Raw genomic sequence first — 72,089 nt, forward strand, 5'->3', positions numbered from 1 at the left:
CACTCAAACAAACTACCTGAAGTCAAAGACGACACTGCTCCTTCCTATTCTGGAGATTTTGGGCGCCGTCGCATTGAGTCACTGAGTCACGTGATTTTTTTATTATTTTTTCCCTGCCCGCATTTTTTCCCCTCAATAACCAGCAGCGGGGGATAGCAGGCGGAGGGGAGCGCTTCTTAGGCTTGCCACCCCTCCCGCCTTACTTAGCCCGGTCACTGCCGGTCCTGTAGGCCCCCCTGGGTACCGCTGGGCCCTAGGCATTTGCCTAGGTTGCCTAGCGGGAAATCCGGCCCTGGTATAACCTTTATGTTGTCAAATACTTTGCTGTTCTAACAATAAAGCAAGAAATTGTGTGTGCTTCAACCGAAGTGTGCCCACTATATATATATATATATAGATATAGTTACATAGCCCCAGCAATTTAACACGGTTTCCTACATGATCAGGAATGAATAAATATATTGCTATTTATGCCTTCATCAATTTATTTATTTTTTAAACCAAGTGTTTATTGACGGTCATAAAGAATTCACAAAGCAAAACGAATACATGTAAATTCAAACAGAGTACAATCAGAGCTTAGAATAATAATACAAGCACTCCGTGTGACGAAGAGAAAATAGAATAGATTCTATGAAATAAAGACCGGTATATTTTTATATTTAGAAGAGAAGAAAAGAAGGAGAAAGAAGTAGAAGAGTGAGAAAAAGACAGATGAAGGAGGAGAGGGGGAGGTGTGGGAACGATCAAACTTGAATCAGCAGCAGTGAGTTAGGGGGGGGAGGGGTAGCAAATGGGTAGGGGGTATGATTAAGTAAAGGGGGAGCGGTATTGGAAGAAAGACATCCAGGGGTCCCAGACCTTATTAAAAGATTTGGCCGTATTTCGTATAATGCTAGTCATGTACTCCATTCTATATGTTTGCCAAATCCTATTAGTTACAGCTGAATATGAGGGGGGGGCAACCTGTTTCCAGTCCAGGGCAATTTGACAAGTGGCCGCTGATATAATGTGACGAGCAAGTTTATTTTGGTGCCTAGTGGCCATGAGGAACCCGAGGGGTAGAAGGAAAAATTTTGGCTCAAAGGGTATAGGAGTTTGTATCAACATTTCTATTAAAGCTTTAATTTCACGCCAGAAGGGAGTCAATTTCGGGCAATCCCACCATATATGTAAGAAAGAACCTGCGCCATGGCATAGACGCCAACATCTATCTGAGGAATCAGGCAGTATCTTTTGAAGACGTGTAGGTACATAGTACCACCGAAAGAGGAGTTTGTAAACATTTTCCGTTATTCGGACACATATTGAGCTGGAGGCAGCATTCTCCCGAATTTCCAACCACTCCTCAGTGTCAAGAGGAGAGCCCAGGTCATGTTCCCATGCCAACTCATGAGGGTCTCGAGGAGGAGTAGAGGGAGCGATTAATTCAGAGTAGATATTAGATATAAGACCTGACGTTGTTGCCTGGCGTAAGCACAATGTTTCGATTGTTGTGAGAGATCGAGAAATAAGGCGCAATTTGGTGGTGGAGTGAAAGTTGCGTAATTGCAGGAATTGATAAAATATCCGTGAGGGTAGGTCAATTGTAGTTTGAAGGTCCGCAAATTGGGGAAATGATATACTGCGGGTTATGTCGTTTAGGAAATGTATCCCTCGAGAGTGCCACAGAAGGAATGCGGAATGGCGTAGGCCTGGAGGGAAGTCAGGGTTATTAAAAAGGGGGATAATTGGTGAAGGATGCGGAGAGAGACCATAGCGCCTAATGGACTAGTCCCATATAGCTAGAGAGTGGGAGATTATGGGATGAGTGTGAGCTTTTTTGGGACGACGTGCCCTTGGAATCCACAGAAGGGAGGCAGGAGTAAGCATCCCCAGACTTCCAGCCTCCAGTGTGACCCAGACCCTAGCCGAGGTAGGACCGTTCCATAGGACACATTGAGCAAGTTGGGCCGATAGGTAATATTTTTTAAAATGAGGCATACCTAGGCCACCGCCCCGCGAGGACCTCTGCAGAACTCCGAGTCGTACTCGAGGACGTCTACCTGCCCAAATAAATTTAGATGACTCAAATTGAAGGAACTTAAATACATAGGGGGGAATTCGGATAGGGAGGGTTTGAAAGAGATATAATAGTCTAGGAAGGATATTCATTTTAACTGAGTTTATACGGCCTATCTAGGAGATAAATTGGTGGGACCAGGTGCTAAAATCTTTCTTAATTTGAGATAGGGTATGGGGAAAGTTAGCTTGGAATAAATGGGAGAGGTTTTTGGTCAGAAAGACGCCCAAGTATTTTTTTTATGGCGATGCCAAGTAAAGGGGAATGTTTGGTCTAGAATTATCTTGTCTCTTTTAGGGATATAAAAATCTTATGTTTCAGTTTTGGCAAGGTTAATTTTATAGCCTGAGAAATGCCCATAAGTATCTAATTCAGAAAGAAGGGGGAGAAGGGAAGTAACGGGGTTGGACATGCTAATGAGGACATCATCTGCATATAAAGCGATTTTGCTCTCTGTAGAACCGACCTTTATGGCGGAAATGGATTGGTTGCAGCGAATTCTGGCTGCTAGCGGCTCAATTATAAGGGCGAAGATCAATGGGGAGAGGGGGCATCCCTGATGAGTGCCAATAAAGATTGTAAAAGGCTTAGAGGTTAGGCCATTGACTGATACCGTAGCAGAAGGGTTTCGGTATAGGGCCAAAATACCAGTCAGAAACATACCAGAAAAGCCCATTGCTTCGAGAACCCCCCACATAAATGTCCAAGAGATGCGGTCAAATGCCTTCTCCGCATCCAAGGCCATCATGAGGGAGGGCAATTTTCCACTATGGATAGAATGGATCAAATCAATGGATCTTCTAGTGTTGTCGGGGGCCTGTCTCCCTGGAATGAAGCCCACTTGGTCCGGGTGGATCAGTTTTGGGAGCAGGGGATTAAGCCTGGTGGCCAAGATTTTAGCGTAAATTTTGAGATCTACGTTAAGGAGGGAAATGGGTCTATAGCCCTCACAGTGGAGAGGGTCCTTCCCTGGCTTAGGAATAACTGCAATATTGGCAAGAGTAGTGGCGGAGTCAAAGGATGCTCCCTCCAGGATTTGGTTATAAAAGGATGTTAAATGAGGAACAAGGTCCACAGCAAACTTTTTGTAATACTGTGCTGAAAAGCCATCCGGACCAGGAGCAGAGGCGGGTTTAGGGGATTTTATAGCTAATTTAACTTCATCTGCAGTGATGTCCTCATTTAAGCAAGTGAACTGGGAATGGGTGAGGTGTGAAAGAGGGGTATTAGCTAGGTATGACTCCAAAGTATCAGGTGAGAGGTCCCACTGGGGTGGGGGGTCAGGAAGGTTATAAAGAGATGCATAGAAGTCTCTAAATTCCTTAACAATTACAAGTGGATCATATGTTATTGAATTAGTGGATTTCCTATGGAGTTTGACAATAGCTCCTCGGGTACGCCTCTGTCGGAGTTTCTGAGCTAACAATGTATCGGCCTTGTCTGCCTTGTCATAGAAGCGTTGCTGAAGTTTCTGTAATATGGATGCCGCCTTTCGAGACAGAAGGGCATATAGCTGGCCCTTTAAAGAGTTAATTTGTGTTAATAGAGAGGGATCAGGGACCAGCTTATGTTGAGTCAAAAGAGTGGAGATACATTGCTCTAATGAAGAGACTTCTAGGGCAGCTTTGCGCTTTACCTGCGAAGCAACACTTATGAGACGTCCACGAATGGTGGCTTTGTGAGCTTCCCATATTATGCCAGGCACCAATTCCTGAGTGGCGTTCTCTTGAAAGTAATCAGATATAGCTGATTTAATGTCCATAAAAGAGGAAGTGTTTAAAAGCAGAGAATCGTCTAAACGCCATCTAAAGGGGCGTGGATAATGATGGAGGAGGTCAAGAAGAATGAACACTCCCGCATGGTCAGACCATGAGAACGGGACAATGCCCGCTTGAGTTGTTAAGGGTATCAAAGATTGGGAGACATGGATCAAGTCAATGCGGGAGTATAACTGATGGGGAGCAGAGTAATGCGTGTAATCTCTCGCAGTGGAATTTTTTAGACGCCAGGTGTCATGCAGAGAGTGTTGTAATAGCAAGGCAGACAAGGTGGAGGAGCCCTTGGAAGAGGGCGTGGGGAGTCCGCGAGGGGAGGTGGAGGACCTATCGAGGAGTGGGTCTAAAACAACATTAAAGTCACCCCCTAATACAATGTGACCTTGGGCCAATCGCTCAATGTGTCGAAATAATGTTGGGAAGAACTGAGCTTGACCTTGGTTTGGGGCATAGGTAACAGCTAGTGTGATTAGGTGAGAGCGAAGTGTACCCACAACTAATAGGAAACGACCCTCCGGGTCGGAATAAGTGGAAGAAAGCTGAAATGGAACCTTATTATGGATAAGAATCGCTACCCCCCGTTTTTACAGTTGGCTGAGGCAAAAAAAGTCTGGGAGAATTGCTTACCCTGTAGTTATGTGTGCGAACCTGTGAGGTGATTCTCCTGAAGGAAAACTATGTCTGCTTTTTCCCTTCTGCAGGCTCCAAGGACTATTGTACGTTTGCGAGGGGAGTTGAGTCCATTGACGTTAATGGAGAGGAGTTTCAAGGTCATGGAGGCGCCTTCATCAATATTTTTAATAAAATAAATAACTATATTATTCATAAAGTAACTAGGCAATCCCTGAAAAATTAATATTTTTTTAGGTCATTAAATGATCTTTACGGTTTCTAAAATAAATACATTTTTCTGCATGATGTCCCTTTATGTATTAGCTGTGTCCCTTAGTATAACTGAGCCTATAGATATAATGTGAGTGACAAGCTCAGCCTCGCCCTGTGTGGAGAATGTGAAAAACACCCACTGGTGTCTGAGTGTCAGATACTTTCACTTTCATTTCTCTCTTCTGCTGTCAGCGATGGCGTCTGCTTATCTGAGACAGGAGCTGGACTGTTCCATCTGCCTGAACATTTATACAGATCCTGTAACACTGAGATGTGGACATAACTTCTGCCGGGTCTGTATTGATCGTGTGCTGGATACACAGGAGGAGTCTGGAGTTTATACCTGTCCTGAATGCAGAGCAGAGTTTCATAGTCGTCCTGCCCCGGAGAAAAACAGGAAGCTGTGCAACATAGCAGAACATGTCCGTTCTATTCCAGAGGAGGAAGATGAGGTATTCTGCACTTATTGTGTCCAATCTCCAGCACCTGCTCTTAAAACCTGCCTCAAGTGTGAAGCTTCTCTCTGTGATCTTCATTGGACAACACACAACAAGTCAGCAGAACATGTCTTAATTGATCCCACCACTTCCTTGGAGAAGAGAAAATGCTCCATCCATAAAGAGATCTTCAAGTATTACTGCACTGAGGATGCTGCCTGTATCTGTGTGTCCTGTTGTCTGATCGGAGTACACAGAGGACATCAGATGGAGTCGTTGGATGAGGCCTCTGAGAGGAAAAAGAAGAAACTGAGAAAAGTTCTGCAAAAATTGACCACAAAGAGAGTGCAGACTGAGAAAAGAGTTCAGAGTTTGCAGGAGCGCAGGAGAGAAGATCAGGAAAAAGCAGCTGGTGTAACAAAGACAGTCACTGCCCTGTTTAGAGACATCAGGAGACAGCTGGAAGACCTAGAGAAGAGAGTCCTGAGTGAGATCTCCAGGCAGGAAGAGAGCGTTTCACTCTCAGTCTGTGATCTGATCCAGCAGATGGAAATAAAGAAGGACGAGCTGTCCAGGAAGATGCGTCACATTGAGGAGCTGTGTACCATGTCTGATCCAGTGACTGTCTTACAGGAACCAGACACAGGTGACTTGTGTGATACTGAGGACAGAGAGAGACATGATGACCAGGTCCATGGTGTAGGAGATCTGGATGTGGGTCTCATCTCAGGGAAATTACACACATTATCTGATATAATAACAGGTATAAATACAGGGATCTATGTGCAGGAAGCTACAGACATATTACTGGATGTAAACACAGCTGGTAATAATATACATATATCAGATGATAGGAAAACTGTATCCTTGTCACTAAACCAGATTCGTCCAGTAATACTAGAGAGATTTCGGGATTATCAGGTAATAAGCAGCAGGAGATTTTCCTCAGGGCGACATTACTGGGAAGTGGATGTCAGTAAATCAGTGAGCTGGATGGTAGGGATGTGTTATCCCAGTATAGACAGGAGAGGATGTCAGTCACACATTGGGTATAATAACAAGTCCTGGTGTTTGGATAGGACTAAACATCAGTATGTAGTGATAGATGAAAGTAACATTATCCAGTTACCTGACAATATTCCCTATGATAGAGTGAGGATATGTTTGGATTATGAGGCTGGACAGCTGTCCTTTTATTCTCTGTGTGACCGGATCAGACACTTACACACCGTCACTGCCACCTTCACTGAGCCCCTTCATGCTGCATTATGGGTAGAGGTTGGTTGTATAAAGATATCTGGTGGAGTCATGAAATGGGAAAAATGATCATTACAAATCTACCAAGAGACTGATGACATCACAGGGAGGGGAATCTGATTGGTGGAACACATCCAATAGAATGAAGCAGTGGGTGGAGCTACATTTCAGTCACTCCTGTGTAACTAGGTGACCAATGTGCCTGGGTTTGTTCACTTTTTGGTGTGTTAAAAACTTTAATTATAATTTAAACTGATAGCTGTGATTGGCTGCAGTAACTGTCAGCCAGTGTACACCCTATTACAGTAGTCAGTGCTACACTTGCCCCTATTGGCTGTCATGTATCCTAGTGATACTAACTGGCAGCAGTAACAGTAGTCTTACTGCCTCGCCATCCAGTCTTGGCTACATCTGTGCATTGGAAAATAACATTTGTTAAAAAATATTTTATATATATATGAACAAATAAATCATTTACCAGCATTCAGACTAGAAAAATGATTTATATAAATAAATAAAGCATGTTTTCCATGAATATCCTGAGGTATTACCATACAGAGATGGTGCTAGTGAAAGGAGGACTCCGGCGGTACATGTACCACCACAATCCTTGGTAATAGGCTTCACTATATCCAGCTACAATGTATGGGGGATGCTATCGCCAGAGAAACCCCACAAATCTCTTGGACAATGAGGCTACTGCTGGATAAACCACACCGGTATCCATTGATAGATGGGGATTTTCTCTACATAAGACTTTATTTTGTTAACATAGAATATTAGTGTAACCGGTGACACACTTAGTGGGGGGGGAGCACTAATACCCTGATTATCACATTGTTTGTAAACATCCTAAACTCCTTTTGAGTCTGATTCATTAAGAAAAGCAAAGCAAAAAAAGGAGTAACTATGCACCTTGGCCAAAATCACGTTGCATTGAAGGGAGGTAAATTTGAAATGTGAGGACAGATTTATAGTTGGGGTAGGACATGTCCTAGATCAATTTTATATTTCAGTGTAAAACTAAAGCTATCAAGTATTTGTGTGTTACATGAAGAAACAGACAGTATTTAACTTATGTGCAAAATAATAAAATAATTTCCACCCCTTGCATTGTAACATGGCTTGTCCAGGAGAAAACTAATTTTTTTGCCTTACTTTAGTGAATGAACCAGGCCACTTATCTGTGTCCTGCAGCTATATGGTATAAAGTATATTGTGTTACACAAAGTATATTGTGTAACACACGAGGGGAGCACATGTATGTGTGTGTGTAACGTTGTGCTATAAGACGGCTGTGACATGTTTCTTACAGGATTTCTGTGTTATAATATTCTGTCCTGTATATAAGCCTCACTTACATGACAACTTCATCTAAATGAATTATTTCTCCAATAGGCATCTTACTCAGAGTTGTATTGGAGTTGAGGTGCAGCACGGATCTATGGCACGTGGGGGCAAATTAAAATGTAAAAAAAACCAATAGTTGTTCACTGCCAAACATCAGTTGAAAACAAAGGACATTTTCATGTACATTAGGGGGGAGAGGAGAGAGCAGGGGAGAGAGAGAGAGAGAGGAGATTTTATTGATTAGGAAACAAGATTAGGAGGTCTAAAGGACGCAGGTGTTGGTGGACTGTTGTTGCCTACCTGTTATTGCAGCTTTCACATCCTGCTGCTGGGTTCCTGCCTGGACCCTGCTGAAACCTGTCTGAACAATGTATAGGTCCATGAAATAAGCCCAGCATTGAGTGACCCCCAGAGCCACATTAAGGCCCACATGGGCCTGGGGCTGAAAATTATTAAGGGTCTATTTATGAGAAGTGCAGTCTCACCAGAGGTGTGGCCAGTGATGTGTGGGCGTGGACAGTACCATGGCGGGCATAGCTTACACTTCCCTCCAACCATCTACACCTCCCTTCCATCCTCCCTTATATAAAGAGCGCACCACTATCTGGTTCACACTGCATGTATGTAACGTAAAGAGTGGAAATACGTCCCGGCTGTCCCTCATTCTGGGGACAAGCTACTGGCAGATCAGGATAGTCCCCTAAAATCAGGACTATCCTAAACTGATGGGACTATCCTGATGGATGGCAGAAACTCAATGCATAAAAGAATGCAGACATGATCAATAATTACAATTGTTGTTCAGACCAAACACCAGAATGGAGATTTTAAGGCTGGGTACACACTACAGGTTTTTCCAGCCTATTCAGTCACTAGGTACCAGTGACATCACTGAGAATGCATCCTATCCAGTCACTAGAATAGGCTGCATCACCAATATACCCGAGGCAGATTCCTAGTGAATTCATTGGCTGCAGTCTTATGAATAGTAATCAAGCACAGAAATGGTCTGCGTCCACTCTATGTAAGCCGCAGGGCCACTCTCATATTTGGACTTAATTCGAAACACCAGCTTATAGATTAACATAGGACATTCTCTAGCCCTTTATCTACAAGAATAGAGACAAGCACAACTTTAAATTGCTATTTTATTTAACAGAAAGTGAATAATACAGCGAGAAATGAGAATTAAACCCCAAAACCGCTACTCACCCCTGAATGTGCTTTGCTGCTGTTCACAGTAAACCATCTAAACAGTAAGAGTTATGATAATATTAACAAGGCCACTATTTACTAAAGATCAAAGCAGGGAGTGAAGAGATGACAGACTACCTTTAAAGAGGACGCATGGGGCGAGCAGAAGTCTGTTGGGTCTTCGCCCACATGAAGGCGGAGACAATAAAGTGACCAGTTAGCTCTGACTGGAAGATGTCTCAGAAATGTGGTGATCGAATCCATAACTGCAGCATTTACCTCTATCTGCCAGAGGGGGGCAGCGACACATCACTTTACAGGTCACAGCCTGATACTGGGATCAGTATGTCTGACAGAAAGGTAGCTGGTAATTCTACTAGAGACATCGTTTATACAGGTTACCATTAACATCTGTATAGGAGCCAAGTACTATTTGAAAACACAGATATTATAATTTGAAGAAACCATTTTCCCCCCGCCACCTTTGCGGGAAAACTCCCCCCTAACCCAGCCAGTAATATACTGCTGGCCCCGTCACAAAGGAGCAGTAAAGATTTAATAAGAGAACAAGTTATAAAAGGTAAATTTTTGCCTTTTCTGCTTTTTTTTACCACTTTTGTTCTTCAATTTGGCTTTCAAGTAAAATAAGCAGCAATAAACACAATGGATAAAAAACACTAAAGAGTAATGTGATTTTTGACAATTTTTTTTGAAGCACAGAAAAGTGGTTTCAATTTTAATTAAAAATAGAAATTGTGAGTTTAAATGGAAGACCCTGTTCTTTTAATCCTTCTCACCAGACATATAATGTAATGTGTCACCGTTGCTGAATCCCCCTCAGTCAGCATAAAGGAGCAGACCCCCCCCTCCAAATGATTACCACAAACCACTTTTTTTCCATGGGCTCATACAGAAAGATATGTCAGTAACGAGGGGGTCAGTATCGGACACATGCAGACGGCCGGCTTCTCCGTTCCTGCAAACCTCAATATACCCATCCAGATGTGCAGCTATGTCACCCACATGAGGAATAAACACACAGTAGGGTCTAAAATACACACTCACATCAATACCTAATGCTAGGCTGAGTAAGAAATTCTCTGAGATTACAATCTTGCTGTAAGGTTAAGACAGACACCCCTGGGGCGTTACAGGGCTACAGAAACATGGCGGCAGAGTAGCCCAAAGTGCTTAGTGCTGCCACAAGGGTTTTCTCCAGATAATGTGTTTACACCTCTTCCTGCTTTTTGTTGCACAATCGTCCACTTACCATGGGCATTTGGGGTCTATAAAGTGTAATTTTCCCCTTTGGATGACAAACAACTGGTGATCTCGCAGTGGAAACAGACCACGTCAGATTATTAAATATATAAACGGATCTCCCTCTATACTCTACCCTTCATCGAGTCTCTGTAGTGAATACCATTTACATAATACTCTATTAGAGAACTTAGAATACACAGTACTGCTGCTTATAGGCCTCAAACAAACTGCTGGTCAAAATGAGACATTTCAAATGGGGAGAAGCCCCGAATATTTCCTTCTATACAATGGACACTTTTCCCAGGGGAAACCATCAAGGACTGTGGAATGGACCCCTGCCTTCTCCACGCCTCCTACGTGTAAGACCTATTATAAAAAAAGTTTAGTGGACCCATCAACTACATGCGATGGAAGCAGCAACGTTGTGGGATGAACCAATATCTACCATCACCGGGGTGCATTCTCTTGAATATTTTAAGCAGTTGTGCACACGGGCCCTCGCTACTCTTTGTCTCACATCTGCATCTCCTTTTGTCAACCTCGTCTTGCTTTGTTTTAGGTGCGATTTATAATCTTATTGTACGGCGCTGGGGAATCGTGTGGCGCCTTACAAACAAATAGTAATGAGCAATATTGGTCCAGCCCACGCTGTGCGCAGGTAACAGGTCTGCATTAATTAGTTATATACTGTTTGTTGTCTTCTGTAAATACCCTGAGCATCCTGCAATGGTGAAGCCAGTTTCTGTGCAGGCGACCTAAACGTTTTGTTCTTATCACCCCAAATATCTATGACAAGAAAGCCACCCCTTAGATCTGCACACAGTGTGTGATCAATGCTTTCCACAGGCTGCACATCTTCTGCTGTTGCATTACACAAGTATGGTCAATGGGTGCAGTCAATCGATTCAGGGATTTTGATCCTTCCATTGTGGTCAGTCCATAAATGTGTGCCAAGTCTGCCACCACGTGTGTCCAGCTTTTGAAATCTTTAAATAGGTCATTTCGTTGTCGGAGGTTCGGATCTGGCTTGACATTCTATGCTCTCTTGAACCAAAGTGTGGGAGTGAAGAATTAGCCACAGGGTTCAAAAAGTCCTCGATTTACTGTACACCGCCCATGCACCCTGTTGACATCAGGCTGTGCTTTTATCCAACACAGCTCTGAATAAGGGTCACCCGGCATACACCATCAGTCTGTCAGCATTAAACCCTGCTCCACAGGTGTGCAAAACATGTCCATGAACAGTGAATGGTACAGATAATCTTCACATAGAATAGTATTTAGTTTTTTGTATATTTGTCGTATATTCACCCCCAACCCACTTTCAAAAAAATGTCTAGAAAGATTTTGCTTTAAACAGAAAATTAGAAAGTTTTTTATTTACATCATATTCACCGACCGTTCCTCACATGTCTTCCCAGAAATTAGAGAACAATGTATCCACCATGGAAACAAATCGTGAATCTTACCAGATGTTACAGGAAAAAAAAATAATAATAATAATTATCATTACAAGACCCTGCTCCAGAAGAATTATAAAAATAAATAGAGGTTTATCAGAAGAGACCTGCAGGGAATCTCTTCCTCCGTGGGAAGCTCAAGCAGCGAGTATAATTTAGACCATGTCAGTGCCGGAGAGACCATAAATCCCACCCCCCTCCAAATCTGAAAAGGGTAAAAGATATGCGACCCACTCCCCCGGAATAAATTAAACTTCATACACTTGGTATTGAATCTTTGAGGTAAGATTGTTAGGTTCCACAGTCTGCCTGGACTCTGTGCATCTGCTGCTGTCTCTCCTCACACGGTGGGTGAGGAAGGTCTTGTCCTCCCCGACCACCTTGTGCGGTAGTTGTTCGTAGTGCGCTCCCTCCCTGGCGGTGAGATTTCTACAACACCTCCTGGGCAGCGCAGCCGCCACCCACAGTGAAGCGAAACTCCTGGAGGTTGGAGACTCCGTGGAAGTGGACAAAGGCTCCGGCCACGACGAAGATGTGGAACAGCTGGTGAGAATGGAACTGCAGAGACAGAGGAGCAAGAGGTGAGAGAGCGCTACCAGTGGTATCTGTTATTATTTAAAGCTGTCTAACCATGTGGCAGGGAACCAGATGTGGCCATTTGTGTAAATGTAAGTTTATGCATATTCAGATTGTGGAACAGGAAACTTATAAACAGCTTTGTATACGACATCTAGTGTCAAACCTTAACATAGGACAGTGGTGGGCTAGTCTGTGACCCTTTATACTAGGAAGTCCCATATTATCTTTTCTTTTCTCATTCTGAGATCAGCTTTAGTATAACGCGCAGCTCTAACCGTAAATTAACCTACTACATAGATAACACTGTGACATCACCATCCAATCACACACTAACCCGCTACATAGACTGTGACTGCGCTGTGACATCACCATCCAATCACACACTAACCTGCTACATAGACTGTGACTGCGCTCACTGGGTGACATCACCATCCAATCACACACTAACCTGCTACATAGACTGTGTGACTGCTCTCACTGTGTGACATCACCATCCAATCACACACTAACCTGCTACATAGACTGTGTGACTGCGCTCACTGTGTGACATCACCATCCAATCACACACTAACCTGCTACATAGACTGTGTGACTGCGCTCACTGGGTGACATCACCATCCAATCACACACTAACCTGCTACATAGACTGTGTGACTGCGCTCACTGTGTGACATCACCATCCAATCACACACTAACCTGCTACATAGACTGTGTGACTGCGCTCACTGTGTGACATCACCATCCAATCACACACTAACCTGCTACATAGACTGTGTGACTGCGCTCACTGGGTGACATCACCATCCAATCACACACTAACCTGCTACATAGACTGTGTGACTGCGCTCACTGTGTGACATTTAGGAGAAGGACCACAGAGGGAAGATAACCCATTGTCAGGGGGCCACAGGTGACCTTTGAGGGCAACACATGGTCTTCTTGTTGCCCACCACCATAACATGGGGAGTAGACGAAGTAAAGGGACATTCAGCAAGCCATAACAGATCATATAAACAATTTATAAACCCAGGACTGATCTCAGAAGCTGGGACAGGGTGCAATTGTGTTGTGAATTTATCTTGCAGCCATTGTGTTTCATGCACGTTGTATGACTGAATGTCCCCTCAGGTTGGTATTTTAGCTTTAGACCTGCTCCCGTCATGCCTGGAATAAACATGTGGATGGATCCGATGTACGGTGACTGGGAGGCCAGGCCTATATTTAGCCTCTAGTAATAAATAACGCTCTGTGTAGGCACCACGAGGCTCAGACCCTGGAAAGACTGATCTGGGATCCATTGGCCGGGTCTTACAGTGATTTCACCTCTCACTAGTGACTAATGTGCTCCGACAAGACATCTAGTAGCATACGGTAAACAGAATGTCCCATATCCATCTGGTTGTCCATCTGGCGGCCCCTAAGGCTGTCACTGGCCACCCACCTCTATCACAGACATACATAACAGAGCACTGTAATCCTTTCAGCAGCTCAGTCACAAACAGGATTTAAAATATGGAGTAATGGACACAATCACGGCTGTACACAACTGATAACTTGTTTTGGTTTTTTTGTTAGCTAGATCCCTCCATTCTCTACTCCGCTGCCCTGAATGTTCAACTACAACTCCCAGGCAGTGCTGGCCCTCCTAGGTACCAGGTCCATTTAGAGCTACAAGAACTCCCACGCCACAGAGCACTGCCCAGTACTCACCCAGATGTCACATTTCCCAGGGAAGAATCGTTCGGGGATGCGGGCAGCGTAGAGGGCGGCTCCTGTGATGTAGAGGGTTGCCATGAGAATCAGCCAGCCGATCTGACCCATGGTTGCGGCTTTCAGGAACCCCTCGGCGATAACAAAGTGCAGGGTGGGGATAATCCCACTGAGACCCAGTCCCACAAATACACCTGTGGGGGGAGGAAGACACGAGACGTCAGCTGACTCCGACACACGGAACTGGGAGCAGTATCGCTGCACAGACCGTTCAACAGAAGGAAGTAATATCACTGGACTAAGCTGGATTTATTATTCAAACTCATTTCCCACCATGTAGTATGTGATGGAAATACAACGTATACAAATGCAGGAGACAACAGCTGCAGAATACGGCCTATGGAGGTTCGGCTGCAGGTAACAACCCAGTATCACTGGTTAGTAATCACATCTGCATTATCTCTCATTGAGGTTTACAAAGGTCCATCAGGAAAGTGGGTAACTAATGATCAAAATTTAAATGGTTATATGGTCCCAATGTATTAAATAGTACTTTATGTAAGCAAGGGAAACGTCTGCCCTCTGCAGTCTTATCCCAGGGCCGGTAATATTATAAACCTGCAGCTTTGTACACAGCCTGATGTTGGGTAACACGACCCACGGTTATCTTGGGGTGGGGAACATTGGGATGATTCAACAGTTATGTAAGCAGAAATCTGACTCCGCCCAATTATTAATACCTCCGCTAGGGATACTTAACAAGCCGGGCACCCAAACCAGAAGTTACTTGCAGGGCCGGACACTTACTAGAATCCAGTCATTATTATGCAGCTGGTCAGTGTAAGGGCAGATAATTTATTAGCTGGGTGACGTGCGTCAGGAGTGACAGATTTAAGCACCGGTATTAGAGGAGGACGGCTCTGAGATTACTGTCCGAGCCAAGATTACAAGGAAGCTGTAATTATACAGCAGAGTCACTCAGACAACATCTGACTGGACTTTAATTCAGTTTGACCTGATCGTGAGAAATCCGTAGATACAAAGTGTGTAACGTGGACCAAGGTCTGGGAGATCACTGCAAAGCTCATTAACTCTGCGGCTTCTGTGCGGTTCTGACCATAAAACACACAACACTTACCGGCTCTCACGCCGCGGTACTGGGGGGTTGCGAAGAGGTCCCACTGGGAGACGATGATGGCGGCTATGCCCAGGACACAGACGATGATTAAGTAGATGAAACATGGCTGCGGATTACAGTAGAAGGAGTAGTAGAGCCAGGGAACAAAGCTGCCCATGATGAGGAGTGCGATTCCAGAATAGTCCAACCTGTGAGAAGGAAACAAGAGGTGAGGGACAAGGAAGACAAAACTGCCGTCCTCTAGGGGGACGTTTCTATCTCGGCTAATACAGGGTCTTATGGTCACAGGGTAACATCATTCTTTACACAGCCAGGCCGCTCATGGTATCAGTACGGGAACCAGGATTACAACACTATATACGATTTCTAAAGATGAAGTTAAACAGAAAGCGGCAATAGAACAACCCTGACATTGTAGCGCTTTTTTACTCCTTAAGCGGCATTTCCGCCTTGTTTCCCCGTATACTCCTGACCTTGATGGCAGAGGTCCCCATGCCCAGGCGGTGACCACTCTCCAGATGCAGTCTCCACATTATGAAATATCTATATATTAATGATATGCGAGGTGCTCCTTCCAGAAGTTGGCGGTATGAATGAGGACGAGCCCCTGAACCCCACTGACTGTGGAACACTCAGACTGCAAGGTGTTTCTACCACGGGTGAAATCCTGGACAAGACACAGGGTACTTACTTGGAGAACACACGAGACACCCCCTCCGAATGGCAGTACACGGTGTGAAAGAGCCACGAGAAGGACAGGCAGAGAATGGCGCCCAGGAAGAACATCCCAAACACCACCTTTTCCTGCACGGGGGCAATAAAAGCCATGTTGGGCCGGAACATGTAGAAGATCCCCAGACACAGGAAGAACACGCAGCCTGAAACAAGAACACAGACATGTTAGAGCCACATGTATAATATAGAGCCACTCGCACAGTGTCTGCCCATCACTTCTGGCACATTCCCGGCCTCTACAAGCTCCGCTAATTTCCCTTTCACCAGTGAAAGTTAGGAACACAGTCCATAGGATGCAGCAGAGAGTGATAAAGGTAAATACACCCAACATCGAGAAGGGGCGATGCAGCTATATAGGGGCCGTACCTAGTAGATGGGTCCAGATGTTGCCCGTCTCTGTGTGTATTCTGAAGATGCTTTTGAAGCACGCCCTAAAGGAAGGCATAGGGGGGCGGTGCCCGTGCAGCAGGTAATCGTTGTCCTTCAGCCAATCAGGAAGTACGTCGTGTGGAATAACTCTCCACCGGCCCTCCCACACCTAAACTCAGGAGACACAAAGAAATAATTATATCCCATAGAAGTCATGGCCAGTGGGGCATCCATCTGCTACCCCCATCGTGAAAGCATCTGATCAGCTGCTTAGTCTGGTAAGCATGATCCTTATAATACATTTATATTCCTCTTGTTTGTACAAAGTTTTGTTCTTTATTTTTCTAAGAAACTATTATACTTATTTTACATGCATTTACAGTGAAAAACCCCAAAAGATTTTAAAAAAGAATGTTTAAAAGTTTTTCCAGCATTACAAGAGATTTTTTTTAGGAAGTGGTAAGATTATGTAATGTGGGTACAGCAGCTTATATTACATGTCATAGTGCAGGCCTAGACAACCTGTGGCTCTCCAGGTGTTGTAGAACTACAAGTCCCAGCATGCTCTGTCAGCCAATAGACCCGTCAGTCTACTCAAAGCTACAAAACCTTTAGAAGCCTCTAAAGTAGGGGCCAGTATGTACAGGGACGAGGCAGTTACTTAAACACTAGAAGCCACAAAGGTATTTGTTATTATGAATCAGTGTAAGGATTTCTATACCAATATCAGGCAAATTATAGTCTTACCAGATAAACCTACGTACATGCTTTATTTACCCTGTAAACAGACTAGAAGAGGAATCCAAGTGTGACCTCTGGATGTCTGACCCGGGGCCCTCCTGACATGAGCTCACCCCATTCCTCTGACTACATAAAACGATCACCCACATTACCGGAAAGGTCATCTATAAAGGACTGACAATCTTCTGCCTAAACAGCATCTGACATCATTCAGGACAAACCTCTCTGTGCCACTGAGCGCAATGTTTCCATGTTCCTCCCAGAGGACAGTGATGAATATCTACAGAGGCTGCCGACTGGCACAACAACAACAAGGCATCCGGATTACATGGGACCTATAAAGTCTAATTATTCCACTGAGCACAGCCTGAGAACCACATCTCGTAGGAGAGAAACTTCCTCTATGTCCCTCAATGTGCCGTGAGAGAGGGGCCGCACTGCAAATGTGTCTGAGGAACCATCACATACTACAAAGCTACAGATATCCCAGGTTCTCTCTCCTTGGAGGGAGATCTCGTTCTTACTGCTGTAATCTGTTGTATGAGGATAACAGTAACTGCTGCATACGGAGCCCCAATAAATAAGACCATTTACCTTGCAGACAAACTCTTCCACCCTCTCCATGGCATGGTGGGCCTGCAGGAGAGGAGCCATCCCCATAAATCCTTCATCTTCCTGGACCGGCTCTTCTACACTGTTACACTTCTCCGAGTTCTGCAAATGGGAGAAAAGACAGAAGTCACAAGTAATTCAGGAGTTGTCTCATTCATCCCCCCCAGAGCCCCCTCCCTTCTGAGGACCAGTAACAGGACAGTTATAAAGGTTACAGTGCGATACATTTATAACTTAATCATCTATTGTATAATATTAGTCACAAAAACAGCAAAGTGTAATGTAACAGCCATTTCTCTACGGCTATCATCTTGTGAAACGTGGGCTACAGGGGTTAACGCGTACTGGTCTTGCTGAGAATATAGTAGAAATAAAGATGTGGGTCTATGAGAAAGTTATTTCAGACATCAATACAGAACAGATTAACTCCTTTAGTCTGGGGATGAACAAATCTCACATAGCAAATGGGGAATAAATAAAAAAAACACACTGTTGGCACCTAGTGTTTGGGAGTCATTGAGGTAAATGAAAGCCCATTCTCCTCGGCTCCTGAAATCTACATTATTTTGTAAACCCCCCCTGTCAGGGCCGGATTAACCATAGGGCTAACTGGGCTACAGCCCAGGGGCCTCGGGCATCCAGGGGGCCCTTGAAAGTGCTCAGCAGCAGTATTGATCGGTCGGGGGCGCCCCCGGCACGATCAGTGCTGCTGAGCTCTGTCACTGCAGTCCTTCAACGGCGCGCTGTAGTCTCCTTACTGAGGAGATCTTGTGAGTCACGAAATCTCCTCAGTAAAGAGCGTACAGCGTGCCGGGAAAGGAGGTAAGTGCCGGGGGGCGGGCAGCTCGGGTCACGGAGGGGGGCCCTCACGGGGGAGGAAGGGGGCCCTCACGGGGGAATGGAGGCCCTCTTAGCCCAGGGGCCTCCATTCCCTTAATCCGGCACTGCCCCCCGTATAAAGTGACGCTATACCCAATCAGCAGTCCAGCTTGTGTTCCCACAGTACCAGAGCTTTAGATTATGTATGGTCTTCAAGCATTTAAGAGACAAAGTTCCCACCAGCTTCACTTAGGGCGACATGCTCATCAGTTCAGGCTTTTAACTACTGATTGACATCCAAGGACGCTGCGCTGTGTCTTCCATTAACTCCCACAATAGTGCCCACACTTCCAGGAATTGCATTAGGACCAGGAGACATACACAGAGTGTGCTGACCTCTGCACAGACAGACGTAGATGTCAAGATAAACTCTTCAGTCAACAACTTCAGACAAGAAAAAGGATTCATCGTCTAAACCAGCCACAAGGAAGACAATGGTTGGGAGACAGTATTTATTCATGCACATAAACCACAGCGCACAATATTGATCTCTCTCCAGGAATAAAGTGCGTGCAGTCAATCCCTGGAAGTGAAGCTTAATGCAGGCAGAGGCTGTGTCCGCCCTCCCCCCGTATATCTACACATCACAGATATAAAACACAACAAGCAGGGGCTGAACGGAAACTTGGCCATTATTGGGGCATGCTGCAAAATATCAGTGCTTTATAGCAGGATAATCGCACGTGCCACGTGCTCATACAGACACAAACTAGAGAGGTTCGTTTCGGACAAGCAGTGATGAAATTTCCCAGGAGTGTGATGAATTCAGCCTTGTTCTCTTCCCAGATGGAAACGTGTTAGACAAGGGGGATCTAGGAGACGTCGCCCACGCAGTCTCATGAAAAAGCCCTGTGTTTGTGGCCGCCACTCCCAGCTCTGGACAGTGTGGATTGGCCCAAACCTCAGAGGCCAGACCCGATTTAATAACATGATAGATGTAAATAAAAGCAGCTTTTTAGGAAATAGACATAATATACTTATCTCTCCCCTCCCCCAAACACCTCAGCTAGCAAACCGAAATTTAAAGAACATCAAAAGTTTTAGCTGGTAGAACGGCAGGGGTCAGAAGTGGGTCCTGCAGTGACTGTACCCTGTGAGGTCTGGTAATTGTACCCCCTCCCGACATTAAGGCCTGGGGAGATTTGAAAGCGCAGTCTTGATTGACTAGTTATCAATTTGACAGTCAGAATAAACCGCCCAGTCATCTAATCAGGTGTGCGGACATTGCTTTTATTACATGTAAAACGTCCTTGCCCCATCCTACTCCTCCTATTGGCCAGAGCCGACTTTTCTTCCTCTGCCGACCAATGCACGTTGGTGCTGTATGAAAGGGGGCTCAGAGTATTCCAGGAGATGAATGTGCTGATTGTGTGGGAGGCAGTGACCTGTCCTATCAGATTGTTTTAGTGAGACTGCAGATAACTGAGCCAGTATCACGATGTGAGGGGGGGTGGGGGGGTGGAAGCAGCAGGAAGACACAGACTGAGAGTTATATAGTGGAAGGAACAGGGTCCCCAGCAGCACAGAGTATATCAGGAGATGAGTGATGTGTTAGTGAGGACAGGGCTGCATGTGACAGGGGCAGTGACATGATGTGAGGAGGGGAATGGAGGCAGCAGGAAGCCACAGACTGAGAGTTATATAGTGGAAGGAACAGGGTCCTCCAGCAGCACAGAGTATATCAGGAGATGAGTGATGTGTTAGTGAGGAGAGGGCTGCATGTGACCAGGGCAGTGACATGATGTGAGGAGGGGAATGGAGGCAGCAGGAAGCCACAGACTGACAGTTATATAGTGGAAGGAACAGGGTCCTCCAGCAGCACAGGGTATATCAGGAGATGAGTGATGTGTTAGTGAGGAGAGGGCTGCATGTGACCAGGGCAGTGACATGATGTGAGGAGGGGAATGGAGGCAGCAGGAAGCCACAGACTGACAGTTATATAGTGGAAGGAGCAGGGTCCTCCCGCAGCACACCATAGCGATAGGATTCTCCAGTGAAACTAATCTGGGAAGACTGTGGTGGTAAATGCTTCTCTATATGGAAAAAAGTTTAATACCACATGTTTCATACTGTTAAAATGTTGCACAATAAATATTTAAGCTTCAGAGTATGTGAAGGGCATCAGGAACAAGGAACGACTGAACCTGCTTGGCTGTGTGACAGATACGTAGACATCCGATACCAGCGAGGAGATCGGGTGTCCTGCACATAATCCCAGCTCTCGGCTGTAGAGAGACAGGTGACGGGCGCGGCGACTGCCACACTCAGCAAAGTGCTAAATGTTTCAGGTTGGTGTCAGGTACGAGATCCCTTCTATAGGAAACCCGAAGTAGAAAACAGTACCCAGCCCTGCACACACCTTGTGTGACATGTCCATCCCGGCCTGTACATTACAGCTTCACTTTACTGATTACACAAAAGTAATGTTACTTAGATGACACAGGAGACAGAGACATCCATAGATCAAGGCATATTGCTGCCTATATAAAAGAAAACACACCTGGCTCTCGTCCTCCTCTATCGACTTTGCAATTTAATATCCTTGTTATACATAGATTTATTTTCAAATTGCATAGCAGCAGAAGTGTACACGGTCCAACAAGACAGTTAGAGGGAAAATTCTCACAGTAATTAAAAATAAAACAAAAACTTGACGTATAGAAAGGACATGTGAGGACAACCCCAATGTCCCCTCACTCATGAGTAAGTGATAAACAAAGGGTAAATACTATTTCATGGAATTTGGTGCTGATCATAGTGCTCCTCATACATGTGGCCCAGACTGAATTTCAGCCTTTTTTTTTTTTATTAAAATGTTGTATTGTTCAAAGAAAAACTTCATTTCACTGCTCCCAGCTGGTCCACATGTCAGAATCTCACCGGGGTTCAGGACTTCTAAAGCTTTGGGCTAGAGCTAGGGAGGAAAGTCCAGAAGAGAGGATGTATGGGAGGTATTTCCAGCATATATGAGCCATGGAGAGGGCTTTACACCATCTGATCTGGTCCAATTGTAACCCCCAACCACCCCTCTCTTTGGTGTTAGTAATTCATGTTTACACCCAGGTCTCTGGCCCCCACAGACAAAGTCACATACTAATTTGTGGATCTCAGAAGAACCTCACAGCACCGTTAATAGGACTGCCTGGAGAATACACAGGTTTGTTAGGAGAATTCATTTTTATTATGTTGAGTCTCCCAAGAGAATTACTGGGTTACGCAGCCTTTGAGGTCTCTTTGTAAAATTGGCAAGATTAATAGTTCAGCAAATGTAATACCTAAATAACGAATCTGACTAAATTAGACACTAGCCTTTTATTAAAAATCAAGATTGGAGATACTGCCGTGTGTGTCTACAGCAGCCCCTGAACCTACTACCTCGAAGTTTTATAAGATGCTCTTGGACAACAGGTTCCGCTTCACACCCCGATTGGTGGAACAGGGACCAACCTGGGGCCAATAAGGATGACGATTGACCTAGAATATTTCAGATAGCGCCTTCTCGCTCTCTGAAAAAATCATTTTATCACTTACCAATAAAACATTGTCCAATGCAATTGTTGTGGTTCCAAAGTTCAAAGATATTCAATTGCAAAATATAGCAGGCTTTACAGCAAGCTCTTATTATGCATTAAAGATGTTACAGCTCTCCCCTAATGTAGCTGCAGCATGCTGGAGATGTAATACAGCAATGGCTTCCCTTATACATATATGGGGGGAATGCAACAAGCTCTCTAAAGAATAACTGGAGGAGAGGAGCTGGCTGACCCTGGTCTGTGGCTTCCAGTATCCTCCAATGTACCTACCTCCAAATACAGAGTAATCTCTCTTGAAACATTAAAATAATGCAGCAAACACTAAGGTTCCCCCTCCCCATTAATGAATGCGGGGGGGTGCGTAGAATTTTATAGGCAAATTATTAAATAATCCTGGCAGCAACAGATACCCCGAGTTTCACTACTTGGATTTGCGGGTTGGTGTTGAAGGATTCGCTCACATTGAGGAGCTCATTGTCTCAGATTATCATCATCATCCTTCTATCTGGATGTACTCATTTAATCTCCCTGGGTGAGGCTGCTGATCCTGTGGATCTCCCTTTACCTGCGCCCCCCTCCCCTCTGCTCTACCTTCTCGTTTCCCTACACAATACCTTTTTATATTACACTGTTGCCTTACAATTCTGTTACGTAGGCAGAAGGGGGATATATAGATCAACGTTCTCTCTCTGCCTTAGTTTTAATAACTAAAGAATATATAAATATATGGTGCTAAAGAACACCCTCCACATCATAAGGATAGTTCTGTGACCGGTATAGAAACACTGCCTTCAGCTTCACATGCTCTCCACACTCCTCTGATTTGTACTATCTTGTATGTCACAGTAGGTGACCCCATATAAAGTCATTTCACCATCTTACAGCGCCGTACTATACAACAAGAGGACGACACATAACTAACAGAGCAGTGTTGCAGATCAGGGGTGTCAGCCCTTCATTCCCTGAAAAGAGGCGAGAGACGAGGGAGTACTTACTGCCAGATTCCACCTGAGAAATGGGAAACGCCAGCAGCTCTTCCCCAACTGCGCTGTTATAGTGCGGACGCGGCGTTTAGGGCGGTCTGCGCAATTGTTCAGATAGGAAGAGGCCTATAACTTCCTACATGAAGATTTTTTAGAGCTCATGGATAGGAATGGCTCCAGAGACTCTTATTTTGTTCTATTTTTAATAGTATTATTTCAAAATATAAAAAAAAACCCTGAAAGATGTGAACTAGAAAAAAGAGAATTTTTTTTTTTTTTTTTTTTTTTTCAAAAAAAATCGAGCTGAGAGTTTCCGGCGGGTTTGAAAAGTGGAGACATTGCCTATAGCAACCAATCACATTCTAGTTATCAATGGGATAACTAGAATCTGATTGGTTGCTATAGGCAACGTCTCCTCTTTTCAAACCCGCCGGAAACTCTCGGCTTGATACATTTACCCCTTGCTCTCTAGACGCCCTGTCCTATGGGTCTTACAGCTCCCGCTCATCTTATTAATAACAAATAGCTTATTCTGCATTAATAAATCTGGTGTCTGTTTGTTAAATAAACGTCCATTATAAGAAGAAAGGGGGGGTGGGGGGGGGGAGCTTAAGTGGAGTCTACATGACCAAAACAGTTCATCTTATGTGTTCCAAGTATTGGTTAAACCTCTGACAATCCCCCCTGGTGACCGGTTCACTTTAGTTACAAAACTTGTTTTGTTTTTTAGGATAATGCCACATCTACTTTATTTGCAGCGATGCAGAAGTTTCTTTGTTAAAGTGCTTTCTGGTTTTAAAATTTGCATTACAGCCAGATAAGCTGAATCTAGCCAAGAGGCAGAGAACAGGACTAAAATATCCCCTCTGGGCCCACAGACACAAACACAGGAACATGCTATGGTTCAGGCTTCCTGGCTCCATATAAGGCAGAGATGTATCATCACACCATGTACACAAGGGTCAGTGTGTACAAAGGTCACAGATCAGTTGCCAGCTACACACTGGTGACTGGGGGAAAGGTCCATTGTGATGTAGAAATGTCTAACACGAGGCAGCTTTATGAGGGGAAATTCCAGGAAAATGTAAAACTAATCATGTACAGATATTGGCCTATAATGCACTGTACTCCGGCTGACTGCAAATACCCATATAATCTACAGCGTCGAGCGTGCTGTTTCGAACAGCGAATGATGACTTCACCAAGTAGCGAATGCAATCTATTTATATAGTTATAAGTCAATGATACTTTACAGGTCATAATGAGATTATAGTAGACTTGATACTACCAATGCATGAGATCACCAACCAACCCCATCATTCTGCCGAAAGAGAAAACTGATTTACTCACCATCAGTTTTTGATCAGAGAGAATGATCTCGGGGCACATAATACAATGTAAGGAAACATTAAGCAAACAAGATAGATCTCACCAAATATTAGCAGCTTTAGGTAAAATGGTTTAAGAACAGGAGCTAATGGGCTGCACAAGTAACTCACTCTACTGTACAAATAGGCTGATAAAATGTAAGTATTCGCAGGTCTGACTCAGCAAAAATAAGGTTACAACACTTCCCAGGTGCCCAATTAGCCAGGAGCAATATTGCACGTTCCTGGTTAACTAATCCCATAGTGAACAATCGTCTTTGCACGGAACAGAACCCAAGAGCCCGTCACTAAGATCTATTTAAATAACTGTGAGAAGGAGGCACCTCGACTATGCCTCAAGCTAAAACTGTCCTTGGAATTGAAGGCAGTCTAGTTATCATTAATTCCTGCCCTTCATATAGTCCTTGTGCAGGTGAGTATACAAAGGTCATGTATGGGGCCATATAAAGTGCCGAGCACTGAGCTCTGTTGTTGGATGAACGCCTATCGCTGAGAGTGAAACATGTTTCTGTAGAGATCAATTGCTTTGGTGCGTGTGACCTCCAGGGTCCCCAATAACAGGACATATCTGAACTGTAGTACTAAAGAGCTTCTGGCTGTATTATAAAGATCAATGATAGCCTAGCTGCATACACTGCACTTAAATGTCTCACTGTTCTTGGGAGACACACACACACACACACAAAGTGTTTACAAACATATGGCGTTACCACTGCACCTTAAGCTCTATATATTGCAATGTAGCAGATCGTTACTGTCTATTAAAGAGGTGCAATTGGCAATTGCTTTGATACTTCATTAAATAGATTTGATTTCCTGGAAACTTCAATAATACAAGGATAAACTGATCTGAATGGCAGTCGGGGTGTGTAGATGCAGTCGGGTTAATGGATAGAATTCTGCTATACATCTGAACCGATAGACACGTGTGTGTGTCTCTATAGGCATTGTTATTAGGTCACTGTTAATTTACACTATGGTCAGCCCCAGAATCTTTGCATCTTTTTACATAAAGAAACAGAATCCTCCCCAGTAAACACCAGATACTGGTTTCCCGAAAGATCTTACAGTAATTTTATACCTAGCAACCAAAGCCTGGATCGCGGTATCACATGCACAATTGGAGCCTGAGGAGTCTTTCAATAATGTAGAAACCACGTGAGATTCAGAAGGAAGGTTTTTTTTAATTGTCAGCAATATTGGGCAACATTAACGTTTATAATAACATCCTTTCTGGGCCTATTAACACAAACACAAAGCCTCACGAGATGGAAAGTTAATGAGAGTTTAGGTTGGATGTTGATGAGGATGTTGCACAAAAGGGGCACAAAGCAGATTTCAAAACCCACAGCAAGAGATACTGGATTATTACAGGAGCCCGTGTGTACCCCTGAGATGGTGTATAATGTTCTGCAGCGAGCAGTGTAATCCTACGATACATGAGTGCAGAGGATACAGCGTTTAAGCAAACACGCTTTATTTGTTCTTTTTAAAGACACACAAATAAAGGGTTCCATGTCCGGAAAAAAATGGATATTGGTATGATCTACATACACAGCGATAGCAACAGTGACCAAACCTAGAGCCTGTCACTGAACCGAATTTGATGGGAGTCTAGAAGTTCCCAGGATACACTGCCAGCAAAGCTTCTGGCTGAATGCACATACTGAGACTTGTAGTTCAACCACAACTACCGCTCCAGAGACTGACCAACCCTAAAGTAAATGCATTTACTAGAACAGTGCTTTGATATTGGGGCATCATAGATAAAAAGAAAGAGACTCATTTATTCCAGGTATATCTAAAAACAACTTCCAGAACCAATCGCCAAGAGTGTAAAACCGCAAAGCAAACGCTCTTTTGCGAGGTCACGTGCTCACATTTGCCGGCCAAGATGGACACAATGTGATATTATGTTGAGATTTACTTTAGAACTCTTATCATAGTCTTGCACGTCAGGCCGTTCCAGTCATCAAGACGTATCCATAAAATGATTCAGATTTAATAAAGACATAAAATGTAATACTCTGTGGAGTTTAGCAGTCAGGAGATACAGATTATGTCCTTCCCACGCCCTGTGTCATGTGAATTTGGGAGGACAAGGAATTAGCAATCACTGGCCAGGATTAATGTCAACCCAGTTCAGAGCTGGATACACAATAATGCAATTATTGTGCACATCACGCGATAAACGACCATTTGTTCAGATATTGCAAGAGTTTGCACACTCCCGCGATTATGTTTTATCATAACAAAGCACATCACAGTTTGATTTGGTTTTATAAACTTTCTAAAAATCATAATCATCGATGTCAGGCAAATGTGGAAGCGTGTACGCGCTCACAGCCATCTGTCCAACACTCCTCTGTATATCTGTAGAGTCTACAGAGTCATGATCTTTTCATCAGATTGTTATAAGAGATGAAAATCACAGATCAGACGGTAAATTGTATAGGTGTGGACATGAATCTGCATGATCACTTCACTCGCTGGAAAAAAAGTTACAGAAATCAGAGATAGAAGTGTGTACCCAGCTTTAAATCACGTCTCCCAGCTCAAATTACAACAAAGCGTTCAGCGAGGGGCAGCGCAAAGTCCTCTTTGCTCCCCGATTGGTCTGGATGGGCGTACGCACGCAAAGTGGTGGCATTTGTGGGGCAGTAGAACATTGCGTCTGCTGATGGCGGAATGAGGGCGCTCCTTGTACAATAGGGAGTTTTTGATGCGACTATTGTACGTTTGCTCGGCGTGCTACATAATTTACCTCTACCGCGTACATTCAGACCTACAGCTCTTTATCACAGGAGACCGAGGCAGCCAGTATTCATAAACACATAACTGCTGCTTCCAGTGCTGACTCAAGCTCAGAGAACTCAAGTAGAAATAACTGTATTAACCAAGTTCACTGCATCCCCTTCGTATCGAGCTGGGTCCTTCCAGGACAAGTTTAATGCATTCACCATGTGCAGGGGAAGGTCACCTTGAACCATCATTAAGAGCACTGGAGTATTATGTGGGAGGGGGGGGTTCGTGCACACAGAGCAACATTCCCAAGGACAGACCTCTCCTAATGGTACAGGGAACCCCCAGAGAACTGCCGGGATGATGATACATGCTCCTGTAATACCACAATACAATCCTGATTTTCCTCAGTCATAATATATTACACATCCTTACAATACACAACGCACCCGCAGGAGTAAAAACAGTACCCATGGGCTGTGTTAGTAACAGGACTTGTGAATCGCCAAGTACGAGCTATTGTTAGAATACTCTGTACATCAGATATATTTTAATTGGACTTTTTCTCTAGAATACTTGATGCCGTGCAAACAGTGATATCCCGGCTTTATCCCCTAATCTTTCGTTCCCACAAATTCCTTATCAGAGACATATTTGGGAGATTAAAAAGTAGATGTTGCACATATTATTTTAGTATAGGTGAAGTCAAGAGCTCCTTTGAGTGTTATTTTCCTGCCTAAAACGACACTGTCAAACAATCTATTTTAGGTCCAATCTAGAAATGAATTGAGAAATAAAAAGAGTGATCCTTGGTGTTACAGATCGCTGGCTTGTTCCTGCCCGTATCCCCGGGGCTACGTTTACTGAGCTCACCATATGGCTTCCATTGTAAGTTCTCAGATTTACACACGTGTCCATAATACAACATGATGGGAGGGTGGGGCGCTAGCCCAGGGATAGAGAAGCCGGTATCAGACAATGCAGGAAATCAGATGCCAAGCAATTAAGATTCCCAGCCTGCGGGGAACACAGGATTGCTATTATTTTGGAGACAGCAATAGGACATGGTAATGGTACACTACTAGCACACGGCAGGGTTACTATAAACACAAGCTCCAACTAACAGCAGGTAAATGCCTAGAGGCCAAAATGTATTAAATAGGAAACGCTTGGTGGATTTTAATCTATGCAAAAAAGGAAGGAAGTGAAGTGATCCTACACCTGGTGCAGCTCAGGACATCGCAGCTTCAACTTTACACAACATCCGTCCACAAAACTGAGGAGTGACAAAATTCCTGGACTCCATTGGCTCATTGGACAGGTTCTATTATATAAAGAAGTACATTTTCACAAGTACATGTACCCATAACTAACCCAAACCAGCCTTCACCCTCCAGCAGGTGAATGGATCAATTACGTTGGATGAACTCTGCTTTATATACAGGCGAGTGTGACACATCACTACTCTGCTGCTGGGGACCCTGCTCCTTCCACTATATAACTCTCACGTCTGTGACTTCCTGCTGCCTCCATTCCCTCCTCACATCATGTCACTGCCCCTGTCACATGCAGCCCTGTCCTCACTAATACATCACTCATCTCCTGATATACTCTGTGCTGCTGAGAGTAATCCGACAGGCGACATGATATTTTATCCCCGCTTTAAAGCTGGGGACATATATAGGTGCAAAATGTGAATACTGATAAAGAAAATATAAAAAGAAAAATGAAGATGCTCAGACTAGTTAAACAAATTGTTAAAAACAAAAGGAAGAGGAGATCATATTTCTTGTATTCATCCAAGAGGTGCTCAGCAGTTATTAGTGTGTATACGCTCCCACGTCAGACCACATGGCACGCAGCAGGGTGAATGTTATCCTTGGCTCACATACATCCAGAAGTGGAAGATGAAATTAGAATGGATATTTAAAGAAAAGCAAAAACAAACAAAACAAGCTGCAGAGTTTCTCACCAGTCACCAATCTATAGGATTAGAACCACGAGCACACCTTGAATGTTAAGTGCGGGAGACATAAAGCTTCCAAGCCCCCTTTAAATTAAACCCTGTTAAAGGCTGACAAAGTCTTCAGGAAAGACAACTATTCAAACAAAAAATACATAACAATGAAAAACAAACAACCCCACAGACAGGCTGCTTGTCTCTCTTTTTGGCCGATTGCTTTGTTTTTGTATTAACTGAAGAAATGTTTAAAATAAGTGAACAATAAACATTTTCCAACATCAAACAAGTTCATTTCCACTTTGTTTTTCTAAAGAACACTATAAAAATAAAGATAATTCGAACAGAAGTAAAATCCAACAGTGACTGATATAATGGAGGTAGGTGACCAATACGGACGGCTCATATACTGATCAACCCCGTAGGGGGACCCAGAGGCGTTAACAAGTATATTCTGTATTTGGGCCTTTAAGGAAAAGCCTACAACACACAAGATACCGTCAATGTTTCCTTCATACTGATCTCATGATTAATGAGTTTTTATGGAGTTATAATTTAAGCATGAGCTACAGCCATGTACCCCCACCCCCCCATGGTTGTATTGTCATCAGAGGGACACCTACATACTTTGACAAATTGCACATTAATCCAGACATCTGCAAGGAGACAGATTTAGCCCACGTGTGACCATTGTATGACACCGACAATAACCAGCCACATTCTGGTACCATCGGGGCTGGTACAACGCTCAGAAGGTGACCACACAGCTCACACACTGCGGCCAATACTAGATTTCATAACCACATTTCTGTGCGTGTCCAAAGTTATTTTATTCATTTCGATACGATCCATAATGGCCGTTTTATCAAATGTAAGATCACGACATATAACGTCAGTATTAACTCAAATATAAATGGTGTTCTCAGGAGATGTTCTCTGTATACGGAGCTGCTTATGTGCAAACCTGTGCTTTATAATGTTTGTATGTAAACAGAAAACAAAAGACTTTCACACTTCTTCATGCTCAGCTGATCCATCACAGAACCAGCTCATGTGAACTCTGTCTGTATAACCAGTGTTTGTACAAAGGAGCTTCTACCAAGTAACAATGGGAAGTACAGTGTGTCCGGCACGCAGAGAACATGTGATAGATAAGAGGCAGCCAAAGGAACAAAACAGATGAAATTGGCCGGTACAGACCAGACGTTCTCTCCTACACTGCGGGGACACAGGACGGACAACACCAGCAAATGTGCGAATGGTCCTCTCTCAGATACATTCTGGTTCTGACCCTCGCTGTGTCAGGACTGGGATAGTTCTGTGCCACAGGGGACTAGAACTCACCAGGATCCTGCACTACAACTACAGTTCACTTGTAAGGGGTAAATGTATCAAGCTGAAAGTTTTCCGGTGGGTTTGAAATAGTGGAGATGTTGCCTATAGCAACCAATCAGATTCTAGCTGTCATTTTGTAGAATGTACTAAATAAATGATAGCTAGAATCCGATTGGTTTTTCAAACCCGCCGGAAAACTCTCAGCTTGATACATTTACCCCCAAGTCTTAGTTCTTATGCAAACGACCATATACACACCACAAATCCAGCAACGTACCCACATTTACTGCACCTTATTCATAAGTGGTATCTAGGAATTCCCTAGGAGCCACGTCATGTCAAACCTACGGCTTATCATTTCACATGGGGCGGACATGTTAAAAAATAAAAATAAATAAAAGTCAGATCAAAACACTAACTACTTCCAACCTCGTTACATTTCCTCAACCCCACAGCCCAGGTTTCTTTCAATAAACTGCTCATTTCACTTCCAGCCAATGGGAAAGCTGTGGTCGCTGATATTTTAAAAAGGAACCTACGTAACAGTCTTCTGTTTTAAAGTCACCTCTTTACTTGGCTGAAACGGTGAGCCGGAGACAGACAGACATATACAGCATCTACAGAGAGCAGTGCTAAGAGACAAACGACTTACATTATCCTGGGCAGGTGCCAGGAGGGCACACATATCTTGGTACTGGTCATTCTGGGAGTCTGTACCCTCTGAGGCGACTGGCATGTGTCCCCTGCGCAGCCTCAGGACAGACTCCTCACTGACGCTGCTCCCCTCCTGCTCAGGTTCTTGTGTGTTCATGGGATGTGGGGGTCCCTCGGTATTAGCCCTCGTGCTGCGCAGCCAGCCAGGGTCACAGCGATGATCTGCAACTAAGAAACACTGAATGTCACACACGGATATAAATCTCACACTACAACCATTTAAAAAGAGAGTAAACAAAAGCCATGCAACACAAACAGACAAAAGCAGAACTCACTACCATTGTGTCCGGGAGAGAGGAACATTCTTTGGGGCAGGCACACGGCTTCTGAACAGAAAAGAGCTTCGATAATGCTCCAAACAGCTAATAACTGTCTGTGTGTGTCGTAAAAGTTATTCATTTAGTAAATGCTAGAAAGATCTGATAAGATCCAGTTTATCAGCACCTGTTCATAGAAGGCAGGTCTCTCGCTCTCCATAAATGCATTAACAAAAACAACATTACAAGATAACACTGGTGGGTAAACAGACCATTCGGTTAATTGTTTTAAAATATTAATGTCATACTATGTTTCCATCTCATATGCATACAATCAATAGTGTCACAGGGTAGCGTACATACTGTTGTAAATGAAGGTAATTTAAAAGTCCATATAGATCACAGCGCAGATATCCAATACAATCCAAGAAAATAAAAAGTTTGTTTTAAGACTTTTTACATAGTGAACTTAAATCAGCTGACTGGAAAACCATAAATCTATCTGGGGGCCTAATAACTGAGCAGTGCACAGCTGTTTCTGGGGAACACACACATTTAGTCGGGCACGTTGTGTCTCCGAGATAATGTACTGATCTCCATCTGTGTCCTGCTGCTTCTTTACTGGAAGTCCTGACCCCGGGAAGATTCTGCAGAGCTGGCAGGAAAGGACACATCTAAACACGCAGCCGGAGGGACCTGATCACATGCTTTCATAATTAGGAGCTTAATATGCAAAACAGTGCTCAGCATTAACGAAGAAAAGGCGCTCAAGGCTGATTAACCAACTGGCTGAGCAGGGTAGGGCTTACAGAACAACTGGGCAGACAGCCACTTATAAACTTAAATTAACCGTTTCCCAATAATTCAGATAGAACCAGAGCTTGTCTGAAAACATACACTGCACCCCCCCCCCCCCCAAATACATGAAGTTCTCACAAATGACAGAACATTAGAAATAGAGTAGAGATTACAGTAATACCCCTCCCCCATTATCAGTGGACCAGGACAAAATTGCTGAAAAATCTAGGAAAGGTCCGAACAACAAACCAAACTAAGTAAAATCAGGGAAAAATGGTTTGTTCCAGAGTAGATGTCTAGGCAGTGTAAAGGGATAAGATATTATTAATAAATAACAATGCTTAGGGAAAGTAAAACAATGGAAGCCTGTGTTTGACAACCACAAAGCAACAAATATATTATACAGAAATCACATCATCACTGTATAATATCTAGTAACAGAACAGCAGATTAGCACAATAACCAACTCTCCCAGATTCACTTACTGTGAATACATTTCCTACCACTGTCCAGACTTGCGTCATTGACCAGACAGGCTTTGGAAAGAGAGCAATTAGGATTTGCAAACTGAATGAGCCCATTTTCTAGGTGTTCAGCCATCAAACTGTATTTATACTCCACTACATGGAGTTAACCATGGGTCAAGGGTTAAAGTTCAAAGTCAGCTCGGGTCACAGTGAGCCAGGATAAAGTACCCCATACTGAAGATATCTATTTAGATAACCAATATTTAATAAATAAAAATAAGGAACAACCAGATAATGGATACTTTTGAGGGTTATTCATTAAAACAAATAAACACTATATACATACATCAAATGGCACATTGGTGACAGACAACATTTCATCTTATTAACATCAGAAGAACACAAGTCACACATCAGCCCCTATTACTGATCCGGGCTGGTCGTGCTACAGGCGTGGTAGCTACATGATGAATCAGTAATAGGATTACAACCCTAAAAGCAAAACAGTCACAGAGACAATGACATGGGAGTATCCACGCTTCACCCACCCACACAGTGCATGCACCCTTCTCCCAGTCATGGCTCTAATTTACTAGTAAAAGGGGAAATCACAAACCTTCTAAACAAACCTAAGTCTCCCTTACTCACCAAGCGGAGGAGTAATATAGTAAGATACAACACAAAGGTGACACAAGAAGAAGTTTGTTGGTCACTGACCAAAGCTAATGCAAAAATAAACGGACAGTCACAGAACCGCAGGACACAGCCCTTGCGATGATGTCTTCAGTCTTAAGTCCAACACACGGACCTGCCCAAAGTTACTGCGAATAGCTCTAGAGATGAGGCTTATTAAGTACTAAATGCCACCAGCACTCTGCAATTATCTGTATAGAACCTGGCTTCAGATCTGGAACTGCTCAGCTGCTTGTTCAGAGGACTTAGATGAACATCCCACAAAAGGTCCAAATGGACCATCACTGGCCTAACAGACGTCCGTACCAGGATATTTTCTTGACCCCTGTGCAGCAGCACAATCCGGAAACACATTGGTTCTACATATAGGGAAGATGTCTACAGAGGCTCAAAGTGTGTTCTAACCCCAATAACCAAATGTTCCCATGCACCTCAGTCTCTCCCATTCTTCACTCAGACGGTGACAGCCTCTTCTTCAAAATTATACAACAAATCTCAATGTTCTCCCAAGTTTCAATATAACAGAAGAGATCTCAGATTTCTATATTGCTACCCGCAAAGCGAGAACATACTGGGTTACCATCCTTTCTGTTAAGGTGTCTGTCACCTATGCTGTGAATGAAGACTGAGGGCAGAACCAATATTCATCAGGAACTAGGCAGACTAGTTAGGTCACTGCTACCTAGTGAATTCATAGACTACATTCTCATATATTTTATGTCAGCTGCACTGTAAGTGAAGGACAGATGCACATTAAAGGAACACTAAAATACAGGTGGCTGAACACAACAATGTAATAACATTCAGTGTAAGTTTTGCAGCAGGAAGTCCGAATCAAAGTCTATTAAATAACCTAACAATTAACAACTCCGCTAATGAACAAGCACATACATGTCAGATACCGTCATGGTACAGGAATACATACATATACATCTGTGGGATGTCTTACCTATGGGATCAGCTTACATTAATGGCAACAAATACTCCACAAGTACATGCTACTTCTGGGTGATGCAAATCACTCACTAATAATTACACAGCACTTTGCTGTAGATACTGAACAGGTTGGACCATTTCTCTGTATTTTTATGTGCGATATATAAATAAATGCTCCTTACACCATCAAATCCAACCCGGTTTTCCAATTACCTCCTATACCCTGTTCATGCCATCCATAAACACTGCCCCTGTCACATACAGCCCTGTCCTCACTAACACAACACTAATCTCCTGATATACTCTGTGCTGCTGAGGACCCTGCTCTTTCCACTATATAACTGTCAGTCTGTGGCTTCCTGCTGCCTCCATTCCCCTCCTCACTTCATGTCACTGCCCCTGTCACATACAGCCCTGTCCTCAGTAACACATTGATACAGGTTACTGCATCCAAAACACTCGCCTCCTGCAACACAATCAGTTGGCTACAGGTTGTCCTGTCCCCCGTCTATTCATACCTGGGAGGGGGGGTTGGCACACAGACAAGCAGGAAAAGAATAAGAAAAAGGTGCTCTGATCCCAAGTAAAAAATCCTCATGGATAATATCAACATCATCCATGGTGGAATTTAAAAAAGGTAAATGATAATACAGGGTGATGTAGTGAGAGCAGCGAGAGGGCTGTTTGAAGGTAAAACACCCCTTGTTCACGCTGCTTCTACTCCTAAGAAAACTACAGTTAATTTGCCCAAGTTTTCACTGTAATTCTGGTTCATGATCACCAGTGGCATATCACCATCATCAACACCATCAATTATTTATATAATGCCACTAATTCTGCAGCGCTGTACAGAGAACTCACTCACATCAGTCCCTGCCCCATTGGAGCTTACAATCTAAATTCACACACACACACACACACACACACACACGGGTCAATTTAGATAGCAGCCCATAAACCTATTAGTATGTTTTTTGGAGTGTGGGAGGAAACCGGAGCACCCGGAGGAAACCCACGCAAACACGGGGAGAACATACAGATTCCACACAGATTAGTCCATGGTCGGGAATCAAACTCAGAACCCCAGTGCTGTGAGGCAGAGGTGCTAACCACTGAGCCACCCTGTATATATGATGTCAAGAGCCTACTAGGAAACAAGTGCCCTCATTTTGAAATGATTACTTAACCCAATTACCAGATGATTGAATCTATACAATTTTGCTGTGTACGCACGTTGCTAAAAACTGGGCAGATTGAACAGATGTAAGATGTAAATTGTACAAACCACATAAGAGCATTTACCACATTCTGACACAACGAATACAGACTACAGCAATTTACTCCATTTCAAATTAAAGCCGTCATTCACATATGTACACAAGATCTGCCAAGCCCTGTCATTTCATAATTCCTCTATTAAAAAGAAAGCCCCAGGGTGAGTGTAGACACCGAGCAGGTGCATGGAAGATTTAATACTGCACGCAGGTGTTTGTACTCATGCGGGAAAATGCTGCTCTACTGCGAGACCCCAATACACAACGTCACCACAACATACATGTTTACAGAGAAAGGCAACATGTCCCTGCCAGCCTACGTAACAGGTGATCTCCATTCTCAGACTCCAAATAGTGTTTAACACAACAGACAAAAACCAGCTAACCCTACAGCTGTTTGATTTGCATAAATTGAGTAACTGCAGTTTTTTTCTATGGTACAAAGGCCGACAACCGAAAGTAAACAGAAAGGTGTAGGTACAGGAACAGCGGACATGTACATACCCCACATTGGAATCTAAGTCACGTTCTGATGTAAACAGGGAAACGTAGCGACCCGATGCTTTAACCATCCCTAGGTCACCAAGTTTTACATGTGGTAAACATGTGGCTAGGATCCCTAAATGTCACCTATTGTATGGTCATGCAGGACAAGCTTTTGTCTTCTGTTATCAGCCATTACACAAACCAACAGACTGTGGTGACCTTCAATAGACTTAAAGACAGGAATGCTAGTATGCATAGGCAAACATGCCTGCCCCATAATCACTCAATTTCTGATAATATTACTAGTAATTCTCTTACACAAGGGAACTTGCAACATAAGCAACAATGTTTATCACTTCTGAGAAAAACACAGACTCCAGTGGAGCAAAACAGTAGTTACAGCTCATACAACTCAAAAACATGAACTATTTACCCAATAATAATGCAGATCAGAAGGTACAAGATCAGCTCCAGTTCTTGGTTTGGCAGAGCTCAGTAGTTATCCCTAAATCTTATATGGGTTTAGGAGCATTACTGTAAGGCAGTATGTGGCAAGGATGTGTCTGATGTAACTTCTCTGGAATGTAACAGACAAGCAATGCCGTACGTCTGTAGTACGTCTGACCGTAGGAAACTTCTGCTCATTTAACAGCAAAAAACACACTTTTATACATTTGACATATGAGTAAGTAAATACTAAGAAAAGTGAATCTTTTTCCAGTATTGCAAACCAGAAGTTCACAGCAAAATCTGAACCATTTATGGCTCATCATCATTTATTTATATAGCGCCAGCAAATTCCGTAGCGCTTTACAACTGGCTGATATTCTAACCAACAAAACTGTGGGGTTCAGTGGTCCTTTAAATACTTGGAACACAAGCGCTTCTGGCGAGACCAAAGCAGCACAACTCAGACAAGCAGGGATTGTTAAATAGTAAACAGAAATAAAGATGTTCATAATTCTCTATATTGTGCCAGACAATGCCTTTATAATCAAACTGGGTACACACTACACTGTTTTCATCCAATAATCGGCTCAAAACAGCCGACATACGACCGCTCGTTTAAAAGTCGGGTCAGTGTGTGCAGTGACACAATGGTCGAAAGTCTGCCCAAATGGACGATTGTCGCCTCATTTGGTTGGTCGTACCGTTTAATATTTTCGTTCCAACCTCGTTTCCGTTGTGTAGTGTGTATAAACTTCCGACCGATCCATAACAGTGAGTATGAAATTACAGTCATTGCTCTCAACAACATGGCTGTAAAGAGTCGCTAAAGGGACGTCCGCTCTTCCCTTTATCGTCCTAAACAAGACTAGTGTGTATGCAGTCCATGGACCGAGCGATCAGACCATCGATCGCATGTAAAATTGCTCTGCATAAAAAGTTGGTCGAAATTTCTGTAGTGTGTACCCAGCTTTAGCAAGGAACTAGAGCAATAGGTGAGATGGCTCTGTCCAGAAGAGATTAATTGGATAGTGGGGATACACACAGATAAGACAGTGATTGGCTGACCGAGGGATGGCGTTCTAGAGGAAAGAAAACTGCGATAAAGGAAGGTTTAGGGCGGTGGTTGTGGATGGCACAAGCTGGTGGCAGTACTGATATGGGGGGCTGACACCTCGGTGTATAAATGTACAGATTGGGCAGTCATAACTCCGAGGTCACCTGTTCACAGAAACGAAAAACAAAAGACCATTCCCACCCGACCTAAATGATAGGTGACGTGTAAAGTGACAATATGCCTCTTATTACAAGTCCCTGGAAAACGCAATCTTGTAAAACCTTAGAACTGCAAAACAAGAATCCACTATTCAGTATCAGCTGCCAGCTCTGCACTTCCCATCTCATTTTCTGGTTCACCGCCTGAGATAATAAGTATATTACCTTCAGGAGGGAACGACAAGTCAGAATATCATCAGCGTCTCAGTGCCCGTCACTCAATCAGGCCCATGCTGTGCCAACAATATATTTACTCCGGAGCACTTGGTGTCACAAGCACCCTCCGAGCAAACAACACTCATACGGTCACTCGTGTGTGGCCTGCGCTCTACAACACGTGGTCAGCAAACACACAGATTAGTACCTAAATATCACATAGTCAGAAACACAGCAGCATAATACAGATATGGGGTTTACATGACGTTCCCTTCCTTATACAGCAGTGCTCCTCATAGTGACTGAAAGTCTGCGTGAACAGGTCTGTGCAAGCGACATTCTGGAAAAGAAGCAATTATTTTGTTTTTGTTCTGTCTTTCAGGTTACCCAATAACAACCCCTATACCTGTAGGTAAGAAGTCTCCTTATCTGATACACAAACCACATTCCTCACACCCATTGTTCTCAAACCTCTGCTCCCACTCCCAAGTAGGAACAAACCTGTTCGTTCTTCAGGAGGATGAGAAAGGATAATTTCACAGAACAGGAATATCTGCCTGTGCGGCTTTTTTGTTGTTGTGAGTAAATCCTTGCCTATTAAATAAGGTCTGCTTCAGCAGAACACCCAAAGTGCTCAGACAGATGTATACGAAATGATCCCCCCCTCTCCTAGATGTCCTTTGCAATATTGGCAATGTATTGTAACATCATATTTAGCAGATACAAATGTCTGTGTCCTTAAACCGCAGCAGCCAAAGACACCAGTTCTGTTGAGCCAATGGGAATTAGAATTGAGGTCACAAGCCTACCGGTTGGCCAATGCTCACAAGTACACAGACGCTGCAAAAAAGGATATTTGCATACACAGTCCATTAGAACTTGCTGCTTCCATATATTAATGTTACTGGTGTAATATGTATACATTACACTGTATAATTGTGCCAGCTTCCTTCATTTATAACCAAAACCAGAAGGAACACATGTAGTGGCCCAATCACACTGGTCTTATGCCACACGAACACTTATCTCACTCAGTTCCACTTCCTCTAAAAACTGACATAGCAACTCCCCCCCCCCCCCCTGTGCATCACCCCTGTAAAAAGTCCAACTTTGGGCTTGGGAACAGCGTAGATAACAGATTTATTCAAGTAGGAGTTTAATCATTACAAAAATGATTTAGCCACTTTACAGGATTTGCCATATTTGGGTGCAGATTACAAGGACGGGAACTAGTCCTGGATTACAATCTCATTCCTAATACAGGAAGTAAATCATAAGCAGACAAATTAAAACCAGACTGTTATTTATACTGTTATTTATCCCCCTCTAAAACACCATATCCAGGTTCTGGCTTATTTATCTGAAAAAAAGAACACAATATAACCAGTCACACACAGCAAAACCATCCAGATGACCAAGAAATGAGATGCAGGAATGTGGAGCAGTACAGATATCTAGTTACCTGGAATAGACCCATTCCTCCTGACCAACTTGCATGAATCACTTTAGGGTTTTGACAATATAAAATGGTTTGTGGTATTTAGGATGTATTAGAGAGCTTAAAAGTATACAATGAAGTAATAGATGATTAGAACGTTACTTTATAAAACTCGACCACAGCTTTAAATAAGCTTATACATTCTAAAGTGACTGAACTGCAAATAAGACAGGTTACAGCTGCACTACCACATAGTAAGATAAATTACAAGGTGCCCCGAAGCCGTAGGGCTGTTTCTACTGTTCTGTAATACACAGCCGGCAAATCAATATAGTTCTCTAACTTAGAATGGTGGGGAATGAGGCGTGTGTGAGCGAACGGACCAATCACAAGCCGTAATCTCTCAATGGTGGCTTGTAATTGGGCACACAATACAGGGTTTTCTGCCGATTATCGGGCCAATCACATGATAAACGACCGTTCGGCCCGGTATCTCACGAGTGTGTACACTACAAGGATTATCGTTCCAAAGCCCATCGTATCGCTTAATTTCATTTTTAAACCGGACGAAAAATCCCGTTAAATGATTGAACAATGTCGTCCAATCCTGCAGCGTGTACACTCAGGACCAGCAGTGTCCATAGATCTCTATGGAGTGTGCAGAGTCAGGATCTTTTCAAACGATGGTTATGACAGATGAAGAGCACAGATCTGAAAGTAAATAGTGTAAAACGTGTATAGTGTGTACACATGAAGTCGGCTGCTGATCGTGACTTTTGTTTTCCTTTTTTCAGTGGCTGGTAAAATTGTTAAAGTCTAAGTTTAGCGATGCCTTCAAGCCCAATTTGAACAGTATCTGATAACCCAAATCCCAAAACAAAAGCACAGACTGGACATTGTGCCAGAAAAGGCTGCGTCAGTGATGGTCCCAAGAGGGGCTTCTCTGAATGAACGTAACCCCCAGAGAAGGCAGATTTTCATCCAGTGATCTCTAATTTAACGTCAATGTTAATTCCAGTTTAAGGAGCCCATGGGTAGAACATAATGATAGCCTAGTCATGATGGGTTGGGTAATTATATTCTTCTTTGTACACTCATTCCTCCATGGAGAAATTCAGACATTTCCAAGTAAGAATTTCATTTGATTGTATTGTGGTGCTGCCAATATAACACTTGGAGGGTCCCTTTCTCAACATGCAACAAGACCTAGAACCGCAATGTGCTCACTATGCATCGTAGGATAATTAACAGTAAAACAGCCTCTGAATAAACCTACTGAAAGACGTACTGCAGTATGGGACATGGGGGCAACGATCTGTAACATGTCCTGTGATTCCCGATATTCGCAGATGCGTCTCAAGCAAACGCTGCATGCAATGTTTAATTGGCTTGAACTTGTTTTAAGTCTTTAAATCCTTAGAGATATTAATGTCAAGGTCTCACTGTGTCAAGGAGTGGCAGCTATGGGATAGAGGCTGGGCATGTGAGCGGTCAGTAGATTACATTTATTTCATTTCAAAAGCTGTATGTTTGAAAAGGACGAACCACCCAACAGAGGGAGCGATTCGAGAGGGTGTCAAATGCTTATTTCTTAGAAAACACCCAGTAATAGAGGACACATCTACTGCACAGTAACGTTTAAGGACCAACCATATTTAAATATATGATGAAAGGGGTTGCAAGGAGCCATCGAATACATAAAATATCCAATTTCTGCCCAGATCTGGAAGCTGCAGAGTAAAAATAGGCAAGCTTCTATCTAGGCACAAGCCATGAATAGACTGTACGGTGTAAGATATGTAGGACAGCAGGCGATTTGGAGTTTACAACAGGTGTAAAGCAACCACTACAACTTTGATTATTCCCCAGACGTTCAGCAAGAGAAATTTACTTAAACGTCTTTCTTATGTGCAGTTCAACATAGGAAGCACCTGTGACAGCCACAGACATAGAACATTAGCTGACTAAAGCACTTTAGATCTATTCAATATGTGGTTCATGTCTGATAATAGGACCACACATCAGAATCTATTTGTGTTCTGTATCGGTCACATTATAAAACTTTTCGGCGCATTTGTCAGAGCTCAGTCAATTGACCGTTCTGAAGTTTCTCGTCCAGAGGGGTAAAGCAGAGGTCAGTGTTACCCGATCCGCGCTCCTAGATCAGGATTCTAATTTAGAACAGGATGTAAATATCGACAAACATTTTATAGAAGAGATTCATCACCAGTGTTAAATGATAGACAGCATTCCTGCACACTGGCACAACTGGAGTTGACAGCAAACCCATTATAGTGTATGATGACCATAGCTACTGAAGAGCTAAGAAAAAAATAAACATCTATGTCACAGAGGGTCTGTAGACAAGTGCAGCGTGGGAGGAAAGGGTCGGTGTCCTAGGGGCAAGGACCATGGGGATCATCAGATACAATCCGTAAGAACAGCCATGGCCAAAATAATATGAGCAGAGACCACCAGGAAACAAATGGATACAAGACAAGGAATAGCAGAGAGGGAACACATGCTGGAAGTCTTGCAGTTGGCATGAAAACGAGCAGTAGGTCTAACAATGAGGGAAATGGGGCTGGCAACAAAGAAAGTCTGGAGGGGCACAGATTGACAGCAGACAAGTAATTGGCAGCAGGCGGATTTGTGTATAGCAGACAAGCAGGCACAACGTCTGCAAAGCTGAGAAAACAAAGAATGCGTGCCACACAAAAGGACACCAAAGTTTCACACCCCGACACCGGTCTCTAGTCCAGGGGTTCAATGGAGTCCTGACTTTAACCCAGTAGGAGATTACTCAATGGCGGAGGTGAAGCAGACTGGCGTCAGGTATTTAGGGGGAGGAATCCGGCATTGTGCCAATCTACTCCACAGGTAGATTAAAAGTATCAAAGTTTAAACTAAATGGGGTTATCGAATAGAGAGCCCAGATCTCGAACAGGCGGCTACTAGCAAAGGAAATAAAGATATGATTACTTTATGGACGTACCACATACAGAAAGTGGCATATGTATATATTGGCAGCATAAAGACCTTTGTACAACAAAAGGCGAGAAACTGACAGAGGGCACCACAACAATATGCAGATATATACACTAGAGACAGAAATAAATATAGAAGAATTTCAGATATCGAGAAGCAGCAATACTGAGGACTTCACAGGCAGAGAACAGTTTGTAAGGCGACGGCAACACATTATTATGCTGGTGTACAATATTATAGAGGCTACATCAGGCAGTATGGCTACACAGTATGACAAGGAAGAGATATCCTGCAGGAATACAGTGTGGTTTTGGAGGAAAAACCAGTATGACAAGTCTATCAGTGTACAGCCAAATAGCAAAGGGGGCGTCTCAAGCACTATGCGGGCGCACAGGGTGAGGAGAGGGCGTGACAGGTACTATACGGGCACACAGGGTGAGGAGTGGGGGTGTCAGGCACTATACGGGCACACAGGGTGAGGAGTGGGGGTGTCAGGCACTATACTGGCACACAGGGTGAGGAGAGGGGGTGACAGGCACTATACGGGCGCACAGGGTGAGGAGAAGGGGTGACAGGCACTATACGGGCGCACAGGGTGAGGAGAGGGCGTGACAGGCACTATACGGGCACACAGGGTGAGGAGAGGGGGTGTCAGGCACTATACGGGCACACAGGGTGAGGAGAGGGGATGACAGGCACTATACGGGCACACAGGGTGAGGAGAAGGGGTGACAGGCACTATACGGGCACACAGGGTGAGGAGAAGGGGTGACAGGCACTATACGGGCACACAGGGTGAGGAGAAGGGGTGACAGGCACTATACGGGCACACAGGGTGAGGAGAAGGGGTGACAGGCACTATACGGGCACACAGGGTGAGGAGAAGGGGTGACAGGCACACAGGGTGAGGAGAGGGGGTGACGGGCACACAGGGTGAGGAGAGGGGCTATACGGGCACACAGGGTGAGGAGAGGGGGCGACAGGGGCTATACGGGCACACAGGGTGAGGAGAGTTGGTGTCAGGGGCTATACGGGCACACAGGGTGAGGAGAGGGGGTGTCAGGCGCTATACGGGCACACAGGGTGAGGAGAGGGGATGACAGGCACTATACGGGCACACAGGGTGAGGAGAAGGGGTGACAGGCACTATACGGGCACACAGGGTGAGGAGAAGGGGTGACAGGCACTATACGGGCACACAGGGTGAGGAGAAGGGGTGACAGGCACTATACGGGCACACAGGGTGAGGAGAAGGGGTGACAGGCACTATACGGGCACACAGGGTGAGGAGAAGGGGCGACAGGCACTATACAGGCACACAGGGTGAGGAGAAGGGGCGACAGGCACTATACGGGCACACAGGGTGAGGAGAAAGGGTGACAGGCACTATACGGGCACACAGGGTGAGGAGAGGGGGTGACAGGCACACAGGGTGAGGAGAGGGGGTGACAGGCACACAGGGTGAGGAGAGGGGGTGACAGGCACACAGGGTGAGGAGAGGGGGTGACAGGCACTATACGGGCACACAGGGTGAGGAGAAGGGGTGACAGGCACTATACGGGCACACAGGGTGAGGAGAAGGGGTAACAGGCACTATACGGGCACACAGGGTGAGGAGAAGGGGTGACAGGCACTATACGGGCACACAGGGTGAGGAGAAGGGGTGACAGGCACTATACGGGCACACAGGGTGAGGAGAGGGGGTGACAGGCACACAGGGTGAGGAGAGGGGCTATACGGGCACACAGGGTGAGGAGAGGGGCTATACGGGCACACAGGGTGAGGAGAGGGGGTGACAGGGGCTATACGGGCACACAGGGTGAGGAGAGGGGTGACAGGGGCTATACGGGCACACAGGGTGAGGAGAGTTGGTGTCAGGGGCTATACGGGCACACAGGGTGAGGAGAAGGGGTGTCAGGTACTATACGGGCACACAGGGTGAGGAGAGGGGGTGACAGGGGCTATACGGGCACACAGGGTGAGGAGAGAGGGTGACAGGCGCTATACGGGCACACAGGGTGAGGAGAAGGGGTGTCAGGGACTATACGGGCACACAGGGTGAGGAGAGGGGGTGACAGGCACTATACGGGCACACATGGTGAGGAGAGGGGGTGACAGGCACTATACGGGCACACAGGGTGAGGAGAGGGGGTGACAGGCACTATACGGGCACACAGGGTGAGGAGAGGGGGTGACAGGCACTATACGGGCACACAGGGTGAGGAGAGGGGGTGACAGGCACTATACGGGCACACAGGGTGAGGAGAGGGGGTGACAGGCACTATACGGGCACACAGGGTGAGGAGAGGGGGTGACAGGCACTATACGGGCACACAGGGTGAGGAGAGGGGGTGACAGGCACTATACGGGCACACAGGGTGAGGAGAGGGGGTGACAGGCACTATACGGGCACAAAGGGTGAGGAGAGGGGGTGACAGGCACTATACGGGCACACAGGGTGAGGAGAGGGGGTGTCAGGCACTATACGGGCACACAGGGTGAGGAGAGGGGGTGTCAGGCACTATACGGGCACACAGGGTGAGGAGAGGGGGTGTCAGGCACTATACGGGCACACAGGGTGAGGAGAGGGGGTGTCAGGCACTATACAGGCACACAGGGTGAGGAGAGGGGGTGTCAGGTACTATACAGGCACACAGAGTGAGGAGAGAGGGTGTCAGGCACTATACGGGCACACAGGGTGAGGAGAGGGGGTGTCAGGCACTATACGGGCACACAGGGTGAGGAGAGGGGGTGTCAGGCACTATACGGGCACACAGGGTGAGGAGAGGGGGTGTCAGGTACTATACAGGCACACAGGGTGAGGAGAGGGGGTGTCAGGTACTATACAGGCACACAGGGTGAGGAGAGGGGGTGTCAGGTACTATACAGGCACACAGGGTGAGGAGAGGGGGTGTCAGGTACTATACAGGCACACAGGGTGAGGAGAGGGGGTGTCAGGTACTATACAGGCACACAGGGTGAGGAGAGGGGGTGACAGGTACTATACGGGCACACAGAGTGAGGAGAGGGGGTGGCAGGTACTATACGGGCAAACAGAGTGAGGAGAGGGGGTGGCAGGTACTATACGGGCACACAGGGTGAGGAGAGGGGGGTGACAGGTACTATACGGGCACACAGGGTGAGGAGAAGGGGTGACAGGTACTATACGGGCACACAGGGTGAGGAGAAGGGGTGACAGGTACTATACGGGCACACAGGGTGAGGAGAGGGGGTGACAGGTACTATACGGGCACACAGGGTGAGGAGAGGGGGTGTCAGGTACTATACGGGCACACAGGGTGAGGAGAGGGGGTGACAGGTACTATACGGGCACACAGGGTGAGGAGAGGGGGTGTCAGGTACTATACGGGCACAGGGTGAGGAGAGGGGGTGTCAGGTACTATACGGGCACACGGAGAGGGGGTGACAGGTACTATACGGGCACACAGGGTGAGGAGAGGGGGTGACAGGTACTATACGGACACACAGGGTGAGGAGAGGGGGTGACAGGTACTATACGGGCACACAGGGTGAGGAGAGGGGGTGACAGGTACTATACGGGCACACAGGGTGAGGAGAGGGGGTGACAGGTACTATACGGGCACACAGGGTGAGGAGAAGGGGTGACAGGTACTATACGGGCACACAGGGTGAGGAGAAGGGGTGACAGGTACTATACGGGCACACAGGGTGAGGAGAAGGGGTGACAGGTACTATACGGGCACACAGGGTGAGGAGAGGGGGTGACAGGTACTATACGGGCACACAGGGTGAGGAGAGGGGGTGTCAGGCACTATATGGGCACACAGGGTGAGGAGAGGGGGTGACAGGCACTATACGGGCACACAGGGTGAGGAGAAGGGGTGACAGGTACTATACGGGCACACAGGGTGAGGAGAGGGGGTGTCAGGTACTATACGGGCACACAGGGTGAGGAGAGGGGGTGTCAGGTACTATACGGGAACACAGGGTGAGGAGAGGGGGTGACAGGTACTATACGGGCACACAGGGTGAGGAGAAGGGGTGACAGGTACTATACGGGCACACAGGGTGAGGAGAAGGGGTGACAGGTACTATACGGGCACACAGGGTGAGGAGAAGGGGTGACAGGTACTATACGGGCACACAGGGTGAGGAGAAGGGGTGACAGGTACTATACGGGCACACAGGGTGAGGAGAAGGGGTGACAGGTACTATACGGGCACACAGGGTGAGGAGAAGGGGTGACAGGTACTATACGGGCACACAGGGTGAGGAGAAGGGGTGACAGGTACTATACGGGCACACAGGGTGAGGAGAAGGGGTGACAGGTACTATACGGGCACACAGGGTGAGGAGAAGGGGTGACAGGTACTATACGGGCACACAGGGTGAGGAGAAGGGGTGACAGGTACTATACGGGCACACAGGGTGAGGCGAGGGGGTGACAGGCACTATACGGGCACACAGGGTGAGGAGAGGGGGTGTCAGGTACTATACGGGAACACAGGGTGAGGAGAGGGGGTGACAGGTACTATACGGGCACACAGGATGAGGAGAAGGGGTGACAGGTACTATACGGGCACACAGGATGAGGAGAAGGGGTGACAGGTACTATACGGGCACACAGGGTGAGGAGAGGGGGTGTCAGGTACTATACGGGAACACAGGGTGAGGAGAGGGGGTGACAGGTACTATACGGGCACACAGGATGAGGAGAAGGGGTGACAGGTACTATACGGGCACACAGGATGAGGAGAAGGGGGTGACAGGTACTATACGGGCACACAGGGTGAGGAGAGGGGCTATACGGGCACACAGGGTGAGGAGAGGGGGTGTCAGGCACTATACGGGCACACAGGGTGAGGAGAGGGGGTGACAGGTACTATACGGGCACACAGGGTGAGGAGAGGGGGTGACAGGTACTATACGGGCACACAGGGTGAGGAGAGGGGGTGACAGGTACTATACGGGCACACAGGATGAGGAGAAGGGGTGACAGGTACTATACGGGCACACAGGGTGAGGAGAAGGGGTGACAGGTACTATACGGGCACACAGGGGTGAGGAGAGGGGGTGGCAGGTACTATACGGGCACATAGGGTGAGGAGAGGGGGTGGCAGGTACTATACGGGCACACAGGGTGAGGAGAGGGGGTGTCAGGCACTATACGGGCACACAGGGTGAGGAGAAGGGGTGTCAGGCACTATACGGGCACAGGGTGAGGAGAGGGGGTGACAGGTACTATACGGGCACACAGGGTGAGGAGAAGGGGTGACAGGTACTATACGGGCACACAGGGTGAGGAGAGGGGGTGACAGGCACTATACGGGCACACAGGGTGAGGAGAGGGGGGGTGGCAGGTATTATACGGGCACACAGGGTGAGGAGAGGGGGTGACAGGTACTATACGGGCACACAGGGTGAGGAGAAGGGGTGACAGGCACTATATGGGCACACAGGGTGAGGAGAGGGGGTGACAGGTACTATACGGGCACACAGGGTGTGAGGAGAGGGGGTGACAGGTACTATACGGGCACACAGGGTGAGGAGAAGGGGTGACAGGTACTATACGGGCACACAGGGTGAGGAGAGGGGGTGACAGGTACTATACGGGCACACAGGGTGAGGAGAAGGGGTGACAGGTACTATACGGGCACACAGGGTGAGGAGAAGGGGTGACAGGTACTATACGGGCACACAGGGTGAGGAGAGGGGGTGACAGGTACTATACGGGCACACAGGGTGACATTCAGCATGGTAGGAGCCGGTAACAAGTTCTCTCTCACACTCACTATGATTGGCCCCCCAGGACCCCTCACCTGCTCCCGCTCTCGGTGTCCAGCCGCTCAGCTCCTCTGCCCTCCCGGCCGCTGTTTCTTATTGTCACCTCCCCAGGTTGCCTGGCAGCGTCACCATGACGCCCATCGCACGAGGCCGCACCAACCAATGACGGAGCCCTTAGCGAGCATGAAAGGGAGCTGCACGCGCACTAACCCCGCCCCCGCCGCGCTGCACGCCGGGTGTTGTAGTCCGCCTCTTTATTTGTTTATAACGAGCCAAGGTCGCCGTTCTCGCGAGCTCGCGCGTGCTTTCTGCCGACCAATCATCGGCTGTCTCTCTGACTTCCTCGTCACGTGATTTCGTTGCTATGGAGCATGAGACTCCTTCACTCAGTGGGGTCAGTATAAGTTGATATTTATTATCTCAGGTTACAAGTACTTATGTATGGTACCTATATGGTCACATGTCAGGAAATTTACTGACAGCAAAATAATTTTCCTGTAAAATAAATAATCAGTAACATTACATTACTACAGTGTAAATAACAGACTACACCAATGGTTTTGTGAGTGATATGAGAATTAATGTTATTTATATGCTACAGCTGCCAGTTTTTTACACATTTTGGAATCAGTGTAAATGCTGACAGTAAAGTTTATAAAGTTGGCAGTAAAACTATTTCCATTGGTTGGAGTATCTGGTATTATACATGTATAAGTAATACCCAGGGCCACCAAGAAGAATTTCAGGTCCCGGTGCAGCAACTTCTTGGGGCCCATTCAATAGCTGCAGAAAGGGGGCGTGGCTCCCCAGTTTTGTGGTTCCTCCCACTACACCATACTTGCCCACTCCTGTCGTGTCTGGGAGACTCCCGAATACCGTGCAGGTCTCTCGAATTCCCGTGAGGGCAGGCAATTCTCCCGCATCCCTCCCGTCGGGAGCCTCAATGACGCAATTCACGGTGAATCGTATCATTTTGACCCTGCTCCATGCAACAAATTGTTGCTTCCGTCGCAGGGGGTGGGATCAAACTTGGATGATCATATTTCTGGAAGACCATTTGGAGCAGAAAACAACATTTAAAGCACACCTAATAATAGTGCTGGTATCAGCATTTTTGGGGGACCCCACGCTTTTCGTCACCCCCAATATGGCTGATACCAGCAGAGGCTTGCAGTGCTAGAGCTGGTTTGACTATTGAGGGGATCACACTTTTTTTAAAACAATTATTTATTTTTACTGCTGGTGCAAGGTTTCTACTGATGGTGATCGTCACCAGCACTTATCTTGCCCCAGAGGTGAAACATGGGCAACAGATACACCTTCTACGAGGCATATCTGCACCTGCTTCCATCTTTAAATAGGACAAGGTACATGTAACGCTCTGTGCTCGGGCTGTTTGCCCCGTTCCGCCTGTCTAAAAGTAGAGAGGTGCAATCATGCGCTTTCAGACAGAAAAGCGCGATTTGCGCTTACAAGTTAGACACATACGCCCAAGTCTTTTAAATATAGTTTCACACAACTGAACCCAATCATCAAAATATACCATGTTCATAGCCAAAACTAATTTGAGCCACTAACTTTTTATGCTGAGAATGTTTATTACGGGATAAAGGGCTAGGCAGGAAAAATAAGAAGTCTGTAACAACAATAGACACTAAGACATAAAAGGTAGAGGTTAATAGAGAGAGAGAGAGACTGGGGTCAATATGACAGCAGCCAATTAACCTGCCAGTATGTTTTTTGGAGTGTGGGAGAAAACCGGAGCACCTGGAGGAAACCCACGCAAACACAGCGAGAACATACAAACTCCACACAGAAATGGCCGGGAATCAAACTCATGACCCCAGTGCTGTGAGGCACAAGTGCTAATCAATAAGCCACCGTGCTGACCACTGTTTAGTATCTATTGTACAATATATTGCTCCTCAGGTATACAGTAACTAAGAGGTATCTCTTTACCCTCTAACACACCTCTCTCTCTCTCTCTCTCTCTCTCTCTCTCTCTCTCTCTCTCTCTCTCTCTCTCTCTCTCTCTCTCTCTCTCTCTCTCTCTCTCTCCTCCCCCCCTTCTCTCTCTCTCCCCCCCCCTTCTCTCTCTCTCCCCCCCTTCTCTCTCTCTCCCCCCCCCTTCTCTCTCTCTCCCCCCCCTTCTCTCTCTCTCCCCCCCCCTTCTCTCTCTCCCCCCCCTTCTCTCTCTCCCCCCCCCCCTTCTCTCTCTCCCCCCCCCTTCTCTCTCTCCCCCCCCCTTCTCTCTCTCCCCCCCCTTCTCTCTCTCCCCCCCCCTTCTCTCTCTCCCCCCCCCCCTTCTCTCTCTCCCCCCTCCCTTCTCTCTCTCCCCCCTCCCTTCTCTCTCTCCCCCCTCCCTTCTCTCTCTCCCCCCCCACCTTCTCTCTCCCCCCCTTCTCTCTTTCCCCCCTTCTCTCTTTCCCCCCTTCTCTCTTTCCCCCCTTCTCTCTTTCCCCCCTTCTCTCTTTCCCCCCTTCTCTCTTTCCCCCCTTCTCTCTTTCCCCCCTTCTCTCTTTCCCCCCTTCTCTCTTTCCCCCCTTCTCTCTTTCCCCCCTTCTCTCTTTCCCCCCTTCTCTTCCCCCCCCCAGGGACTGATGTGAATGAGTTCTCTACAGCGCCGCGGATTCAGTGGCGCTATATAAATAGATGATGATATTAGCAACTCCATCACTTAGAAAGCAATTGCCATTGTAAATAGACAATGGACTAGAACAATCGTAATTTAGTAAATGCAGATTCCTACAGTCCCACCAAAATAACAATCATACCAAGGCCACCTGTGCACTAACATCCTGTGTAGCTGTTATACAATTAAATATATCAGTAGGTTAATTGTTTGGTAATGTTGGTGCACGTGTGCATTGGTAACCATTCCATTCCTGAGACCCATTTCCCTGTCATCTGAGAGCTATTAACCAAACCCGCTAAGAAAGAATCCACCTCCATATTGGACCAAACTCTGAATAAACATCACTCCCTTCACAAAACTCATGTTTCCAGATGTGGGAACAAGACTTGAATTTTAATTTTAACCCAGAGATCTGGTCTAACCTATTAGCTCAAATAAGGACTTTTCACAATGGATCTCCCACTTAGAATCCATTTATAAATGTCTGACCAGCTCTCTTACGCCATCGTGACTGCATAAAATCTATTCCGACACTTTCCATCATTGCTCGATAGAATGCTGATATAGGGCGGACTTATTTTATATTTCATGCCCCATATTAATCCCTCTGAGAGCAGCGGTCTTCAAAATACTGACTCACCAAGCTTTGAACCTAGAGTTAGCCTTAGTATTTTTACATACATATCCCCCAAGGTGGGATAGTCCAACCAGATGCATAGCAAGCCATCAGACCATTAGTTAAATTGCTGCACAGCTATGGAAATCTAATGTCAGTTTTGTTGTGAGATGGAAACTCGGTATGTAATCCTACCTCCGTGGAAAAACACAGGACCACTGAGATAGAACATATAGATTTCCTTTACTTCTATGTTAAATACTACAGTGCAGCTGCAAGACTACATACATTGTATGAGTATATTTGTACCCTGATAAGGACACCCCCATAACTCACCTACTTCCTGTCTTTATTCCCATGTTTTACAGTGTAAACTAATAAAAATCAATTGTTGTCCCAGGCACCAGTTAGTACCATAAACATAACTTGACATTTTAAGTCCATTAAAAAAGCATTTATTAATGCATGATCATTATTTAGTACAGCTTTAGTTTTTTCCTGAAGATTGATCTGCACTGACCTTATGTGCCACCCACATAACGGAGTTCTGGCCAGGGATGTGAAAGAGTAGACTGTCCACGAGATCACGGACATTAACATGATGGTTCTCACATTAGCGCTATTTGCCTATTTCCCTTTGCGGGAATAAAGTAAGCAAAGGCTTTTAAATTAAATTCCTCGGACAGTAACACATTTACGCTACATACATCCTGTTCATTTTAGAAATGTACTTTAGCTCCACTTTCACACCGGACACAAAAAGCATGACATTTACAAGTCAATCTGGGTAGATAATATACTCTGTGATCTGCAAAATCAGCTCTGGGCCTCAATTTGGGTAAATGTTTGTGGAGGAAGATGGTGGTGTTTACAGAAGAGCGGATGTTTGCACAAGTCAAGGGAAGGAGTTGAGCGAAGTCAGGTTGTTCGTTGCAATGCACGGAGGTGGTACATCGGGGTGCCTGGTTTGCAGAGTAGTGCAGAAATGAGGTTTCATTTTGCGGAGAGGGGTCATTTTTATGGGGGCACATAGAAATGCAGGAATGAGGGGTCTATGGCCATCTCCACTCTGCAAAAGACTTATGGTCTTTAGGTCTCATGCTAAACAGAAACATTTATTTTTTAATGAAAGTAGTGGTTCTAAAGGGTAGGAGGATGGGAATTGATGTTAAGTTTACACTTTTGCACAATGCGCCTCATCAGATTTTTCAGCCTTTGTAGTCATTAATAACAAAAAGTATTTTAGTACTTTAGAGATGTCCTAAGCTCTTACTTGCCAACTTTTACTCGTTGGCTTCAGGGAGATCCCGAGGGAGGTGGGTGTGCAGGGGCGGGACTTGAAGAATCACATAATTTTGGCCCCGCTAATATGACACAATATTTGCGCCATTAGGCCCCACCCCCACCATTTATCTATTGCGGGGGCGAGAACCGTGAGGTTGCCCTGCTCTCCTGGGAGCCCGGGAGGTCTCCCACAAATGCGGGAGTCTCCCAAACATTCCGGGAGAGTAGGCAACTATGCGTTAGAGAAAAGCAGCTAATGAATCTCTAGAGACTGAAGTGTCTTTTTACATTTCTGTCTCCATTACTGAAGTCATGTTGTCTTACCTGTCAGTCTTTTATTATATCTTGGTCTCCATGAAAATGGCCACCTCCATAGGCATCAATACATGGACATAGGACACAATTTCTGAACTGTGTCATCATGCCACAGATGGCGAAGCCAACCACGTCTTGTACTGGCTCAGCATCAGGGAGAATGCCAGACTCTTCAGGGAGTGAGGGAGATCACCCCTATATCAGGGAGTCTCCCTGACATTCAGGGAGAATTGACAAGTATGCCTAAGCTTGAAATAAGCCAACTTGTATTTTAGGTTTAGTAAATTAACGAGTCGTAAACTTTCAAAGGGACTTGACACTTCCAGTCAGCATCTGTCAAATCTCTAAGTGCAGAAGCCTTAACATGTGCAATAACATCACCCTTGTTATGTATGACTAGGAGCCAGCCTGGTTTCTGTACATTGAGTCATATAAACAAATATATTTTTAGTGCCTAACTCATCCTTCATGTCACTGGTGAATTGACCGGCTGAATCTTGGCTTAGCTCACAAAATGGCTGCCAAGACTGTGTGGAAGAGACAATACCATCACAAAAATGCCTTAAATGATTATATTAGTTTTTCTATACATTATGTAAATTAACCTGCATTTTTATTTTGCATTTTTAAGTCTGATGTGTTTTTAATTGCGTTTTCCCATAATTTTGTAGGCACTTTCTTTGCCTAGGCCACTTACATTCTAATTATAACATTTTCTGTTAATACTGTAGTGGAGATAAAGAAAAAGAAGCCATTTTTTTATTGTTTTCGTCTCCAAAATGGTGTTTTAAACACATGTGGCAACATCACCGTGCTCCTGATGCGGAAGAGGATGCAAGCAGCGTAACTCCAAATATATGGAGTATATTCCCTTATATCTCAAGGGTTGTTCTAACGCAGGCAATGTACAGGGCGCGTTCCAGCAATTGCGCATGCATTCAGACTGATACGTAGTCGCGGAAATGGCTGAAAAAGCGGTTTTATTTACGGTGACAGTGACAGGTGTAAGTAGCGGTTGATGACGGTTGACACCTGAACTAGCGAACTCGCTTGTAATTAGAGGTTTTCAAATGATTTGCAGACGCTTTTTGAGACTTTAGATTTTCCTTGGCAATAGATTAGAATTAGCTTTGTGTATTGTAGCACAGAGGACAATAAAAAAAAATAATTATGTGGGATAGTTAAGCCTGTAATATTAGCTAGGATATTCAAGATTAAATGTTGCTTCATAGCAATTGCCTTTGTAACCTATAAAATAAAAGGTTTTTGTACATGTTGGCAAGTGGGACGGAAGTGTCTGTGGGTCGTGTCTGAGGGCGTGTGGGGGGGGGGGCGTGTCTGGGGGGTGTGTCTGAGGGCGTGTCTGTGGGGACGTGTCTGAGGGGCGTGTCTGTGGGGACGTGTCTGAGGGGCGTGTCTGTTGACCAGCGGACGTATCTGCTGCTCATTCCGACTTGGGCGCATCCCCAACTCAGAATATGGTGTATGTGTGTGTGTATATGTATATATATATATATATATATATATATATATATATATATATATATATATATATATATATATATATATATATACACTTATGTGCGACTTTTTTGAACACAAGTTACACTCTGAATCAGGCCCCGTGTGTCTATTGAAGAGCGGCTTCTTATTCCAATAAGGTATGTTAACCTTTTTAGTTATTTTGGTTATTGTTGGTGTCTTACGTGCTATATAACTGATTTTGAAAGTTAAAATGTCAGAGAAGGTAAAACACACCTTGATATCAGAAATACGACATACCATCAAGATTTTACGTATATTTAAACATGTGTATTATACACATAGCCGGATTAAGGGGGGGCACGTGCCCCAGGCCCCCCTCTCTCTGAGGGCCCCCCGCCGCCTGGGAGGACAGACACTGCTGGATGTTTTTATAAACTATCTTCTTCACCCCTCCCCCGCTCGCTGCACCCCCTTCCCCGCGCGCGGGGTGCCGCGAGTGGGGGAGGGGGGGTGAAGAAGATAGTTTATAAAAACATCATTGGTGGTCAGTGGCAGCAGCAGGCAGCCAATCGTGAGGCTGCCTGTTGCTGATTGGTTTGCTTCAGGTAACGTTCTATCTGATTTTGAGTGCAAATGAAATATCAGTGGAAACGAAGGAGCTGTATGTTCCCCTCACTCTGGAAACGTATGTGGATTTTATTTACTGATAATCTATACATTGTCTTCTATTGAAAGGTGTGATAATACCAGATATTCAGGTGTTTTACAGAGTAACTGATCCAGGTTTGGTAAACGTTGACTTAGAATCTGCATCAGTAATCAATCCATGATGTTTTATTTAGAGTAAACATAGGACAGCGTTAGCTACAGTGTTTGTGCTTCAATAATAACTGACAACTTTCCCAATCGGAAGACAAATTTGTCCACACCCCAGTTCTGTTCAAACCACTTCAATTTCAGGTAGTGAATCATTACTTTTCCAGCAGGCCAAAAATCAGGACTGTTGTAAGGTATACATACATGTAGTGATTTTAAAAGGATGTATTTCCTTTAAAGGGACTCTTTTTTTTTTTTTTTTTTTTTCCTTTATACTTTTTATGGAAGAGTAAGTTAGAAAATGCTACCATGCTTCTTGTTTTGTATATTAAATATATAAAATAACAAAACATTCTGTTGGGAGACAGTTATGCATTCTCGCATTTGCTCACAGCCATAGTAACAGTCCTTTTGATGACTTTCCTCCCTGTGTCCTCCTTCCTCTGTCTGTGGCCTAGGTAACATATTTGGGCTGTTAAATGGTATATTAGTACAGTGCAGTGTTATAATATGTGATGTACTGGGTTGCATCTATGTTGTATCTCTCAAATGAACGGCTAACCCTTAGTGCTGCAGAGAAGACTCTTATTTCAGCCATAAGGCCTCGTCCTCATTGGTGTCAATTGTTCTACTAGCGTTTTTAGCGTTAGTAGCAATGCATGTAAATGAGTAAATCATGCTTGGCGACATCTGGGAGAGGGGCGCATTGAATCGTGTCATTTTGGCCCCGTCCCCACAAGTAAAAAGACATTTTGTCACGGGTGGCGGGTCCAAAATGATGCAATTCTTGGTGAATCGCGGCATTTTCACCCAAATTCAGGAATGCAGGAGAAATGCCGGCTCTCGCGGGACTTTCCAGGAGAGTTGGCAAGTATGGAGTAAATGGAAATTGAAACCACGACCCCATACCCACTCATGGTTTTGCTCACATTTGGGAGCATTGGGATTTTCCGAATTCTGCCTGCGCCATTCAATGGAGTGACCTCATATGACTTCCTTAACGCAAGTAAAACACATTTTTAAATGCAACTTTAAAGGCAGTGGGTACATGGGGAAAGGGAGCAGAGAAACAAATAGCAATAATAAAATTTCTTTTAAAAGCTTTCTCTATCTTAAACCATAAAGTTTAACTATTATATATCCATAATTCTAGATATATAGATTTAGACCTGCTTGCAGCATTACTATGTAAAGTTAAGCAAGATCTATTTTCATTCATTTTGTAAAGGTAATCAGTTACTAAAATACTTTACTAAACTAATACGCCTGCAGGGAATGCACAGTTTAAGTAGTGTGATAATTTAAGTGACAATAAACCATAATATTGGAGTGTCAGACTACATTATTGCTGAATATTGGGGTTATTGATTATATAGAAAATGCCATATGTAACTGTGTGTGTGTGTGTGTGTGTGTGTGTGTGTGTGTGTGTGTGTGTGTGTGTGTGTGTGTGTGTGTGTGGTTTTTGACACGGGGGCTTGTGGCAGTCTGTGTGCGAGGGCAGCAGGGGGCTTGTGCCTGTGTGCGAGGCCAGCAGGGGGCTTGTGGCAGTATATTGTGTGAGGGCACAGGGGGCTTGTGGCAATGTAGTGTGTGTGAGGGCACAAGCGGCTTGTGGCAATGTAGTGTGTGTGAGGGCACAAGCGGCTTGTGGCAATGTAATGTGTGAGGTAAGTAGTGGCTAATTTAATGGGTGTTATTTTGTTTGTGGGGTGATGGTGGGGCAATTTAATTTAATAGTGCGGTTAGTGCAGACTTATCAATGTAGGGCGAGATGATTAATTTAATGTTGGGGTGGTTTGGGCGCTATTAATTAAATGTGTGGCAGAGTTTTGGAAAAAGGATTGCTATTTCTTAAAAGTGAATACAAGTCATTTAATGTATGGTAGGAAATTGGTTTATTTAATAAATGTGATTGCTATTAATTTAATATTGGGATTGTTTGGGGGGCAATAGATCTTTTTATTAAAGATGAACAAAATTATTTTACAGTCGGGCTGGTTACAGGAAAGGGGCACTAATAATAAAACATGAATTGTTTTGATTTAATGTCAGACTGCATAGAGGCAGGGAGGCCTACTGTGTTCACTCATTGCTGATATTTCTATGTCATGTACCTATTCTATTTCCAAACGGAACCAACATTCCAGGATCCAGACAAGCACAACTGAGCTTAGGACCCAAGCGGCAGCAACAAGTATTGAAAGCGGGAAGAACAGGTAGGAGAGAGCAGGATATTCTGCCAACTGTCCTGATTCTGGTGGGGCAGTCTTGAGTTTGGGGACTGACCCACTCAGTCAGGACTTTGTCCCGACTACAGGGACAGTTGGAAGGTATGTCCCACTTCACACTGCTCTACTCATGAAGGGGGAGCTGCCTGCACCTAACAGTAGTGCACACAGTATTGTCTGTGTATTTGTCTAAAATTATAGCCATAGTACACTTTAGGGGCCCCCCAGAGCCTTAATCCAGCTCTGATTATACATTATAATGTACCCAATTACTCTAAAATGAAAATGGTATTAAAACTTTCTTGAGATCCTGTTCTGGGTCACAGAATTCCTCCGTAGCTATTAATAACTGGATAACCTTATGTCTCTCTTCCGCTTTGGTTTTACTTGGCAAAATGACAATTGGCATGATTGCTAGGTCCCCCGGGGCGGTCATCTGGAATGGAATGTATAACCTTATCATGCCGTCACCCAATCAAACTATGTGGAAAGAAATTGCTAAACATTTCTGTGCAAACTGTCATTTCCCCACTGTTTGGGTGCCCTGTCTACACATACACATTACTGCGCTGCCAGAATCAGGGTCAACGTTTTTTTCAACTACAAGAGATATTTTTCTAGTGTCCTAATGGCCATTAATTATAAATGTATATGTTTCATCATTGGTGCATCTGGTTGTTGGCTCAGGGGTCTTTAGAAACTATAATAAGAAATTATACAACAACACTATAACAATTCTATCCCCCCAAGACACCACCTGTAACTGAAGATCCACAATGCCATTTGTCATTACTAATGAGGCATTCAGGAGGTGGGGAAACCTCATAATCAAGGAGCGCTTTGGAGACCAAAAATACAGTATTCAATTTCTGGTTTAGCCGAGCACGTTGCATAGCAAAATGTACCTTTGTTATATGTCCTAATAAATGGATATGTTTCAATACAATGTGGACTGATAACCTACATTACCTATCTGCTCAGCTTTCCAAAATGTGAGATCAGTTTGCAGATTATTTAATTCCCCATCTGGGCATGTTAAATATAAATTTAGAGACCTTTATGTTGTCCAAATTGTCCAATGTTTTATTCAAATTTGTTTTTGGTTCTAAAGTTTTACTTTTTCCCTTCACTGCTTATTAAAGTAAATTATAAAGTGCTTAAAATCACTCCGCGTGTGGCCAGAATCGGACTATACGCCAGAGAACGCAGCAACATTCTATTCATCTTTGAGCACAAAAGGACCTTTACTATAGCCTACGATTTCATGGGCAAAACAGGAGGGAATGGGGCGTGGAATGGGCGTATGCACATAGTCACTGTACAGAAAGGGCGTGCCAAGCTCGAGCGCACTCAGCAACACTCATTCAAGCTTTGGACATCTCAAAGGTACGTGTTTTTTTGTTGTATCACTTGCACCAGCTACAGGTCAGGTGTAATAGTGATGACGGCTGTGTATACAGCTAGAACATGTGTTTGCAATAGCCAGCAACTGTAAATATTAATTTTACGTACAGTAGGCCTTAATAACAGTATAATAGATGTATTGCTTGGGGAAACATTTTGTTTTCTCTTTTTAATGTTTTTTTTCATTAATAATTACATTACTAACAGGTGACAATCATTGAAAACTTTTTTTACCTGTGTTTTCTGCTGGGACCCGTATCCAACAAGAGACGTATCTTCAGATCCGTTTGTGCTTGAATAGGGACGTCCGTATGGCGGAATTATCCCAAAAAAAAATAAATCAAATATTCTACAGTCAAGAAATGTTTCTCTACATCCAAACTATTTCAATTACAGTTGTACTTTTTGTGAATTACAGTATACAATAGAAAATATCAATGTCAATTTGTGGCTTATTTTTTTTAACAGTGGATAAGTTGTCCCCTGCTGTGGTCTTATTGTGCCTACAAGTAGTTATTCCGGACATTATTTCCCTAATACGGGTCCTCCAATGTTCCAATGACCTGATCAAAGGTCCATCCATTAAAAATATGAGAGAGAAAAAATAGATTTTAATCAATAGAACTCAATAACTCACTATAAATATACCATGTAAGGCTTCCAGTTACCATTGGTCACTTCAGTACATCGGAACGGAACTGGAAGCGATGTTTGGGGTTCGGCTGCGTTCCACCTTTGATTCCAGATGCGTTTCGCACATTGCTATCAGTGGCTTATGGGACGACACATCTATGGCAGCTTTTATACTCTGGTAGTGCAATTCTATTGACTGCCACATGCAGGATTGTTTTTATACAATAATATATTTAAATTAAACTATATAACACATTTGTATCTTAATTTAAATGTTAGATCCATCAACACCAAAATGTTGAATTTACTATTGCAAATAGTAAATATAACATTTTGGTGTTGGATGATCTTAAGAAACGGCTTAAAACTAAAAATAAACTTCCCAATAATTGTAATAGGAAATTACAATTCGCTCTTATAGAACTGAAAACTAACTGATATAAAGATTAAAGAGACGATTGTCAGCCAATAGAAATGCTCTAGCAGAGTGTAAAAGGTGTCTAGGATGTGTTATCCCATAAGCCATTAATAAAGCACACACATGCGAAACACGTCTGGTCACCTGGAATTACATTCATACATTAATGTTATATTACTTACAATCTGTTTTCTATTTATATTTTTTTTGTAGAAAACAGTGGTAGTTAAGCACTTTTCTCAATGTTTCCTAAAAATTTACACTATTCAACAGCTGTCATTTAAAGTGACATTAAAGAACATTTATCAACCGACATTAATCTTTAAAAATATAGGGCCTGACTCATCTTTGGACATAAGTCCCGTTACGTGTTGTATCTTGCGTGAAATCGCTTTGCGCATGCCCAGAAACGAACTTTACGCCAGTGAACACAATTGCATCCAATTCATGATCAAACACAAATGACACTTCCAACTGCCTGCGATTTGAAGGGGCGAAATTGGTTCAGGAAGGGTAAGATGCACGTAGGCAGTGTACGGTAAGAGCGCTTTGACGTCAAGTACACGTACATTGGTACAAGCTCTGGGCATTGCTCCGGTACGTGTTCTTTAGCCTTCTCATTTGCACCAGCTACAGGTCAGGTGTAAGTGCCGACTGATAGTGATGACGGACACGTATGCATGCCACAACATGTGTTTGCAAGTAAGAGAAACTATAAAAATGCATTTTATGTGCAGTCTGCAGTGAGAACATCCTGATTTATGTATTTTATGTAAAAAATCAAACTTGTCAAAAAAAAATATTTTTGTGAATGATTATAGTATTAATAGTTTTAAATTTCTTTTATTTGTATTTTTTTGCATGTGTTCTGATGAGACCTGCACTTATACATTGTGCGTATCCCACAATGTGTCCTGTCTGTCTGCATACGACAAGTACCGTTTAACCGGAGTGTACTTATACCCAGATTCAAATGGAAACGGTTCTTGAGATCCGCTTGTACTCTAATACACGCGGACGTACATGGAAGTTGCACATGAATTTTTTTAAACGCAAGTTGAGTCCACATTGCATTCCTAGATGCATCAGGCTCATAATCAGGATTTCAATAATAATTTTACAGATATGTAAAAAAATATCAATATGTTTTAAGGACATTTTCTGAATTGCTACCTTGTGCACAACATAAGCTCAAAATGACACATATTGCAGCACAGTGGCTCAGTGGTTAGCACTTCTGCCTCACAGCAGTGGGATAATGAGTTCAAATCCCAACCATGGCCTTATCTGTGTGGAGTTTGTATGTTCTCCCCGTGTCTGCGTGGGTTTCCTCCGGGTGCTCTGGTTTCCTCACACACTCCAAAAACATACTGGTAAGTTAATTGGCTGCTATCAAAATTGACCCTAGTCTCTCTGTCTGTCTGTCTGTCTGTCTGTGTGTGTGTGTGTGTTAGGGAATTTAGACTGTAAGCTCCAATGGGGCAGGGACTGATGTGAGTTAGTTCTCTGTACAGCGCTGCGGAATCAGTGGCGCTATATAAATAAATGATGATGATATTGCACACCTAGGGGCATATTCAATTAGCTCCGGAGATCACGGTTACGCAGCGGCTGCGCATCACATAAGTTAAAACGGTACCACAACAATGTGCAAACCTATGAGACGGAAGGAAAACCGGCATTTTTGCAGTACCATGGATTGCCTTCCCGGGCGGTTCCGGAGCGTAACTGCGATCTCCGAAACTAATTGAATATGCCCCCTAGAATGTGAGAAAGGACGACACGCTTGATGAACTCAGGAACTTGCAGGAGTGACTCAGAAATAACAGATTAATAGTACAGTGCACTAACAAGCTCTGAGCAGATCAGTTCATAAACAGAGTTATCTCCAACTCACTGAATTATATGCAGCCTCCGCGTGACTCAGCCCTAAGGTGGAGCAGCAGTAACAAACAGATTAAGGGAATTGCAAAATTTAACTACTGTAGGATAAATACAGTAATTAACCGGCAATGCAATTGTGTTCATTCCCAGTGACAGATGAGGGTTTTTCGTCAGTTGTCGTCCGCATTCTCTGATGTCTAAATAGCAGAATCCTTGTCTCTCTTAAGCTGGGTACACACTGATGCAACTATCGTGTAGATCACATGATAAACAACCGTTTGGTCAGATTGCATTAGTGTGTCCGCTTCCACGATCATGTGTTATCATACCAAAAATATATTGTATCTGTTGAATTTGGTTTCATAAACGTCCTAAAAATCATGATCAACGATGGAACGAGGTCGGGCAAATGTGTAAGTGTGTAACCTGTCTACATTCAACGTGCTGTAGCTAGGTGAATCCGGGTGAGAATCACACAAAACTTTGAAATTAAAGAAAGATACATAGAAACCCCCGCCTGCCTCCCCTCTTCCTCATCGCCTCTATCGCCTCTCACACTACTCGGCTGACTGCAGGAGTTATATAACCATTCATCTAATCACTTCAACATGTTGTTATACAAAATGAAAGTTTCAGGACTGAAATGAGCACTTTTAAATTTGGATTGGACCCCAGCGATTCTTCCACTCACACTGGAGTATAACATTGGCATGCCCACCATTGGGGAGGTGGGCATGCGGGGCGAGGCTTTACGAATTGCATCATTTTGGACACGCCCCATAAATGATTGGTCAATTACAGCAGGGGGTGGGACTAAGATGACGCGATATTTGCACCATTAAGCCCCGCCCCACCACTTATCTATTGCAGGGATGAGAACTGGTAGGTTGTCCTGCTCTCCTTGGAGCCCGGGAGTTCTCCCAGAAATGCGGGAGTCTCCCAGACATTCCGAGAGAGTAGGCAACTTTGCTTAAAGAAAAGCAGCTAATGAATCTCTAGAGACTGAAGTGTCTTTTACATTTCTGTCTCCATACTGAAGTCATGTTGTCTTACCTGTCAGTCTTTGATTAAATCTTGGTCTCCATGAAAATGGCCACCTCCATAGGCATCAATACATGGACATAGGACACAATTTCTGAACTGTGTCATCATGCCACAGATGGCGAAGCCAACCACGTCTTGTACTGGCTCAGCATCAGGGAGAATGCCAGACTCTTCAGGGAGTGAGGGAGATCACCCCTATTTCAGGGAGTCTCCCTGATATTCAGGGAGAGTTGGCAAGTATGCTCTAACCTGAGACAGTACCCCTCTTACTCTGCCTCCAATACCTCCAACAGCTCATGGGCTTGTTATAGAATGGGCTTGTTTCATGTATCTCAAGATTCGTGTAACTTTCAATTAGATCAACTCTAAATTATTCCTTATATGTTCCAGAATACATCAGGTCTACCTTATCTACTCAATACCAGTATACCCAATTTCACTACACAAGTGGTGTCTGGATCGCCTTCGTGGTTTCTGCAAACTTAATGCGACTTTTTCCAAATTAAACAATATCTGAAAATAACATTGACGCTGATGTACAATTCTCGACAGTCTGAACAACCCACAAAGCAGTGATAGCTCATTCTCATTAAAGCAGGTTCTAAATTGAAAAGGGAAAAACTTAAATTTCAGGAGCTCTCAAACCAAATAGCAACTCTTGAAAGACTCGAAAGATGGTCAACTTGCCCTACTCTGAATGAGTACAACTAAGGAAGCTCGGACAGTTACCAGAAGTAGGACAAAATTGACAAGTCTGAGTCCAGATTGGCAAATAAACTAAACCCAAGATCCAGAGCAACCACAATTTGTAAACGTAATGTGAATAAAGCTTCCTTCTGCATTACTGACATTATTTATGCATCTTTCTTGTCCCTCCTCTTTCTTCTTCTTAAACTTATTCCCAGGGCTCCAATCTTCTGTTCTATACCATCCACCTTACTCCTTATTTCTTCCTTGGACTCTCTTCTACACCAGTATCTCTTTATACACCATCATCTTCACACCGATGCTCATTACATTTTTGTTTCCCATTGAAGACTCAGGGACTCAATACTCAATAGGCCCCTTTCTCCGGCGAGAAGGCTGAAGAGAGAAAGAGAGCTGACAGAACAGAAGGTGCTGTCAGAACAGAGAGAGCTGACGGAACGGAAGGAGCTGACAGAACATAAGGAGCTGACAGAACAGAGAGAGCTGACAAAACAGAGAGAGCTGATAGAACAGAGAGAGCTAACAGAAGGAGCTGACAGAACAGAGAGAGCTGACAGAACAGAGAGGGCTATCAGAACAGAGCGAGCTATCAGAACAGAAAGAGCTGACAAAACAGAGAGAGCTGACAGAACAGACGAGAGCTGACAGAACAGACGAGAGCTGACAGAACAGACGAGAGCTGACAGAACACGAGAGCTGACAGAACAGACGGGAGCTATCAGAACAGACGAGAGCTGACAGAACAGACGAGAGCTGACAGAACAGACGAGAGCTGACAGAACGGAGAGAGCTGACAGAACAGACGAGAGCTGACAGAACAGAGAGAGCTATCAGAACAGAGAGAGCTGACAGAACAGATGAGAGCTGACAGAACGGAGAGAGCTCGCTGAACAGACGAGAGGTGACAGAACAGACGAGAGCTGACAGAACAGACGAGAGCTGACAGAACGGAGAGAGCTCGCTGAACAGACGAGAGGTGACAGAACAGAGAGAGCTGACAGAACAGAGAGAGCTATCAGAACAGAGAGAGCTATCAGAACAGAAGGAGCTGACAGAACAGACGAGAGTTCAGAGTGAACAGTAGACAGAAGACGGACACAAGACAATAGGACATGCTGCCTCTATGTTCGGCCAGAGTCCACTGTCTGCACTTTCTTCTCAGGGTTCAGAATTCATATTAATGACAGTTTAAAGTGGGAGAGGATAGTCCATTGTGTATCCAAGTGACCATCAGCATAGAATAGTGATGTGAGGCTCCTGACACACTGATGTAGAGTGAAATCTCTATATGATGCAACGCATATACATCAAACTTGTTACAGTCAGGAAGGATTCTTTCTATGATTGAGGTAAAGTTAGGGAATGCTTTAGCTGTGTTTTCATCTGGATGAGCAGAATGTGGAATAGCCGACAGTGAAAACTTGGACAAAAAACCTTTCACAGTAATGGTTGGCAAGATGGGAATGACATTGAAACAACTATGAACCATTTTTGGTAGGTGTTCGCCCTTATGTGACCTCTATACCTGTGCACGCCACAATGGACGTTGAAGCGGCACCTTGTAAGAAAACGGAGAATTATCACCCCTATTGTACTTAACATCACATAATTCAAAATGTATTCAAATCACAAAATTACACACATACATGTGATCATCAGCATCGTTATCAGTTATCCTCACATCTTACCTGTAATCCCGCCAGTATATGTTCATAGTTCTCGAATTACCCTAATTTTCAGGGACAGACACAAGTTTCAAATTTTTATTGCAGAAAATTCTAAATAACCAAGTGCTCAGTACCACTTCTCGGTGAGCACTTCTAGGTAGATCTGTCTGTGATGTGTACACCAGTGAAAGGATGACAACAGCGCCACCTATTGCCCATTGCACAAACAGTCAAAATAGTGGCATTCTATAGTCATACTCACTTAGTCGAACTGTTAGGAGGGAAACTTCTGGGTCCAGTCTTAACATTTTGTTCTGGGTTCAAAACAGGGATTACATATTTATATTTGGTCCCAAAGACCCTTTCTTTGCAAAACAATTGTATTCTAATTACACTGCAGGATTCCGCTGCTAAGCCTCATAGTCCGCTGTCTATTTGCCTGAGATTGGTGGGCAGCACGGTGGCTCAGTGGTTAGCACCTCTGCCTCACAGCACTGGGGTCATGAGTTAGATTCCCAACCATGGCCTTAACTGTGTGGAGTTTCTATGTTCTCCCCGAGTTTGTAAGGGTTTCCTCCGGGTGCTCCGGTTTCCTCCCACGCTCCAAAAACATACTAGTAGGTTAATTGGCTGCAATTAAATTGCCCTTAGTCTCTCTCGGTCTGTGTGTGTGTGTGTGTGTGTGTGTGTGTGTGTGTGTGTGTGTGTGTGTGTGTACGTTAGGGGATTTAGACTGTAAGCTCCAATGGGGCAGGGACTGACGTGAGTGAGTTCTCTGTACAGCGCTGCGGAATTAGTGGCGCTATATAAATAAATAGATGATGATTGGTGATACCACAATGCACTGATGTGTTACAATATTGTTACATTTCCTTCTCTTTAATCGTTTTGAGAGGCTTGTTTCTTTAATGAGAGGATAACTTCTATAGTGATAATGTAATCATTTCACCATGTTTTGCTGGGAGCTGGGACCCCACTTTCACACTCGCTGACAATCTTCTTAAGGGCTGGTTTCCTGTCTCAATCAAGATTCCAATCAAGACTCCTCCACATGCAGGATCGGCGTAAGCGCCCTGTGTGCCAGGGGTGCCAACCCCCCAACCTGGGTGCCCCCTCGCTCAGGTGTTGCCCTGCTCCCCAGATTCTAATATTTTGTCAGACTGAGAGGGTGTATCTGGGTTATGACATCATAGCTCAGCGCCACACTCCCAGACCATCACCAACATGGTAGCAGCAGCTACAGGGGATCATTCAATCAGTGTTTTAAGTACTCTCTAAACCTTGCCACCCTCGATGGCTGCCTAGGTTCTCCTAGTGTTAACGCTGGTCCTTTCTGCAGTTATTTACCCCCTTAATATTATGTTTATATACAGTGTGGGGCGGCTTCTCAGTTACCTTCCTTAGCAGTCCAGTCCAGAGAGACTCCAAGGTCACTATGCACAAGTGCCTGTCTAATAACTGGGGCGACAGTTAGAGATCATCTGCGATGTGTCCAAGTGTTCCGTTCGCGCCAGCCTCTGAGTTTCACCGCCATCAACCAACGTTTCTCTACCATGACAGGTGGGCTAATAGAGAGGCTGATAGAAGTACAATGAACGTGTGTCTTTGTTTTTGAAGGAGAATCACTTAACAAGACTCACAACATGTACACATATATTTTATTATGGTCATATAAGCATTCCAGACCTTAAGCAAAGAACACATATTAATCATTAGATGTTGCAGATGAAATTGAGGGCTATATGCGTGCGGTGACTGTAACTGTGTGAAAATGGGAACGGAAGCTTGGTTAAGGATTGCATTTTCAATTTGGGTGGAATATTCTTAGTAAAGTCTGGTCCCAAAAGTTTATGTCCCTGGGGTCCAGCGTTGAGGCTAACTGTAGCTGTTCCTCGCCTCTGCACCCTCCCATTGCCAATCTGTTGACTGTGGATAACAGTGTTACTGACTATATTGTCGGTCTATGAGCAAAATAAGCTGACTGTACAGGTTCAGTTTTCTGTGTGCAGTATGTATGCTGTATGTGTGGGTTTGTTACAGGTGCTCCAGTTTCCACCCACAGTCCAAACCCATATCGGTAGGATAATGTCAGTGTGCGTGCGCTAGAGAATTCAGATTGTAAGCTCCACTTGTGCAGGGATTGATGAGAATGGCTAAACATTCTTTGCAAAAGTTGTATAACATGTAGACTCTCTGTAAGTAAAGGGAATGTCACACTCCGCTCCCCGGGTATCTCTGCCCGAGCTTCTAAACACTGACTGTCACTTTAATTTCTGTTCCTAGTGCCGACTATTAGTCATGATCTGCACCTGTGATTACTACACCTGGGTGCTGGTCAGTTTTGCCATTGGTCAGTCTCCCTTTATAAGGTCCCTCCGTTCATTCTCACATTGCTGGTTCTTCAAGTTATACCTGTTTTATGCTGATGTCTCTGCTGGAAGGCAAACCCGTGGAAACTGCTCTATTGTTGCTGCATGTTTGGATTTCCTTGATCTCTGCATACCTGTTCCACTGCCCGTGGTAAACGCTATGATCTACACCTGTCACCCACTCAGCCTGCACTGCTGACTACTGTTACTTGTTCCACAATCCGTGATAAGCTACTATTCAGTGCTGCTGTGTGTTCATCGCTGCTGTATGTTGGACTTCCTCGATCTCTGCATACTTGTTCCACTGTTCATGATATAATCTACACCTGCCATCTACTCTGCCTGCATTGCTGACTACTGTTACCAGTTCCACAATCCCTGACAAGCTATGTTTTATCGTGGCTGAGTATGTCTGGACTTTGCTGATTCCTGTGTCTTGCTGATTCCTGTGCCTTAATTCTATTACTAAAGGAGACTCTGATTATTGCATGTGCAGCTTGTATTTATGAATGTTGCTGACAGTTTCTATTCTGCATGTCTTCGTGATCATCATTTGCATATTACTCAAGTCTTCAATGAAATCTTGTATTAATGTTTTATAATAAAATGGTAATCTTTGTTACCACCATTTGATGTCCGAATTGGATCATTCTCCTGCTATGTAACTGGTTCTCTAGCTGTCACGTTGGGAGCTTTCCTGGAAGTCCCCGACCTGCAAGGTGGGAGCTGCAGAAGCCCATATTCCCTTGCGGGAAACCCTGGTGAACACCTTCCATTTTGTTAGACTCCGTGCCTCCAGGGAAGTTTAGTCAATACTCATTGAGACAGCAGGATCTCACTCAATTATTGGTGAGCTAACCTGACAGGGAAATAGTAATATGTGGTGTCTGATTGTTTGTTAGATACACGCTGCAAGAGTGTGTATCTAGCAATTGTGATCAAATACATACAATAGCTGTGCTAATGGTGATCACTACTTCTGCCCCATCCCCCCCCCCTTCAAAAAAAATAATTTTATATACTAGAGATGGGCGGTCTCGGTTCCCCGAGATCCGAACTCACCCGAACTTCGCCTATCCGAGTACCGAGCCGAGCAGGCTTGGTACTCTCCCGCCCATTTGGAATTGAAATCGAGGCAAACGTCATCGTGACGTAGTTAGATCTCAGAGCTCGGTTTTCGCAATATTTGAAATGCATAAATACCCGCCTCCACAGCAATCCATCACCATTTGACAGAGGGAGAGAGCAGGGTTAGGTCACAGGCTGTATTAGAACAGGGACAGAGCAATAATTGTAAACCTTATTCTTTCTATTATTTCAATTCTGATACCAATTCTATTAGCAATTGTTAGAGCAGGAAAAGAGGAGGATAGAGGAGGCATTTTTTTTCAATATTTTGCACTACAAGTGCTTTGGGGTGTCCTATATTCCCCAGTGTGAAACAATAATTTTTCTGGCTGCAAAAAGTCATATTTAGCAGCAGTATCTATACAATACTTTGCACTACAAGTGGTTTGTTGCTCATTAAAATGGATTCAAAACAGTCCACATATGAGCAGAATCAGCAAGCAGGTGCTGGCAGCAGTCCTGATGGTAGTGTTCCCAGTATGTCATCTGGTAAAGCCTTTGTAAAAGTACATAGTCTTTTTAAATCAGGGAAAAAACACACCCAAAAAAAATTAAGTATACTTATAAGTATACGTGTAGGGTGCAATCTACCCCCAAATAGGAAAGGGGCTTGGGGCATTTCTATATCACGTACAGTCTTGAAAGGCTGCTGTTCTGGCAATTTCTCAATAAGGGTAGGGTGTCATACACAGACTGACCCCAAACTGGCTTTGTCCATTTCAATTATATTGTACAGTCTATACCGGCTGAATTTTTTTATATTTTCTACAAGTGGAGGGGGGACCTAGAGAGACAGAAACCAAACTGCCTTTGTCCATTTCTTTATATATTTAACTATAAGTGTAGGGTGTGATATACACCCAAAGATGATGGCTACAATGCCCAAAAGGTATAGATGGAGAGGAAGACAATCTGGTTTGTGTGTAGAATTACTGACGGCCTACCAGAAATTAAACTGTTTTTTTTCATAATTTATTAGCTTTACAATTACCTTACTTATCCAAGAAACAGGTGGAGCACTAAATTAGGTTATTTTAGGCCCCAAAAAATAGATTTTTAAACAAAATCGCAAAACAAAACCAAAACACGCAAGGGTGGTTTTTCCAAAACCCAAACCCGAAGGTAATACAGATCCAAAACCGAAACCAAAACACGGGGGTCAGTGACCATCTCTAATATAAACCAAAACTACTACTACTACTAATAGTAATATAATTGTGAATAGGTAGATGAATAACAATGCAGTGAATATATGGACGTGGCATGCAATTGTGTGATCAGTACACAGATAAAGTCATAAAATCCTGCATCATGGACAGTGAGGAGGCAGTAATCAGAGGTCAATAGATGGACAGCACCATCTGTAGTTATTTAGACAAGTAGATAGATGAAGGTGGGCTGCACCCACAAGAAAAATGGTGAGAGATAGACCATGGACACAATATTTTTAACGTTAGACAGCATGCATCATGGAAAGTGAGGAGGCAGTAATCAGAGGTCATTAAACAGATAGCAGCATCAGTAGACATTTTACAAAAGGTGATAGACCAAGGCCATAATGTAAAATAGGGCAAGATGGAATTGTCCTTGGCCTCTCCTACCCATCCATATGTTAAAAAGGACATGCATAATTTAGCAAACCAAGCACTTCAGCGACAGGGGCTGTCACTTTTGTGGCTGAAGTGCTTGATTTGTTTGGGCCCTCACAAAATAGAACATTTTGGATGTTGGTTTTTGAATTGGAGAATAGATAGGGATTTTAACAATTTACTAATGGGCATTTTGCTAACAGTGGTCATCTTCCTCAATGGTGACAATGTCATCATCATCCTCATCACTGCTGTCGAGATCATTATCACAAAATATTATTTCATCCCCAATGGCGTCTAACATTGCAGATTACATAATATCTCCTTTTTGTGGTATTTACAATGTTCCCTCTATGACACCAGCTTATACCAAAAACTGATGTTATAGTGAGGGTGACTTTTAATATCGCTAATACATTTTAAAACACTCTTATACCGAGACAGTACCTGGTGGAGAGTGAGGGTGGTATTATAAAGGGTGCGGTAAAAGGAAGAAAACACTGTATAACAAGAATTATTTTAATTGAGAGAAAATAATAATGATACTTTGTGATTATGACAAATATGAGGTTAATACAACTAAGGTGGGAGTAACCCATCTTCTATTATGTAAGAAACATAGTTCTGGGCTACAACTCACAACAGGAGGAGCTTTACATAGACCACACCCCATTCTCCCACTGCATACATCACAGCCAATAGGAGCAAGTGTAGCACTGACTACTGTAGTATTCTGGGTGACAGACAGTTATTGCAGCCAATCACAGCTATCAGTGAATCAGAGATGGGGAACGCCTACATATATGTATATTTATAATAAAATTTTCAAACGCACTAACAAGGGAACAAATCCAGACACACTGGTCACACAGGAGTTGGGGCTCAGCTGTAGCTCCACCCACTGCTTCATTCTATTGGATAAGTGTTCCACCAGTCAGATTTCCCTCCAGTCTCTGGTCAGATTTCTTATGACTATTTCTCCTATTTCCTGACTCCCGCAGATATCTTTATACAACCTTCCCATACCCATAATGCAGCATGAAGGGGCTCAGTGAAGGTGGCAGTGAAGGTGTGTAAGTGTCTGATTGGGTCACACAAAGAATAAAAGGACATCTGTCCAGCCTCATAATCCAGATATATCCCCAGTCTATCATAGGGAATACTGTCAGGTAACTGGATCACTTTCCTGTCATGTAACAGTGAAAACTGATTATACTCCCTAAACAAACACCATGACTTTTTATTATCTCCAATGATTGATTGATCTACTTCCTTGTCTATACTGGGATAACACATCCCTACCCTCCAGCTCTCTGATTTACTGACATCCACTTCCCAGTAATGTCGCCCTGAGGAAAATGCCCTGATATTTAATACCTGATTATACCGAAGTCTCTCTGGTATATTTTGATGATTCTTGTGTAGTGACAAGGACACTGTTTTCCTGTCATCTGATACATGTATATAATTACCAGCTGTGTTTACATCCAGCAATATGTTTGTAGCTTCCTGCTGATAGATCCATACATTTATACCTGTTATTATATCAGATAATCTGTGTACTTTCCCCGATATTAGACCCACATCTAGATCTCCTACAACATGGACCTGGTCATCAGGTCTCTCTCTGTCCTCAGTATCACACAAGTCACCTGTGTCTGGTTCCTGTAAGACAGTCACTGGATCAGACATATTACACAGCTCCTCAATGTGACGCATCTTCCTGGACAGCTCGTCATTCTTTATTTCCAGCTGCTGGATCAGATTAGAGACTGAGAGTG

General features: G+C 44.4%; 2 protein-coding genes and 1 long non-coding RNA gene across 7 annotated transcripts in view; 1 reads left to right on the forward strand and 2 right to left on the reverse strand.

The window, feature by feature from the left end:
- Nucleotides 1-8,896: 8,896 nt before the first annotated feature.
- Nucleotides 8,897-48,226, reverse strand: ADIPOR2 (adiponectin receptor 2). Of its 5 annotated transcripts, none has more exons than XM_075210632.1 (8): nt 48,118-48,226; nt 31,040-31,269; nt 17,550-17,669; nt 16,212-16,383; nt 15,802-15,988; nt 15,111-15,298; nt 13,973-14,166; nt 8,897-12,241 (listed from the first exon to the last, which is right to left on the reverse strand). In XM_075210632.1, exons 2-8 carry the CDS (start codon nt 31,196-31,198, stop codon nt 12,113-12,115), a joined length of 1,149 nt encoding a protein of 382 aa, XP_075066733.1. In that variant the 5' UTR covers nt 31,199-31,269; nt 48,118-48,226; the 3' UTR covers nt 8,897-12,112. The 5 variants fall into 5 exon arrangements, with proteins under 5 accessions (XP_075066733.1, XP_075066734.1, XP_075066732.1 ...); XM_075210633.1 differs by having other exon boundaries at nt 31,040-31,263; nt 48,118-48,215; XM_075210631.1 differs by lacking the exon at nt 48,118-48,226 and adding an exon at nt 31,912-32,047 and having other exon boundaries at nt 31,040-31,263.
- Nucleotides 16,363-18,054, forward strand: LOC142153237 (uncharacterized). Its single transcript, XR_012691459.1, has 2 exons — nt 16,363-16,492; nt 17,003-18,054. It is a non-coding gene; the product is annotated as an uncharacterized LOC142153237 (long non-coding RNA).
- A 16,613-nt stretch (nt 48,227-64,839) lies between the features above and the next one.
- Nucleotides 64,840-72,089, reverse strand: part of LOC142150891 (E3 ubiquitin/ISG15 ligase TRIM25-like) — an 8,013-nt gene continuing 763 nt past the window's right edge. The window contains exons 1-2 of the mRNA XM_075206064.1: nt 71,325-72,089; nt 64,840-64,889 (exon numbers count right to left, since the gene is read on the reverse strand). The exon at nt 71,325-72,089 is cut by the window's right edge and continues 763 nt beyond it. Of these exons, the coding sequence (XP_075062165.1) occupies nt 64,840-64,889; nt 71,325-72,089 (815 nt within the window). The remainder of the gene's footprint in view (nt 64,890-71,324) is intronic.

This window comes from Mixophyes fleayi, chromosome 4, assembly GCF_038048845.1.
Source record: "Mixophyes fleayi isolate aMixFle1 chromosome 4, aMixFle1.hap1, whole genome shotgun sequence".
NCBI classification, from domain to species: domain Eukaryota; kingdom Metazoa; phylum Chordata; class Amphibia; order Anura; family Limnodynastidae; genus Mixophyes; species Mixophyes fleayi.

Coding starts and splice junctions, on each gene's coding strand:
- ADIPOR2 (XM_075210629.1), bottom strand. CDS start 32,032: ATGTGTCCTTTCCTGCCAGCTCTGCAGAATCTTCCCGGGGTCAGGACT. Junction 15,299..15,801: donor GTGTCTCGTGTGTTCTCCAA/GTAAGTACCCTG, acceptor TCCTTCTCACAG/GTTGGACTATTCTGGAATCG. Junction 12,242..13,972: donor CTGGGAAATGTGACATCTGG/GTGAGTACTGGG, acceptor CTGTCTCTGCAG/TTCCATTCTCACCAGCTGTT.